General features: G+C 44.1%; 1 protein-coding gene across 2 annotated transcripts; it reads left to right on the forward strand.

Annotated features, from left to right (window-relative positions):
• Nucleotides 1–15,653: 15,653 nt before the first annotated feature.
• On the forward strand, nt 15,654–47,741 carry PLPPR4 (phospholipid phosphatase related 4; the record flags this gene model as incomplete). Of its 2 annotated transcripts, XM_080623618.1 has the most annotated exons (7): nt 15,654–15,731; nt 30,566–30,751; nt 35,241–35,370; nt 37,045–37,240; nt 42,454–42,511; nt 44,162–44,335; nt 46,404–47,741. In XM_080623618.1, the coding sequence occupies 7 exons, from the start codon at nt 15,654–15,656 to the stop codon at nt 47,739–47,741; spliced, it is 2,160 nt and encodes a 719-aa protein (XP_080479744.1). The 2 variants fall into 2 exon arrangements, with proteins under 2 accessions (XP_080479744.1, XP_080479745.1); XM_080623619.1 differs by lacking the exon at nt 44,162–44,335.
• Between the last annotated feature and the right edge of the window lie 24,348 nt (nt 47,742–72,089).

Here is a 72,089-nt window from a genome sequence, read left to right on the forward strand (position 1 = left end):
CCCATTCCAGTGCCTCACCACCCTCTCAAGTAAAGAATTTCTTCCTTAGATCCAATCTAAACTTCCCCTGTTTAAGTTTTAACCTGTTACTCCTTGTCCTATCACTGCAGTCCCTGATGAAGAGTCCATCCCCAGCATCCTTATAGGCCCCCTTCAGATACTGGAAGGCTGCAATGAGGTCTCCACACAGCCTTCTCTTCTCCAGGCTCAATCACAGAAACTCTCCATTTATGATGGGTACCCTGGAGCTGAAGGTTTGCTTTGGTAGGGATGTTGGCCAAAACCCTGAGATTTTGCTTCTCATGATGTTCAGTGCCACAAATATTCATTTGTTCACTAGGTAGAAACATCCAAAGGGAAAGAGAACTGCCCTAATGCTGTATGTAATATGAGAGACCACTCTACTGGTGGTTCTGGAAAGCATGAACATGCCAATAGAAGATGCCCTGGTCTCACAACTGTAACTGCTGGCAAACTGCAATACAGAACAAGCCAGAAATATGAGGGTTTCTCAGGACAGCCATCCATGTATGTACCCATGCAATGCCTGGGATGGTTACCATCCCTTTTCTTTTCGACTACAGGTAGATGATGATTGCCCATTTATTTCCCTGATGAATTTGAAAGCTCAGAAAAAAAAAAACAGAAACATCCAGAAGGGAGAAAATGCAGGATTAGGATGGGAGTGAAGTTCATAGAGTCCCAGACTGGTTTGGGTTAGAAAGGACCTTAGAGCTCATCCAGTTCCAACCCCTGCCATGGGCAGGGACACCATCTACTAGACATCCCACTGTCAGGGATGGAGCATTTACCACTTCTCTGAGCAACCTGTGCCAGGGCCTCACCACCCTCACAGTAAAGAGCTTCTTAAGGGAATGCTGCACATCTTCCCTATTTCTAACCTAGTATAAACAGGGAATCCTCACTCTTTTGCCTGAAAATTCCTCTCATTTCAAGAAACCTATTTAAGACCGGGAAGATCTGAAAAACACCATTCTTGAAATATGCATGCCTATCCTTCTCTGACTTGTTTGTATTAAGCAGCAAGGGAGATCAGGAGCAGGCCAGGAGAAGCGTATGCAGCGAGTTATGTACGCACAAATGAGAGTTGGAATGAATACAGTCTCAACAGCTTTTACAAGGTAGTACATTCAGGACTTAAAGACTGTCATCTGCTAAGGTACCTTATCACTGTAAAAAAGAGTATATAATCTCAGTAAAACTATCTATCTACTTTAATTACACCCCCAGCAATCTGAAACAGAAAATGTGCATTTTAGAGCTAAGGAGAAGGGCAGGTTCTCCTCTTTGGTTTGCTTGGTTTCTGTGCTAATGGGAGTTAAAGTGTTCTTCTCCCTATTAAATAATAAAATACTCTCAGGGCTAAGTTACTCTTTTTCATGACTCTATTACTGAGAAAGCAATGGAACAGTTTATTAGCTGTTTCAGAACAAATGTAGCTCTGCACTGAAACCCTGTGTGATAGAATGCAGAGATTTAGTAACTGAGAGTTTAATGTTAGAGCGCAGTTAAAACAGCCCTTACCAAGAAACAAGAAGGTTAACCTCTACAGGTTTAGCACCTCTTTTATCCCAGTGAACTCTATGGGGAATCAAAGACTCCGTTTTAGAAAAAGGAAGAAGAAAAGTCTCTGCATGGAGCCAGATTCACCAGTTACATGATGGAGCAAAGACCACCATGAGTTCAGCCCTGCCTGGTGTGCTTCAGCAATTGGAGCGCAGATAGACCTTGCTAAACACAAGCTGCTGTGACAAGGAGGGCTCCACTCCATGAAATACGAGGTTGTGACTTCATGTTTCTCCCACAAACATGACTTGGCATTACGTTTATTGAAGCTCCATTCTAAAGAGTGCAACTCACAGTGGGTCTTAGTTCAATGCTCTATGTGTAAGATGCATCCTTTTCTAATCAATCCTGGTACTCAAAGAGATGTCTTTTCCCTGGCATTGCAGGGGGATAAAATACATACCAAGGCCTGGATTCATCCAAATGTACTCCATGGAAAACCTGGGGACTGAGTGCCTACACTTGGGCAGAACCAATCTGTGCCCAGATACCTTGCTTAGCTGTCTGTGGCCTCCACGTGATGTGGAAGAATACAGCACTAAGGGAGAGTATTGTCATACAAAGAATAATAGAATAGACACATCACGGTCACCGTGACAATGCAGCTAATACACGACCCAACTCATGGGGGAGGCAGCAAAATCACCCCTCTCTAATGCTGTGCAGGACATTTAACACACCTTTACCACGAGTTCTTTTCTCCTTATACAGCTATTTCCATTAAACACAGGTCACTGCACTTCCATGCTGCCAGTAGAATAAAAATGATCAGTTGACCACAGGACACTCCATAATGACAATTTTCATTCCAGAATTGATGGACTTTGTATAAGTGACAAAAAGCCATTTTTATCCAAGCATCTTCATGTATTTTCACCACAACACATATCCCCGATAACTGCAATGATCTAGGTGCCAAAATAACCTTGCTTTTCCAAGCAGGAGGGGGAAAACCCTCAGAGAGGAAGGTGAAGACAACTGTATGTGTTTCGAAGTACATATTCCCTTTGGTGCTGCATCTTCAGGCCAACTCCAGGTTTTCCCAGTTCTCAAGTTTGGGACAAGCACCCAGGACATTCAGAGAACCGCTCTCGGCTTACTTCCAATTTCATAGAATCATAGAATCACAGAACAGTTAGGGTTGGAAAAGACCTTAAGATCATCCAGTTCCAACCCCCCTGCCATGGGCAGGGACACCTCACACTAAACCATGGCACCCAAGGCCTCATCCAACCTGGCCTTGAACACCGCCAGGGATGGAGCACTCACAACCTCCCTGGACAACCCATTCCAGTGCCTCACCACCCTCACAGGAAAGAATTTCTTCAATTTGTAAATTAATATGAGACAACTTGACTTAAAATATACAGTAATAAATGCCCCAAATCCACACCGGAAGGGAACGTGTATTTTGTTCCTGCAAAGCGTCCCAAATGGACTTTCTGCATTACAAATACACTAAGTCAAGACCTTTTGCTCGGCGGAGCTCTACAAATTTGCTTTATTGATAACCTTTTCCTTCTGTAATGTGTAGGTTTGGACAGACATAAACCCAAAGCACTAAGGTATGTTCTCAAATCCTCCTGAAAACAAAAGGCGCTCCTCTGAAACACCAGGAAGTAATATTTGCTTCTGACAGGTTTTTGCACACAAGGTGGTGATGTTCTCAGTAGTATCTACCAGGCAGATAGTTTGAAAGCTTCATTAGATCCACTGACCTCAGCCATACGCTAGTTTCACTGGCTTGCAATAAAAATGAAGCCAGAATCAGGCTATTCCTTGCTTCAGAATGCAGCTGCATGGAAGCCACAGCAGCAGAGCAGGAAACAGCAATATTGGTACAGCCAGGTTTGAAGATTCGAAAGATGAATCAAGGCTTCAGAATAATTGTTCAAAAGGTAGCTTAAAAAGTCTCAGGCAAGCCTGGACAGAACTGCCCCGTGTGTAGAACAGATCAATGTGAGCTTTATGGAGGCATCATGTAATAGTTTTCCTCCTTCAAAGAAAGGAACACAGCTTCATCCCAGGAAGCTATTTCCTTAGAGAGACAAAGGAGTGCAGGTCCTCAGGAAATACCTGAAATTACAGTTTGTTTCAAGTTATGAACTTCAGTTGGGCCCAAATTTTCCCCTCTTAAGTGCAGTATTAATCTGAAAGAGGATTATGTTAAAGTAGTCAGGTTTTTACACAGTGGATATCATCTCTATTGAAATATTAAAGGCTGGACTTGATGATCTTCAGGGTCTTTCCAACCTAGTTGATTCTATGATTCTAGGACTGGGTAACTTTTGTTGACCACAAGACTATTAACCTTCACTTCTATGTAACTCCTAGGAAAACATGAAGCAACCCAACATCTTTTTGCTTGGTTAGCTGGTTTGGATCAGCACAATCATTTGCTAAACACCACATTTTCAAAGAGATGGGGGCTGTTTTGCTAAATACCATTAGTGTCCCCTGGGTCCTAAATATAATATAATGGCCTGAATTCTGGGGGTAGGGTTATCTCAGTGAAACCTCCACCACCTCATTAAACACAACTTAACGCACCTGGCCAAAGGAGCAAGGCCAGAACACGGACAAGCTTCATTTTTGCCTTCCTGGAGCCATTTAGCCATGGAAATTTGCCCAAGGAAGTTGTGAACGCTCCATCCCTGACAGTGTTCAAGGCCAGGCTGGACAGAGCCTTGAGCAACCTGCTCTAGTGTGAGGTGTTCCTGCCCATGGCAGAGGTCAGAACTGGATGATCTTAAGGTCCTTTCCAACCATTCTATGATTCCATGAAACTGTAACCCGATTGATAAGCCAAGCCAAGCCAGGCTTAGCAGAGGGCATGGCTGAGCATTTCCATGGCTGGGCAGGTCACTTGCACAGAGCAAGTTGCATGGGCCTAATGCTCATCACTGACTCCCTGAAAGACTAGCAGAAGGCAAGGGGCACAGCACAGGCGTCAGCTCAATGTCATTTGAAGGCATTGATGTTACCAGGCATAAGGGAGTAACTAACTCTAATCTGCCTCAGTTTAACTGCAGGTGGAGATTCCCTGGAGGAAAAGACTCGGCATGATTCTCCCAACGAAGGTGAAGCACTCAGGGCTGGAAGCGAGGACAAAATACTGCTGCTAGTTTTCGGCAGTGTTTACAGGGAGACTCCTCAAGGGAAAGCTATTGTCCTGCTATGCCGATTACTGCAAAATCCAGTTCAGGGCAAAGTGGCTCTTAGAGGAACGTTCTACTCCCAGGAGGTTGAGTAGGTTACTTGAAGGAGGTGGGAAAGGGCAGGGGCGAGGAACACCTATCAATACTTTAAGCTTTTGTATTGAAGGCAAAATTAATGATGACACATTAAATGAGGCATAAAGTGCACCTCTCTGCTCTGTACCTACCGCAACTGTTCTTGCTGAGACGAGATTATCTAGCAGCAAATTACTCAGACAAATGCTTTCTCTTTTCCTTTTCTTGTGAAGTAACCTGTTCACTGTAGAACAGGGCTGACCTGAACATCTATGCAACTTGCACCTACGGGTGCTCCTCCATCCTATTCTTGAAGTCCACACAGCTCCTGAAGTAAAAACCCACTGAGGAATATTACACGTAAGGTGGCAAACTCCTCTTCAAATACACATTCTTCTTTTTTGCCCTCCTGCACATGCCAGAGGTACGGTTTTAGACACACTTTTTAGAAATGACAGAAATCACAGATCAGTTTGGGTTGGAAAGGACCTTAAAGCTCATCCAGTTCCAACCCCTGCCGTGGGCAGGGACACCTCACACTAGAACAGGTTGCTCCAAGCCCCTGTGTCCAACCTGGCCTTGAACACTGCCACGGATGGGGCAGCCACAGCTTCTCTGGGCACCCTGTGCCAGCGCCTCAGCACCCGCACAAGGAAGAGCTTCTGCCTTAGATCTAACCTGAACTGCCCCTGGTTCAGTTTGAACCCATCACCCCTCGTCCTATCACTACAGTCCCTGATGAAGAGTCCATCCCCAGCATCCTTGGAGCCCCCTTCAGACACTGGAAACTGCTCTGAGGTCTCCAGGCAGCTTCTCTTCTCCAGGCTGAACAGCCCCAATGTTCTCAGCCTGTCTCCATACAGGAGGTGCTCCAGCCCCTGATCATCCTTGTGGCCTCCTCTGGACTTGCTCCAGCAGTTCCATGTCCTTCTTATGTTTGGGACACCAGCACTGCAGACAGTGCTGCAAGCAGGCTCTCACAAGAGCAGAGTGAAGGGGCAGGATCACCTCCTTTGACCTGCTGGTCACACTGCTGGGGATGCAGCCCAGGACATGGGTGACTGTCATATTTTGTTATAAAACTGCACCAGAATCAGCTTCCATCTCTCTGCTATTCAGCAATTCTCCAAACCACAAAAGCCGATCTTTCTCAGAGCCGATTGCCATGACATCTGATCATTGCACTGCTCACACTACTGTTCCACCACATTTCCAGCATGGGAACAAACTGGAAGATCTCAGCAATGCTTTGCCAATCTTTTCTTTGCCATTTTACATTTTAAAACACTTCTTAGAGACCCAGAAAAGACTGAGGAAAAAAGTGCTTCAGATTTCAAGTATAGCAACAGATGATAAATCATTACATTTATATAAGAATTTTCTGTGTTATATTTAGAAGGAAAACCTGTGCTGGAATTCATAGCGCAGTACTAATAATGACCCAAATTTCTGGCTTTCTGTGACATTTCTACACAAATCCCTTCGTGTTATTAAAAGAAGTGTCACTGTGTTAAAAAACTAAAGACACCAGCCATGGAAAATACCCATTTAAAGGCATCACCTCAGGTTCACTGTCTCCCAGAGGAACTTTATATATTATGTGGGTATTTTCTCTGCAGACACAGCAGTAGCTAACAACTCCTGTATAACTATTTTGTGGCAGCATGATTGGAAGAGGATAGATGGAGTAGAGGGTGAACCTCCTATTATCACACCTGATTCCAAAGGTTCTAGGGACAGTAGAGGATTCCCACAGCTCTCCTAGGAAGACGACTCCATCTGTAATCAGAAGGCACAGAGGCAGAGATTGCAAGTATTCATTCTAGGTCTCCAACATAGAATCATAGAATCAACCAGGTCAGAAAAGACCTTTAAGTCCAGCCATTCCCCAGCACAGCCAAGGCCACCCCTAACCCATGGCACATCTTTAGCTGTTCCTGAAAAATTCCGACTCCCATCAATGCTGTTAGAAATTGCACCCAAGCATCCTCAGAGTTACAGCAATAAGAGACTTTCTTGTAAGGATCTCACAGCATTGGGTTTAACTACGGTTTACAGAACCTCCACATCACCTAAGGCTGGAAATGACGTTGTCCCCATTGTACAAAGTGTAACTGCAGCATCGAGAGCTCATGAGAGATCAAACAAAAGCATGGAACAAAGTTAATGAAAGAAATAACACAAGTTTCACACACTGTCCCAATGGAACCCTCCTGCTTTTTGGAGGGGGATGTTATAAGCCTGTTTTTCTGGGTTTCAGGAATAGTCCCTCTTCAATAACTCTTGGAAAGAGTAGCACAACTGGGGAAACTGAGTCACTGGGGAAACAAGCTCACTTCACAGAAAGAAGTGTCTGATACACACATTAAGCTAACTAAACCACAGACAAGCTCTCTCTAACCCTCTGTGTAGACATACTGTTTCTTATAACAGATGCTGAAAACGTTCCAGTCAAGGAATGGGGTGACTTAGTTGAGAATGTCCATGAAAACAAAGTATTGCTTGGAGCAGGGAGAGGTAAAGGTTGATCCTTTGTACCTGTCAATGTCTCTCACCGCATCTTTGATGCACCAGATATTCATTACATACATTCTAAACAAAAGGTGAACAGACTGTGCTTAGGTGTCAGGTCACAATACTAACAGCAAGGCACAGAAGCTCATTTTAAATGCATTTTCCCAAACATTTGAAAACAAGCAAATTATATGAATTGAATACAGAAGAAAACATATCTGCACATGCAGAGGACTCTATCTAGGCAAGCGTTTAGGGATGCAGGACACTGGTGATCTGTAATTCCATCTCCATGTAAAAACATGCTCTTTCTGCCAAACTTTGCAACAAGAGATCCTGCTTTCCACTCTGTTCCTCACCTTCAGCTAAAGCAGGGTCTGAGCTGCCTGCACATAACATCCTACTGACTCCAGCACCTTGCGACTGCCATTTGGGATCAACAGATACCTCCCCCCAGACGGCAATGGAGTCACTAGGATAAGAGAAAGAGGCTTCCTGGCTACTTCTGCAGGCATGCTTCTGAGAAGCTCAGTGCTAAACCTAAAGCAGGAAAAGTAGACGGACAGGATGGGATGGAACAGGACAGATGGGACCACCAGACATACCTTGGACAGCTCCTCAGTATCACTTCTGACTGTGCAAACAGGATGGTGTCACAATGAGCTTGGTATGGGTAACGCCAAGAGGGGTATGGTGAGCTCAGGCACACACACGGGTAAAGAGAAGGGTGTTGTATTGCTCTTCAGGCTTAGTCTCCTGGTTTCTGCTTACTGACACAATGAACTCTTGCCCTAAGCAAGGCTGGCTGGCTGGCAGTACTCAGGAGACAGCACGACAGGCAAAAGCAAAGTGGAGCCCTGTGGAGAAAGGAGCAGGGAGTTTGGAAATAGTCATGGGGAAAGCAAACGAAAGAGAGTGAGAAGATTAAAGTGGAAAACTGAAAGAGTTGGAAGAGAGAAAAGGAGAAGGGAGGATGGGGAGGAGGCAAGAAAAGTAAGAAACTATGTAGGAGGGAGCAAAGAAGGCATGAAGACAGAAGAAAGACAAAGTGTGTAGAAAATGGAGCTCTAGAACTGAGACGATGAAATGGTAGGGAAAATTATATGGAAGAAACACAAGAGATACACATCTGGAGAGCATAAAGTAAAAGGAGAACGTACAAAAATGTGTAGCCTGTATTACAGGCAGTGATACCTGCTTCTGGAGCATCACATCCTTCCCTCCAATCTCCAAACCTTACATCTCTATCCCAAGACAAAGCAATAATCTCTGATTCAGCCACCAATCCATTAACAGATTAATGGATACACTTTAACCCTCAGGAAGGTGGTAATAATTTCTATCCTCTTAAGAGTGGTTGTAATCTTGACATCACAGTGATTAAAAATGTAGCATTTTAACCCGATCAATTAAGATGATGGATGCAGTCACTGGGTTTCATCTTCTTTTGCACCATAACTAAACCAGCCTGCTTATGACTTTCAGAGTCATAAACAATTTCCATCTGGTACTCAAGAGAGTGACAGAGTTCATCCACATATTCACCAAGTGGCATGTCCATAAATAAGAAAGGTTTGCTGATTACTTGCCCTACTTCTACTTTCGTGACATTCATAACCATTAGGATCTCCTAACAGCAGGTCAGACTAGCTGAATTTAACCCCAGTGTGAATGAAAGGACACGTTCCCAACACCCTTATTGAATGATGATCAACTAAATGCAGAATTTCCCATCAAAACAGTAAACTTCACTGTTGGCCAAGTAATGGGTTAGGTGCAGGGAAAAACAGTAAAAACAAATTATTGCCATGAAAGAGACTGATGACCACATCCAAAGAACAGGAAAATTCAGTAAGCAGGAACAAAAAATATCACCTCCTTCATATGTGTTTCCCTCTTTTTAGACATATAATTTGCAATTGGTCACAGTTCCCTATTTATCATTAGAATTTGTATCTGGAAAGCATTCTGCCAAGGCAGGAAGGCAAATAATAGTAATGAAACACACAAGAAAACCACCTTCTACCAAATAAGTACTTATATTAATGCGCTGTTTTCAAAGCCTTTTAAATCCCAAACAAATAAATCCCTTAATCAGCATAAATGGACTCTTGGGAAAGATGAAGGAAATTGCACTATTGTATGTTTGAATTAATTTGGAATTAAGAGCATTCCTGTAAGGCTTTCACTTCTTCCAAACCCAACAGTGTGCTCTTGAATTCGAGTTAGATTAATGCTACCAATAACTCTGTTCCAGTGCGATGGGGTACAGCTGAAAACCAGGTAAGGTGACATCCATCTGTCCACAGTGGGAAAAAGAGATTTTAAACAGTTCCTGGTATCTCATTAAACTGCATAGTCATTTGAGAACCCAGTACGAAAAATGCTGTGGGCTTTTTAAAGTAGTATTTCAAGGGAAGATTGCCTTGCTTTTCATGGATTTACATTTGGATGAAGTCACTTTTTTGGCTCTTGATTGCATACGTCTATGTTCAGTTTAATTCCCATTCTAGATACAGCGTTTGGCAGGAGTAGAGTTAAGGCTTCCTGCTTTCTTGTCTGTTCCCATTTGGATGCCAAAGCATAGGATACCAAGGCTGACTGGACAGCCTCTGCTGAGCCACCTTCATACGCTCGAGCCACAGAAGATCTTTCTCTGAGGTTTTGAGGTTGTAGAAACACTTTGAGCTATTCTGCCAGATCCTAAGCTGTCCAGAGAATGAGGGATGTCAAAGCAGCCTGCTGATGGGCTCACCTCTGCTATAAAGGCACTATTGCTAAGCATCATATTTTAAAATCAAGTGCTACATCCTCAGCTATTTTCACTCATGATGTTGCAAACTGTACAGTTATATCTTTATTTATACCAAGGAATAATCACCCAGGTACTAAAAACGTATTTATGTGCATAGGTACACATAGGGTACCTATCTTATGCCTTGATTTTAGTAACTAACAGTGAAAATGAGGACAAAACGGTGGGGGACAGAAGTTTTCTTCAGTCCTGAGGTCACCTCATTTGTGCCTTTAGCACTGGGATCACAGGCTTCCAGAAGAATTGATATCCTCATAGGAAAGTTAACACTGGGCTTCAATACTGCAAATCCAACAGATTTCGGTCTATTGTGAATTTGAAACATCCCAGAACACTCAGCAAAAACACGTATTTCTGTATTTCAAGCATTTTACCTGCTATTTCCTGTAAGTCACCACCTTGTGTTTTTGTGCTATTCACTTGCTAACTTCCCTTCCCAAAGCTATGCTTTGAGAAGTTTGTCTTGTTCACAGGATTTGAAGCAGACGTTTTTCATTAAAAGGCATGGAACCACGTTGTGCTCATGCATGTTATTTTAAGGGGAAAAAAAAAAAAAGAGAAGGAAAACCCATGACATCAGGCTTGGAAACGGCAAAACTAAGTTCAGAAGTAAATACGTGGACTGGTTAGATAAGGATGGATTAATATCAACAGGCTATTGCAGCAGTAGTGCTCAAAATGTCAGATTCGTACATCAGCCCCTTTCTGACACGGTATTTCATACAGACTGCAGGGCAAACAGGATTCCTGCTGGGAATTCTGCATTCCCATTGAGTCAAATGGGTACTAGTGGTAATTGCATGATGCAGTTTGTCACTCGACCTCTGCCTCGGCTCATGCACCAAGAGGCTGATGTTTAATTAGCTGGTGATGAGCAACTGGCCCAGATTCAAGCAAATCTCTGTTGTTCAGATTCAAGCAAAACCTCTGTGACATTTAACCACATAAAAATCCAGATTTGTGCCTTATTGGTACCTCCACAAAGCTGCTTTAAAGAGCCACTGGTTCTTTAAACCATTGATAAGCACGGGTATTGCAGAAACAGTCTGGGATTTCCACATTCTGCTGGTTTCATGCCTGTAACTAAGGTCTTAAACGCAGACGTATCCAGGTAACCATTACCAGCATCAAAATAAAAGCATAGTGGGCATAATACATAACAGACTCCTTTTCTCACATTCCACATTAGCCAGCCACAAGGCAGCTTCATTAAAGAGCCATGTAGCCATTCAGCCTGATGCTGACTTAAGGGGAAGAAGTTCATACAAACCACAGTCCAGCACTACGCAGCCACAGAGCTTGCAACCCAAAAGTCGCCTTAGGCCAGAAAGCACAGGCATTTGTGTGTGAAACACACTGTGTAGATGTGTTTGTAAGCAGTATTTAAAGCCACGGATTCAGAAGAATGATCCTAGCATGACTCATGCAAAATTCATTTTCTAGACCAAACACTGCAGCGTAAAAGGCAGCAGAAAAGCCAGGAATCAGTCACTCATCTGCTACTTTAAAGCAGTGACCTATATCTAGTAGCCAAAGACATTAGAAGACACAGCTTTACAGCAAGAGGAGATTAGGCATAGTGAGGAAACAATTGCTCGATGCAATTACAGCTTCCCAGCAGAATTGAACCCCCCCATTTGCACTGTGGGTCTTTGTTGTATGTTTGGAGCTCGTTCCACTAGGAATCTCCCAGCGCTGTCACATGCCATCTATCCAAGCGTGCTCTGTGCGGCTCACAGGGGAGCTACAGATGGGACAAAGAGGAAAACTTGCACTGGAAACATGGAAAAGGAAAAAAATCCAAATTCCCCCAGTCAGCCACTTTCCTGAAGGACTGGGGAAAAAATAGAAGAATATATATAATATACACACACACACACCACACAGAGCCACATTTCTGCATTCTGATATGGCAAGCAAAGCGGAACAAAAATCATCTGTCAGTTCCACACAGCAGAGCCCAGTGCCCATATGCCACTCTTTCTCCAGAGGAGTATTACTGTTTCAACATGCTGAGTTCACATCATTTATTCCATGCTCAGTGAGCAAAATGAACCCAAACCATCTATCTATATAATAAGAAAGAACTAACCCTCATCAGTGTACGTTCCCAGAAATGGCCTTTGTGCAGGGAAACGGTGGTGACCAGGGGAAAGGGAGTTTTCTTATGCTATTAAACAACAGTAATAGGCACTGCAGCTGCTGCAGCCTCTGCTTGCAACAACCCCAGTGCCACTCTCTGACAAGCCACAGACCCACCAGCTCTCAGCCAATTCCAGCTCTTCCTCAAATGATTCCATCCTGCTTTTGCAAGGGGCGTTATCCAGTGATACAGCCCTGCTTATGCAGTGTGCTTTCTGTTCCTATGGCACAGTGAAACCACAGTCACTGCCTGTGCCCATCACTTGCCAAAGCCTGGGAATACAGGCAGACTTTGCTGCAGGGGGAAGAGAGCACCTGGGTGAAGAGCTAAGGACCTGCAGTCATGTTTTATGCAGTGCAGCTCTGCCAACACGCTGGGCTGTGCTGGAAAGTGATGGCAAGCCACGTTTCTAATAGCTGTGGAAGCTGCTGTCTGCCTGACAAGTGTGAAGGAAGGGGTGATCTTCACCCAGAGAAGCTCCTCTGATAGTACTTCTTTAGGGGGGGGCAAAGCTTTGTTTTAAGAGCTCAGCTTGACAACCCACTTGGAATCACCAGGGGCACTCACCAACGGCCACAGTTTGGTTCTGTTGAAGAACCAATCTCTCTTCTTAAAATCCCATTCCTGATGGGTCATAAGAGGCCTGTGCGCCAGGTCTATGGATTTTAGCTTCTAGTTCCCCAAGATCTTTACATTTTTCCACTAACTCTATGGGGTTTGCTGAAGCAAAGCATAAGCAAAAGGGTCTATGCTTTGTGCTAACATGTTTCCGTGACATTTTCCTGTTACAGAGATCACCTGAAGGTGGGTAAAAAAAGAGCTGTCAGCCTGACTGCAGATCCTGTACATGACTGTCCTGCACACAGATAATCACGGAATGGTTCGGGTTGGAAAGGACCTTAAGATCATCCAGTTCCAACCCCTGCCATGGGCTGGGACACCTCACACTAGAGCAGGTTGCCTGGCCCTAAACACGTAACTCTTGCATCATGCACCACACTGCCTCCTAAGAGTCTTGATTGAAAAGGATGGGAGGTGCTTCCTGAATTTTCTACCACCAACACATTTCCTTGTAGGGGATGAGATACTCACTGCGGTGGGCTGACCAGGCTGGATGCCAGATGCCCACCAAAGCTGTTCTATCACCCTCCTCCTCAGCTGGACAAGGGAGAGAAAACATAAGGAAAGGCCCATGGGTTGAGATAGGGACAGGGAGATCATTCAGCAATTAGTCACAGGCAAACACATTCAACCCAGGGAAATTAATTTATTACCAGTCAAATCAGAGCATGAGAATGAAAAATAAAACCAAACCTTTTAATACATCTCCCCACCCCGTTCTTTCCAGGCTTAACTTCACCCCCAAATTCTCCACCTCCTCCTACCTGAGCATCACAGGGGGATGGGGAATGGTGGTTGCCCTCAGTTCATCACATGTTGTCTCCACAGCTCCTTCCTCCCTGGCAGAGGACTCCTCACACTCCTCCCATCTCCAGTGTGGTCCCTCCCATGGCAAACAGTCCTCCATGGACTTCTCCACGAGTCCTTCCCATGTGCTGCAGTTCTTCATGCACTGCTTCCATGAGAGGCAGCCCTTCAGGAACAGGCTACTCCAGCATGGGTCCCAGCTCCCACCAGCAAACCTGCTCCAGCACAAGCTTCCAATGGGACAACAGCTTCATGCAAACATCTACTTGCTTCAGGTGGTATATAGGGTCCTCCATGGGCTGCAGGTGGGTATCTGCTCCCTCATTAACCTCCATGGGCTGCAGGTGGGTATCTGCTCCCTCATTAACCTCCATGGGCTGCAGGGCAATCTGTGCTCCGGTGCCTGTAGCACCTCCTGCCCCGACCTTGGTGTCTGCAGGGCTGTTTCTCACATATTCTCATTCCTCTCTCCAGCTGAAGCTGCTGTTTGGGGTTTTCCCCCCTTCTTCAACCCGTTACCCCAGAGGCACTGCTACCGCTGCTGATGGAATGGGCTTTGGTCAGTGGTGAGTCCATCTTGGAGCTGGCATTGGCTCTATGGGAAAGAGAAGAAGCTTCAGTCAGCTTCTAATAGAAACCACCCCTGTGTCCCCCAACCCTTGCCGTGCAAACCCAACACATTCATTTACACATAAGCCATTCCACACTGTCATAGCAACGCTGAGGGAATTTCATAAGGACATAAATGTATGATGAACCCATTTGAAGGCTGCTCATACTTCTAGAGCAACCCAAGGTACTTCTATGTACATCTGAATCACTCTCATAGTTTCTAATAACTGTCACAAAAGCTGAATGCAAGAGCATTGAGGGGACTTGTGTGTTTCCAGATGTTAATATATAGACTAATCAGTCCAAAAGCTTTATCATTACACTCAGCAAAAGATTTTGCCCATTTCCATCAATATTCATGTGCTCTAAGGAGTACATACAGGAACCTAAATGTCAATCTTGAGCAGTGGAGAAGAAACACTCTTACTCCATTATGTTAGCTCAGTATAAAAGGTCCAAATGAGTGCGGCCCTCTCTGGATGTCAAAAGATCAAGAGAGATACAGACCCTTTGCATGGAAAGTGTCAGGGGCTACCCTCTGAGGCTTGGTCAGGTAAGGCAGAAGCTAGAACTGCACCGCAGGCGGCACAGCAAAGGACAAATGATGGAGTAGCACCTTAGCTGTATCTTGGTTCCTTAATTTGAGAAAGTGGTTGCTGTAGCTGAGACCCAACACAGAACAAGTTGAAAGCCCAGAGAGAAGGTGCGAAAGGCGCCCTAGCCATGTCCAGACTTGGCCATCACTATCACCTTTAGACTAGTGCAAAGCAGACCTGCTATATCCTTGAGATGAGAAGGACATGGAGCTGTTGGAACAAGTCCAGAGGAAGCCACGAGGATGAGCAGGGGCTGGAGCACCTCCTGTATGGTGATAGGCTGAGAACACTGGGGCTGTTCAGCCGGGAGAAGAGAAGCTGCGTGGAGACCTCAGAGCAGCTTCCAGTGTCTGAAGGGGGCTCCAAGGATGCTGGAGAGGGACTCTGCATCAGGGACTGTAGCGATAGGACAAGGGGTGATGGGTTCACACTGAACCAGGGGCAGTTCAGGTTAGATCTAAGGCAGAAGCTCTTCCCTGTGAGGGTGCTGAGGCGCTGGCACAGGTTGCATAGCCGTCCACTGCAGCCAGTGCATCCCTGTGTCTCTGCGCATCCCCGTGCCCCAGAGCTTCCCTATATCCCAGCGCATCCCGCCTGCGAAGGAGTTAAAGCTGCCGGGACCCCGCAGCCCGCTGACGTCAGCCCCTCGCTCGGCGGCGGGGACGCGCTCGCAGCCGGTGCGGAGCCGGGCGCGGGGCTGCGGCGGGCGGCACAGTGCCGGCAGCATGTCCGCCAAGGAGCGGCCCAAGGGCAAAGTGACCAAGGACAGCGTCACGCTCCTGCCCTGCTTCTACTTCGTGGAGGTGAGTGGCGCGGGCGCGGAGCCGGGCGCGGGGGATGCCGCCGCACCGCGGGGTGCAGATCCCGACGTGATGCTTTGCCGTTCCGAAACGAGAGCCCCCCCCCCCCCAAACCGGGCAGCGTAATGAAGGTCTTCTTGCAGCCTGGTCACGAGGAGGTGTTGCTAGGAATTGCTCGGGAAAGGGAAGATTTGGGCGACTAAAGCATGCTGTGTGCAGAGGAACCCTGCAGGAGGAGGAGGAGGAGGACATGTTCAAGAAGGGCTGGCTGCTAGGCGAACGCTGCTTGGCTAGAATAAAATCACATCCGTGAGGGAATGCTTGGGAAATGTCCTCCCAGTGATCATCAGTGGTGTTTTAACCGACCCCTGGATTACGGGCTTCCTCTCACAGAGCTAAAAATGCCTGGTCTGGAAACGGAGTGCGGGTCTCAGCACATCTTACAGAGCCAACCCTGCTATGGCTGCTCAGCTGGGAGCAGGTGGAGTTGCAGAGGCACTAGCTGCTTGGTGTGTCACTTGGAGACACTTGGCCCCCTGGAAAGCGCAGTCACTTTGGTGCTTCTAGAAGATCAGGAGCATACCCAGGCTAAGCTTAAGGGAATTGGGGTGATGGGGATGTGTTTAATTGGCACAGCGGTAAGAGGGAGGTGAAAATGGTTTCTGGATTGAGCAAAGGGTGTCAAGGAGGTGATCAAGGTTCTTTGAGGCACCATGTAACTTACCTCGGAGAGAGGTGGTGGAAATAATGTGAAGAACTTAATGGCAAAATATGATGAAAGTCAATGGTAGCTAAATAAAAGCATAAATATATATATAATGCTTAATATAGGAAATATTAACGTATAAACATCGGGTGAAATAGAAAACAAAAAGTATTTTCTTTCACGTGCACTTGCAGGGCTTTGGAGATTCTCTAGGAGCTAGAAGGGGTTGGGTTGAGAAGGGATTTAGGTGACAGTGGAATGTCCCTGTCCCCTGCACTTCCCAGATACCTGGAGGTGGTCAGGAGCTAACCCAAAATAAACCACACCAGCCTGAAAGCTTGGCAGAGGCTGGTGAGGTGGAAGCATCAGGCACATCCCATCTGTGGAATCAGGCCTGCTCCTGAAAAGCCCTTTGATGGAGGCACTCGCTGTGCCATACACCTACATTAGCTTTGTATAGGAGAGAGAGGTTAAGCTTGGAGAAGCCCTTAGAAGAAGGCAGGGGCTTCCTTGCTCTCTGTGCTCCCTTTGTTGCTTTGTGAATCCAACCAGGAAGGGAGATTGCTGGACCTCAGCTTGGGCATAACTCTAATTCAGGGACAATATAGAGATCCTGCAAGACACAACAGAACTGCGCCTTTTGGTGGGCGCAACCGTGCCTTGGCCTGCAGCAAGATGGGATGAAGTACAGAGCTCAAAAGAGTTGCCTGATATAATATTAACTGCATACTCCTAGCTCCTCTAGAAGCTCCCTGGAGCTGTTACAAGGAATAAGGCAAAGGATTCTGCAAGCAATGGAGAACTTTGACTGAGCTCTGTCTTGCCATATCAAGCAGGCCATATGAAGTCTTGCCATATGAAGCAGGCAAGTTCTCCTCTCCAGTGTGGACATTTAAGACCTTCAGCAAGTCATTTACAGCTAGATCTAAAAGGAGGTGGAGATGTCTTCACCACTCAGCTGATCTGAGAGCATTCACTTAACAGAATGGTCTCCTATGCAACTTTGAGGACCTCTATGTTATTCAGTCACAGGAGCAGAGCCTAGAGCCTACGTGGGCCCTAATGAGTGAGTTCTAATTGTTGAACTACAGATCTATGGCTCCCTTTGACCTGATGAACCTGTAGGTATTCAGTACAAGGAAAAGCAACAGCAAGGGAAAAGACTGACTGCAATGCACGAGAGCCTAAACACTGATTAAGAATCCCTTTGGTGAGTTCTCAGCTCTCCCATTGCCCAGCAGGAGGATTTGAGACCATTTCTCATATTTCAGCTGAGCACTGAAATCACTCGAGAGAAAGACTGACAACAAATCATATGGCATTTAGAAAGAAACCCTTAGCTTGTGTTACTTGTGTCCACCCACCCTGCATTTACCCACATGTGCCCTAATTCTATCCAGACTACTGAGAATGCCTTCCTAGAGCTTTGTAGCACAGGCACAGCCCTTCAACAGCATCAGAAAAAGGACCTGATGGCTTAGATTCTTCCATTGTGCCTGGCTTAAGGAGAACCAAAGACTGAGTTGTACCTCATAAAGAGGGATTTAACCCAATATAGTTTAGTTGCAATGAGAAGGCTGCAAGTATAAAGGATAGAAGAGCTGCCCAGCGTGGTTGACTGGCATCATTATGTGATACGGATTTTGTTTGTAAGCAAGAGGGAAGTTCTTAATGCGATCCAACAACAGCCAAGCATTTAAAAACAAAACTTACCCAATTTAACTAAGGCTCTCTGAATTTTAAAGCTATTACTTTCATGAATGGTGGTTGAATGGACGATGGGAAACAGGATTCCAACCTGTTTGTTTTATTTCTGCCACTCATTTACTTTAATTTTCCCTGTCCCATTCCCAGCAGACAGTCCCTCCCCATCCTAAATTGCAGCAAAAATACCATGTCCATAGCACTTTGCTTACCTTTAAACAAGAAAACTGGGTTTGCTGTCAGCCACTTTGCATCAAGACATGGGAGCTGTAGGCCAAAGGAAGAGCAGATTGTTTAGGAATTGCATCACCCCAAAGTGCTGGTTTTTTCTCTTTAGATAGGGAAGATGTGGAAAAAGAATAGTGGGTCAAGGAGGAAGTCAAAATTCCAAAGTGGCAGTAAAGGGATGGGTTTGTATCACACAAATGAAATACACAGTGAAAAGGCAATACTGTATATACTGTATAGTGTAATACCTACTATAATTTGAGTGTGCAGAACAAGTGAAGACAGATTCTCTGCTTCAGAAAGACTTTATCTTTAGCAGCAAATACAGTTCCTGCTATGAAGATCCTTAAGAATTCCTGTTACAAATGAGACTGACTCCTGCCAATACATGTGTTTGGTGGCAGCAGCTTTCAGGACTGGATGAAACCTGGTTACACAGAATGCATGCAGGTCACTGCACAAGAAACACTGGGCCTGATTCCGGTTTCAGTGGGATTCAGGGTAATTCAAAGTAGCAGATTTGAGCAACGCCAGAGTTAAAACATGAAAGCAAGATGCCCCTCTGCAGATGAGTGGCATCGCTACAGCTGTTCTTCATTTACTGAGGAATAGCAAAAGGAGAACCAGGCTAAAGCTTTGGGAGACATAGAAATGAAAGGGGATTGAAATGAAGAGATGGCGCTTCTCTAAACAGGCGCAAACCAATGACCATTACAAAGCAAATCTTGACAGTTTCAGTTACATATTGTCCAGTTTTGTGATTCATAAAATAACACGATGATGTATCCTATGTCTCAGAAGAATGTTTTAGAGGTTATTTTAAGATACGGGTGAGAGTTCTGCTTAGCAGAGCCTCTGATCAGCACACACCCCTGCGAGATGGAGAGGTTTAGACTGCCTTGGGCCATCATGTTTACCTGAAGCACATGGTAATCAGCACTGCCAGGCAGTTCAGCCTGTTTTATTCCTAATCATACTAGTGGCATCTGAGGGTTCTGTAGCCTGAATGGGTTATCTGAGCTTCATCTGCACACCTGAGAAAGACAAAACTTGCCAATGCAAATTCAGAGGTCAAGCAGGAATTCATTTCCATAGTAAAAAGGCTGTGTACCTCAGGGAGATACTGAAAATGAGTGTTCCTGGAATACATTTTGCTTTTTGCCAACTGACTTTCAGCATATTCAGGTTGTATCATAATTATAGTCACTTGCAGAAGAAATATGGCAGTGGTTTAATATGAATCTGGAAAACTTCCCGGGTTACGTAGTTTCTATTCCGGGCAGAATGGTCAGAGTTTAGAGGCAGCACAGACAGATCCATTTCTTCTTGGTGAAGGAAAAAGACTGTCTTCACCAATTTCCAAACCTCCTGGTTTAAATCCTGGTTTCACAGAAGTCGCTATGAATTTTGCCTTTGACCTCAGTGCCACCATTGCTTCATCCATTCGCGTGGGACTGCAAAAGGCCATGGTGTTGTCAACCTGAGTAACTTGATACACTTACTCTGCAGCTGAATTGTGTTCATGTGGCACAGCCTTTGTCTGTTGGTTGCTTAATTTCCAGTGACTAAAATCAAGAGACATTTCAGACAGTGAGACACTAAAATCAGAGACATTTCGGACAGTGAGACACTAAAATCAGAGATGTTTTGGACAATGAGACAACATCCTTTGTATAGTTAAATGTTTTCCTTACGTTGTCTGCTAGACTCTTGTATATGATGCATGCATACAGATACAGGTTGCTCTTTTCTTTCATTGTCCAGAGCAGAGCCAGGAGTTAACTATGGTAGGATTGTTTGGGAATGCTTCTTTCGCTGCTGGAAGACCACTTCTTTTTCTTGTTCCCCAGGGGAGCTGGAATCCTCACCAGCAGAAAGCACAAAGATCTGTTATAACCATAGGACTGCAGGCTGCAAAACACAGGATGCCATCAGCTTCCATTGAAACAAGTGCATATGGAGAATGTTCACTGTGTCTCAGCACCAGATGCTTTAGGTTTTGTTTCTGCCATACACTGACAGAGCTGGGTTTGAAACGTAAAGGGTCTGTACACATCACTCGGTGGCTCAGTGCTACTTCGTGGTCACATCTGGATTCTTTCCCAGCTATTCAGCCATGCATGAGCCACCGCATTTAACTTATGCACTTTGTCACCTGCAAGTCATGCGAAGGTGTGAGAGACACCGGGGTAAAAGCCAAGGGAGTGCAGTGATTGGAAAAATGAGTACAGAGAAAGCAGGCTATAAGGCTAAAAGTTTCTTCCTCAGAACAGGATGTTTGGGTCTAGTGGAAGGATGAAAGTGTACCACTGTGTGTTGGAGACCCAGTGTGGCCACATTTCTCTCTAGACTGATTTTCTGTTATGCTTAAATTAGCCTTAGGGGGAAAAAACCCCAGAAGCTGTCATTATACCCATACTGTGCAAGCAGCACAACGCTTTCCAATACACTACTTTTTCTCTCAAAGGAGCCAACCATGTGTGAGGGGAAGGACAAGAACCACACTTAGCAGTCTGCTCATTGAGCTGCCCTTGTCGTGTGGCTGACTCACAGGGGACTGATGTCACGCTTGGTTAGAACGCTGCATTAGACACCAGCATCCCCCAAACATTAAGGGGCTGTCTGAGGCCTGAGGATCTCCTACGCATTCAAAGCAGCATTGGTGGAATCATCGACGTTACATGCTGCACATCACTTCTGTGCTTACGGAAGAGCTGTACAGCCTGCATAGTGTCAGCTTTTAGCAGAAGATGACCAGAAAAGGGCCATCTTCTGCTAAAAGGGAGATGTCAGGCCTGTGCCAAGGCTGTCCTGGGATTTAAAGTGCAAGTGCCACGAGTTAGATCCCCCTCTGATTCTGGCTACTTGCTTGGTAACTGTAGAGTTTGAGTAGTTCATGGGGAAACAAGGCCCTGCTCCCTTTTCAGACCTGCACCATTCTCCTGACCTACTACCCCAGCAGTAAGAGCTGCATGTGGCGTTTAGTGGCATGTGGTGTGTAGTGGCATGTGGCTACCCCAGGACTCAGTCCTGCAGGCATGCATGTAGTGGCATGTAGCGTGTAGCTACATGTAGCACTGTGTAGTTGCATGTAGCAGCGTGTAGTAGCGTATAGCAGCGTGTGGCATGTAGTGGCGTGTAGCAGCATATGGCGCATAGCGGCGTGTAGCATGTACTGGCATGTGGTGTGTAGTGGCATGAGGCAGCGCATGTTGTGTAGTTGTATGTGGCGTGTAATTGTGCGTGGCATATAGCTGCGTGTGGTGTTTAGTGGCGTGTAGCATGTAGTGGTGTGTGGCTCCCCCAAGACACAGTCCTGCAGGCATGCATGCAGTGGCATGTGGCGTGTAGTGGCTCGTGGCATGTACCATGTAGTGCCATGGAGCGTGTAGTGGCATGTAGGTAGTTGTGTGTAGCAGCATGCAGTGGTGTGTGGCTGTGTGTGCCATGTAGCAGCGGGTGGCATGTATTGGCATGTGGCTACCCCAAGACGCTGTCCTGCAGGCATGCATGTTGTGGCATACAGCAGCATGTAGTTGCATGTAGCAGCGTGTAGCCGCATGTAGTAGCTCTGTGCCATCAGCCGAGATGAATAAAGAACAGCTTATCATGAACCTTGAGGTACCCAGGAGCCGAGTTGGTACAGTGTGTCTTGCTGATGATCCCATCACTTGAAAGTTCAGCTGGTAGGAAGGATGCTCAGCATGGGAGTAACCATGGAGAAGGGCTGGCACCCTTTTGTACACATGGAGTACAACAGATTGCAGTGTTGTGTAGGGATGGGCAGCTTTGTCCCATGGAGATTTTGAGGATGCTTCGAGCTGAACTATGGGAATACTCTGACCCAAAACCAAATGCCTTTCTTTGAAGTGCTGCCTTTAAAACTTGTGATTTACCGTAACCCTGACCAGGACCATAAAAGAAGTTTCATCATCAACAGTAAATGCAATATCCTAAATCTAATTGTTTGGAGGTATTCGTTGATTACAACTAATCATTGATTTAATAAATCAATATTAATTAAATATTGATTAATATTAAATCACATTATATCATAATGTAATCATATAACTAGAATAATAAGGAATCATCAATTATGTTTAAAGTCACACTGAAAAGAAATGCATTCACGGTATTTTTTGTGTTGCAAAACTTTTGCCTAAGGATTTGCTTCCTTTTTAAGCACACCACTAAATTCAATAGAAATATATTAAAGTAGTTTTAGGTTGTTCCTACCGGAGAATTAACCACTTCCATTTTGTTGGTTTCTCCCTGTGAAACCAGTACTTTCAGGGTTACCGTGCATTGAGATTTCTGACATAAATAGGAATTTTATCAATGATGTATCATCAGCTCTGTTTTTGGTCTTACACATAAGGCAGAAGCTCTTCCCTGTGAGGGTGCTGAGGCGCTGGCACAGGGTGCCCAGAGAAGCTGTGGCTGCCCCATCCCTGGCAGTGTTCAAGGCCAGGTTGGACACAGGGGCTTGGAGCAACCTGCTCTAGTGTGAGGTGTCCCTGCCCATGGCAGGGGTTGGAGCTGGATGAGCTGAAGGTCCTTTCAAACTCAAACCAGGCTGGGATTCTGTGAAAGGTTTTCTATTAGCATTTGGCAAAAGATCAAGAGGTTTGAGGAGTTGCATGATGATATCTGATGTATTTTTAAAGCTAGACTCTAATTGACAGTCACCAAACAATTGAATTAAACTCTGAAATCAATGCTGGAAATAAGGGTAACTCAATTTGGCAACGATAACAGGTTTCAGTGACAGCTGGGGTTTGAAATGAATCCGAGTTGAAATTACATCCTATAGTGTTAAATCTAGGAGCAGAAAGACCCTCATATCACGGCTCTACAACTAATTTCCACAAAGCTTAGACAATGGTGAGGTAAAAATCCTTTAGGGAAAAGATCCGTTCCTTACAGCTTTGAGCCAGGTGAAACCTGCATCCAGAAAAGGGACAAGAAGCAGCAGAAACTCGAGTGCAGAGAGTGCCTTTCTATAGATGCCAGGCTCTGAGAAGCTTGAATTCCTTCTCTTTATAAGCCTCGTGCAGTGAAGAATTAAGGTTAGAAGACAAAATAATCTACAAACCTGACATTTAGGTCAAGCGAGTGTGCAGCCATCCTGTGCTTAGCACCATCCCTCAAGAGTCCTCATGACGGCCCAGTGTGCAATGCATTTGAGCTTGGTGGTACCCCCAGCCCTGCACAGCAGCCTCGCTGAGGGTGAAGGTACAGCACTGGTGGAGCTCAGCAGGAGCCATGGATTCTGAGCAACAAGAGACAACGGCAGAATTAGGGACTCTCCCAGCACAGCACAACAGGACGAGATCCATGGTGGGTGAAAGCTGCCATCACTGTTGGTAGTTGGCTAAGGATAAGAATACCTTGTCTCCTCCAGCCCACCACAGCTCTCTTTTTTGGCTCATCCATCTGTTGTGCCTTGTCATTTAGCCCATGAATTCTCTGGCACAAAGACTGGCATTTCTGATGTATTTTAACAGCATCTGCCACAACGCCACAGCCTTGCAGTGCGAACACAGTGCTGTTGTTAAATAAACCATCCTTCTCCCAAGCACTTGGCTGGTATTCTTCCCACCAGGAGAAAGCGCTGGCATTCATTAGACGCCTCTTGGAGGCAATCCTGTTTGTTTCCTTGGTTGCTTACACAGATTCCCAGTAAACAAGAGGAACACCAGGAGGCAGCTCCCATGCTCGGGAACTCCTCGGTGCTGCGGGAAGGCTGCGGAAAGACCTAAGGAGAATTTCCTGGCTAGTCATTATGAAAGATCCCAATAGCATTATCAGGCATTCCTTAACCATTTCTGACATGTGGGCTAGTCATACGAGCCTTATTCTTCATCTGACTAATCAGGCCTTGGCTTCCTCTGAAAGCTACACACGTATGGCTTCTGTCTTTTCTGCCTATCTTTTATACAGGCAAAATTAACCCACAAAACAATTCCACAGCCTTTATATTTGCATCCAGTCTCAAGGAAAAGAAGTCATTCCAGCCAGTTCACTGAGCAGGGACTTCAATATCCCACTATAATTACAAGAGAGGCATTTCATTCCCCCATACACACACACTTAGCCTGCCTGAAATATAGCCCAGGCTCATCACTGTTGTAGCTCATGTTTAAAGAGCTTACTGGAGTCTGCCAGTAGCCACCAGCACAGCCCAATACACCATCACCACCACAGGATGTGCCTATGAGTTCATGAGAAGAGATAAGACTTGTAGTGCATTTTAACAAGGCAAAGACAGATCACAGAACTGCTACCTATGAAACAGGTTCAGATGTTTGAGTATGTGCAAAGCCCATGATTTTAAGACGCTATTCTTGTGAAGATAAATATGGGCTCTTTACTTAGTTAAATACTGGCAGATAAAGGAGTTGGATAGATAACTACCAGTGTACAGCTTTAGAGAAAGGGAATTTGCAGCAGCTACTGATTCCCAGAGAGTTCTGAATTATGTATGCATCCAACTGCATCTCCTTTCAAGGGAAGATAGGAACTGCAGAATGTGTGTGTGTTCTTGTTACCTTTCTTTGGTTTGAGCCTCGCTGTCTCCATGGTGTCATTTAGAACCCATCAATATCTGATTGCCATTGAGTTGGCTGTTGACGCCTGCAGAGAGAAAGTGGGTTTAGTGAAGCTTTGATGATTTGGAAATTCTCCAAGGGGAGGGAGCACCCTGAATTAGAAATGTAGGGCTCTGCAGAGACCCTGTGGAATAGAAAAGTTAAAGGTCCTACTCTTTAACGCAAGAGCAAGCGATTCAATGTTTCCTTCAGAAGAACAGGTTTTGTGCTTGGTGGAAGGCAGGAGACACAAGTCAGCGCCCCAGATGCTGAGTTATCCAAAGGACAAACTTGTGCTCATCATTCATCCACTCCAATGGGACTTTCCTGCTAAGGCTTGGCCTTCCACTGCCCCAGTTGCAAGAACCTCTGCTGTCATGCCAGACCTGCATTCCTGCCTTAGAGGGTGCAATGTGGAGGACTTGCAGATGTAGGAGAAGAGATGGGGCATATGCTGGTACTGGAGACCTCAAGGCCACAAACAACTCACCCAATGGTCAGATAAAGAAATGCAGAACTGCAGCTGGCAAAACTGGGCCTACGGGTACAAAGAGCACAAAGAACACCATCCAACAGGTGTAAACCATGCCACATAGAGTCAATTGGGATGTAACATGAAGAGAAAGACCAAAAGATAAAGAGCAAGGTGTAAAAGCACATTAGCAAATGTAAAAATGAACCCAAGTGGTTCCTAGGGTGAGGAAGAATCACCGTCATCATCATACTGCTCCTGACAAAGGATCTGGGTTGCGATACACTACAGTCATAAATAGCTCATTTTATACAGACTAACTAGTTGTTACTACTAGATCTAGATACAAAATCCCTGCAGAGCTCTACCATACACAGATATGTGAAAGTAAAACTAAGTTGGCATTGCCTGATTTCTAATGTGACTGAGAAAACTGCTGTTACAATTACACCAAATCAAAACAAAGCTCCAGGCAGGTCAGGGCAAGTACTGACAAAACACATTTGAGAAGCCCCAGTCCGGAGTCATTGCAAACTCAGTACTGAGTCAGTAGCAATGACAATACTGTATTAATGGGCTACAGCTCTACAGGCTCCTCTTTTCATACAGTCAAAGCCATGGAAAACTAATCATAGGGAAGTTTAACAGAAGCGTTTCCATCTACTCCAGGGTGGTCCAGCAAGTTTGGTGGTTAAGGCATAGCAACTGGGTTTTGGGCAGGACCAGTGGGGCTCCCATGCACAGGCTGTATCATATGACCATTAACATATTGTGCTGGCACTGTGGGTCCTGAATAATCATAATCCTCACGAGCAAATCAGGAGCACCCAGGAACAGCCTGAGGAGCAATCACTGCATGGCCCACAGGAGAGTGATGGGCAACCTGAAGAACTGCTACATCCCACTTCTGAACTCCTCTCACAGCCATCTCTTCTCTTTTAGCAATCTCTTCTTCTCTTTTAGGCTAGGGCAAGGGGTGATGTGAATCTCTGATTCTTTCAGTTCTCTGCTATACATGATACATGTCTGGTAGCTGTTAGCCCGCAGGAAGATATGTTACATACCTCACCAGTTCGGAGGAGTCCGATGGCTTAATAAAGGCTCCTAGCTTCCAGCTTAAGGAAATAACAGGAGGACAAAGAAAAGCTTTGTTCTTTTAAGTAAGTAAACCCCAAATAAAACCCTTTCAGCAGCTCTGCTGACTGTGGTACTGACTTTCAGACTCTAAACCAAACAGAGTTTGACCATTGTGGTCAAACCCTACATTTACAGGTCTAATCCACAAGCTAAACAGCGATCTTTCTCCATTAGCCAACCAAGGAAGAAAGTATAAAGACTTATTAGTCAAGATACATGAATTGAGGTTGGAGGGGGGTTATTATTCTAATTAGGAACAGGAAAATTCCTATTCCATTTTGTAATTAAAACAATACACATTCTACCATCTAATTACATTTGACATTTTCAAGGTGTTGGGAGCTGAAGTCTATAATTACAGAACTACTTCTGCCTCAAGCAGAATACTCCATAAATATTCATGTATTAAATAGCCACTTAGACTGTTTAGAAGATTTTAGAAACGTTATTTTTTTAGAAGCCTCGACTTTTAGAACATGCATTTTATATTTGTAGTTTTAAAAAGATGGGAAGGAAAATGTCCCATGGGATCTGACATATAGTAAATTGACTAGAAACCTATTCATTAGTATTAGATACAGTTATGTTTCATAGTCCTTTGGAATTATTTCCTTTCTTTTAGCAGAATGTGTAATTACAGTCAGAAATAATATGGGAGTCCTGTAGGGAAGTCAGAAGACAGGAAAATGCAGTTCTTATAATTCCTTGATTTGCTAACTAACAATAAAATTATAGCTTAGTGCAGTACTTTAAAAAGAAGTTATCCACATCTTTTATTTTTGTGTCTCACAATAAAATAGCACTTCATAGTTTGCCTATTTTTAATAGTTCAATATTGCCATTTAGAACAGTTGCCTGCTTAAGAATACCATAATCAAAGTAGAGGTGGACCTGTGAGCAATGCAGAGCCTGTTGTTCAAGGAGAGGCTTCCCTTTTCTTGACACTGGAGAAACGGAAGGACACAGAATGAAGATGAAACTTTGAGGGCAAGGTGCTTCATGAGCCTGCCTGCTCTGTATTTCCATTCTAGAACGAACCATCTACACATCTAGATAAAAGGGCATGATTTCTGAGAAGAGCAATAGGCTTATTGCTTATTGTGTCCATTTAGCTCTTAGCTCACTGGAATAGGTTTGTGCTCTGCTATAAGATGCTTTGCCCCATGGGACCTGCACCGTGGCTAAGTCATTAGGTATGACTTTCAACTACTTAATCAAAGAATCACTGAATCCCAGACTGGTTTGGGTTGGAAAGGACCTTAAGATCATCCAGCTCCAACCCCTGCCACGGGCAGGGACACCTCACACTAGAGCAGCTTGCTCCAAGCCCCTGTGTCCAACCTGGCCTTGAACACTGCCAGGGATGGGGCAGCCACAGCTTCTCTGGGCACCCTGTGCCAGCACCTCAGCACCCTCACAGGGAAGAGCTTCTGCCTTAGATCTAACCTGAACTGCCCCTGTTTCAGTTTGAACCCATCACCCCTTGTCCTATCACTACAGTCCCTGATGAAGAGTCCCTCTCCAGCATCCTTGGAGCCCCCTTCAGACACTGGAAGCTGCTCTGAGGTCTCCACGCAGCTTCTCTTCTGCAGGCTGAACAGCCCCAATGTTCTCAGCCTGTCTCCATACGGGAGCTGCTCCAGCCCCTGCTCATCCCCGTGGCCTCCTCTGGACTTGCTTTGGCAGCTCCTTGGCTGGCCCAGCATCCAAGGCCAGGTTGGACACAGGGGCTTGGAGCAACCTGCTCTAGTGTGAGGGATTGGAACAGGATGACCTTAAGGTGCTTTCCAACCCAAGCCATTCTGCACATCTGTAAAATGAGTAGAAACAGTCTAGCCTGTGTTGACTAATTCTGCATGCTTGCCTTACAGTCACTCAGGGACTGCAATCCAGCAGGAAGTGAGGAACAGTGTTATTTAATGCACCCAGCTAAAGAGCTGGAATTCTTCCTGTGATGGGCAGGAAGCATGACTCAACTTAGTGACACAGTATATAATTTTTCCATACATATGATATGTCAGATTACATCACAGTTACATATTACGTATTCATACTATATGTATTACATATTGTGTATGTTACGTGCTATGCACAGTCTGTGTCTGTAATACTGGATATGAGTGCAGATATCCATATATACATATACACGTACACAAACACAACTTACTGAAGCAAACTTACCAGATGCCTGGTGTTATTTTTGTAATGCTCCTAGCACTTAGGGACGCCAATGCACCTTCCCTCCCATTCTGCACCATCACAGCCTCTACACTATGTGACATGACAGTGCAATCAGCTTGCACATCAACAACCAGACAGGCAAAATTCTTCCATTCTCCACCTTATTCTTCCTTAGAATTAAGACACAACTCACCCTCTTCCAATCTGTCCTTCAGGATATCAGAGATAAGATGCTCTTTTCAAACAAAAACTAAGTGATAGTAAAAGATGTTTCAGTGACATTTCGCTAGAACCCTCCTTTAATCACCCAAAATTACATCTTTATGCACAAAAAAAGTCTGAATTTTACAAGCCCAAGGTCTGAAAAACTGTAAAAGGCCAGTTACTGCAAGAAACCATTGTCCCTCTGCCATATACAGCAGCTTTTAGTCATAATTTATCTAATATAGATATTTATCCAGTTTACCTCTGCTTTTTTATTCCATTGTAGAATGGAATGAATGACACTGATTTTAATCTATCAATTACTTTTGTAAATGAGTACTAAACATTGCAAGAATAATATAATCTAAATATGCCTGAAACAATGTTAGGACAATCCCTATTTCTCATAACGTGAGGTGCTGGATGTAAGAGTTTTCTTCTCAAGAGATGTGACACAGCCTTATCAGATTGTTATGATTTTATCTAAATGAGCCTATTTAGTAGTTGCAAGCTTTTGCTTTTCAGCTGCAGCTAACAGTGAGAAGAAGTTAATGTCATAGCCAACTTAGAGAGAATAGGAAGCAGATAGGCAGTCACATCATATTATCCATAGGTACCTTCACTGCAGTAGAGTCACAGGGAAGGAATCATTGCATCTCAATAGAGGAGCAGGCAGTTGTTCTCATGGTGTTCAGTGAGGACTCTGGGAAATAACAAACAAAACCTGTTTCTGAGCACTTACAGGTAGGAGACACAGAACGATCCCATGCTGCTGGTCACCTCTGAATGCCCCCAGGCTCTGCTCACTTAGAAACCAATGGCTTCATAAATGCCTTTTTGCTATTTCTTCTCTCAAACAATGCCTTCCACAGAGGCCTCGTGGTTGAATCTGTGCTTTCAGGAGCTGGTGGAATTCATCCCCAGAGGGGCCAGCTTCCCTCTTCATAAATTACTGGCAGTAATTGCGAGGAGTAAAATCACTGAAGAGCTGGAGGATAAAAGACTTGTGAACCAGTCATTATGGTTCTAAACAGACCGAGTCTTGCCAAAGTTAATTGCTTTTTTGACAGAATTACACACTGAATGTGCAAAGGCAGAACACTGTACTAGCATGCATTTAGATTCCAGGGAAGCACCGGATACAGTATTTCATTACTTTGAAATGTAATGCAAATTGGCTTTGATATAAGCACTGTCATGTACATGACAGAGAGTTGCTAAAGCACCAAAAAGGATGCTGATGAACAGCAGCACACTGAAGCCTCACATGGGACACAGCAGTCCTGGTATTCCCTTTTGAATTAAAAAAACCCAATTAAATAAAATGGAAGTTTGTCTATTAATGTTTCATAGATGAAAAGGCCAAATTATGTGAGCTGAAGGTTGGATCGGGTGTTTTGACTAGCCTGGTAGACAACAGGGTTATTTGCCATCAGCTGAACAGTATCATATCTCTAGAGGATTCATTATTTAGAGATGGCAAAATGCATATGACAGGGAGCAGTGAGATGTAAATAGCAAACATCACAGAGATTTATTAACAGGCTATGTTGTCTTTGCAAAAGCATTGCTGTTCCATTTGCAAACAGTAATTTGCTGCTTTCTTCCCTTCTAGTTACCCATATTGGCATCCTCTGTTGTTAGCCTCTATTTCCTTGAACTTACTGATGTCTTCAAGCCAGTTCACGCTGGATTTAATTGCTATGACAAGAGTCTGAGTATGCCATACATTGAACCTACACAAGAGTCTGTTCCCTTCCTGATGTTGCTTAGTCTGGTTTTTGCTGGACCATCAATTACGGTAAGTTTAAGGTGCCACTGTCACTTATGAAAGATTTTGAGCAGAGTTTCAGTTGGCATAAAGAAAATCACAGAATCATAGAATATATAAGTAAAATATAAATAAATTATATAAATATCTAATCTACATAGAAAGAATACAAAATAGCTCCTTTGGTTTCAGTTAGGGTGCAGAGTGTCATCCAGGCTAATTACCTTAGGATTTTCAAATCATCTTTTATTCTTCTATAACAGAACCAGGCTTATTCCTTAAAAGATTCCCTGTAGCTCTTTCAGTTGGACTCGATGATCTTAAAGGTCTTTTCCAACCACGCTGATTCTATGATTCTGTGATCCTGACAGTGGGCATTAATGTTAAGAAACAGCAGTCACAGTTGGGTGAGAATAGCCTGAATCATTCTGTTATGCTATACAAATACTTGAACTGTTAACAGGCAGGGCATCTCCATACGCTGAGACACACCAACAATTCAAGCTTGTGCTGGAAATGGAAGCCCCTCATTTACAGCCACTTGTGGAAGAACTAGCTTTCTTCAGTGGGAAGGTTTATCAATCATGTCAGTGAAATCAGTGAAATCTCCAAAATAGCACTGAAGCTCCTCTAAATTCGGAGGTAGTCATTAAAAGCAGGCAAAAGGAAGCTGGTTAAATCACTCACCCAAAAGGGAGAAGATGATTTCAGCAGAACACTAATGTCTGATATTATACTGATAATATGAGCAGTTTGGTCACTCTTTTACAGAAAAACAACACACATACATTGCCTGATAGAGGTGAGTATTGTCCCCGCTGGAATTGCTGCGTCAAATGAAATCTAAAGGCTTCACCTCCCTATATATACAGGAGGGAATTCATTGTGAGTGATTTTAGGCAGCTCAGATAAGAGCCTTATTCTTACAGCACTCCGGTTTGGCAAGTGGAGAGGGAAATTCACCTGGAGTGGGTGATTCCAGGCACTTAAAAAGCTGAATCAGCCTTCTGAAAGGGTCTCTTCTCTCCCCAGACAACAGTGACTGTGCGTCTTGGGTAGACACTTCTCTAAGGCCAGCTGTAGATGCATCTCTGCTGCCAGCTCCTCTGAATTCCCTTAAATCCAATTGGTTCCATTGTTTTCTAACACCAGCTACCTTGCAATTATAAAACCTATAAAACACGAATGCCCATATAAAAACCACCATGTGCCATTCCCTCCCTGCCTCCCAGGATGATTTTGGCTTATTTGCACTTCTTGCCTAACCAAGCTCTTCTGGATCTGTTTGATTTTTGGTTGCTGTAAAACCATTTTGGAGGGATTTTGCACAACCATCATACTCATTTGGGAGCTGGGAGCTAAGACTCTCAGTGGTCCTGGTGCAGATACTTGCAGCAAACACCAGATACTCTGATAAAACCAGAACTCGCTGGTACTGCAGTCTGGCTGGGTTTCTTCAGTCTAGATAGTGTTTCTGATAACAACAAAGTGGACTTTCCCAAAACAGACATAAAAGTAATCTACATGGGCTCACTGGCCACAATAGAGAGGTAAAAGCTGATTTTTACTTCAGAGAGTTTATTTCAAGCCCAGGTAATATCAGAAACCTTCAAGTGAGATGAAAGATGCTCACTTCATTATGGAGCGTTCATCAAGGGCTTTGATTACAGATGAATTATTTGAGCATTGCATGAAATTATGCAATAGGAAATGTTGCTCTTGCTTCAGTCATCCTCCTAGCAGCAGCACAGACAACTGAGCACAACCATGCCCACGCTGGAGCGTGCCTACCAAACCTAAGATCAGTAAAGAAAGTAAATCCTGAAGCTTCAAAGTACGACTGCTTAAAAGCTGCAAGCCTTAGGAAGGTCTAGATCATTTTTATTGGTGTAAGCATAAAGGTGATGCTTGTATTAGATGGAGAGTGGTCTCTGGTAGTACGAAATACACAACTTCCTTTTATTAAAGACAATGAAGAGGGTGTAGAGCATCAGCTCTTTATCTGAAATAAGAAATTACATGGGGGGTTGTCCAGTTATTCCCTTTTTCTTTGGAAAAATAGGCCAATGAAGCTCAGTGTAAAAAGATCACAATTGTGCCATTGTCGTCTTGCACAGTTTAGCATTTTATGATTTAGTTTGCACTGAAGTTTCAATGAATTACTTTATAAAATCTGTAAAGATCTAGAAAAGAAAATATGAGCTCTATGAGGAATTGAGGATATCCAGTAACCTCTTCTATGGAGCCAGGCTGAGAGAGCTGGGCTGGGTCAGCCTGGAGAAGGGAAGATGCCTTAAGGGGAGACCTTAGAGCAGCTCCAGTGCCTAAAGGGGCTGCAGGAAACCTGGAGAGGGGCTTTGGACAAGGGCCTGTAGGGACAGGCCTAGGGGAATGGCTTTAACCTGCCAGAGGGGAGACTGAGATGAGCTCTTAGGCAGAAGCTCTTCCCTGTGATGGAAAGAACACAAGCAAATTCCAGTCTTAATCCCTCCTTAAAGCCTTATGTAAATACTAGCATAGGACTTAACTGCTTTTCTATATTATTACTGTTCCTATACTCAGTTTTATCCAATACTGGAGAACGTCCTAAACCTATTCACTTTATAGTAAATTTTCTTCACCACAAACCTAGCACGTTGTAATTTCTTTCCCCAAGCCATTAATGCAGAAGGTCTGGATTTGGGGTTGGGGCTTTATGGCTTGTGGGTTTTCCCTTTGGTTTTTTTGCTCACCGTTAGTGAGCTACAAGTGCTTTTAACCAGATCTGTTACGAAGCCCTGAAGTGCTGCAGAAAATTATTACTACCTGTAATATTTTCGCATATCTTACAGCATGTGGCATATATGAATTTTTCTCTATGCATTCATAAACCACGGGAGACTTCAGTGCAGAACAACTGGATTTGTGCGAAATTACCAACGTGGATATTTTATACCTGTCATAGACATATACGTGAACTGCAATGTGACTTCTGCTGGCTTCAAAGAGCTCTGAATCTGATCCTCTGCCATAGTTTCTCTCTAGTTATACACTGCAAAACGTTAGGACCAGTTATTTAATCGTATCAGTGTAGGTTCAAACCCTTACCAGCCACTGACTGAAAACCTACTTAAAGGTAACAATGCGCTTTCTAACAGAGATCACCAGGAAATCAGATCGCATTGATTTGGGAAACCAGTTTGCAAGGAGAGACATTCACTGCCGGCAGTTTCAGCCCTGCTGCCTCTTCTGCTGTGGGAGCTGGTTTCCTTGGAAATACCAGCCTTCAAATTTTCCTTGACATAGGCCTCTCTGTTTCCCAATTTTCTCCTCTATCACACCAGCTAATCCATCTCTCTGGTGTTTTAACCTGTGCCAGACAGTCCCTAGAGCTTGGATAAAAACTATTAGAGTTCCTCTGGGGTTTAAGGTTGAAATGCTACTCATTTCCCTGGGAAGTTTCAGCTGTAAAGTGATCAGATGGAGAGAGATAATAGTGACCATGGTTCGCATCCAATTAAAATGCCTTAAATAATAACCCTTACCACGGGCTTTTCCATGCAATGAGACAACCTGCACTACTGCCATGTTTCTGGCAAAGAAGTAACATTTCAATTTAGCAAACCTTTAGCTAAGAAAGAGTTAGACTAAGCTTGGCCACTGTATCTCTCTTCTCCTAGGGTGAGGGGTCTTAGCACACACAAACATTCAGCATCATTCAGATGCTTTACATTGCATTGTAAGCTTTGTGCATTGCAAGGATTAGTTTTTAGTGCATCTGTGGCTGGCCATAGGGAATCTCCTCTCAGTGATGAGGACTGCCTCATTAATTTTAGTGTATCAACCCAACCCTTACTCTGAACTCTGCACAAGGCCTGTCCAGATTTCCAAGTTGCTGCACTATAGGCAGCCCATCAAACCTGAGACTGAACATGTCTAAATAGCTCTGGATTTTCCAGCAAGTAATGCCATTTGTCATTTATATTCTTCTCTTTACAAACCTTTTTCTAGGGCTTCAGCCATAATCTGTTTTGCTTGATGCGTTCAGAGGGACCGCAAGGACAGAACTTTTTCCGCTGCTATGGATCTGGTTAAAAAGCAAGCCAAATTAAACAAATACAGAAGAGCAGGCTGCCACATGCTTAGAAGCTGCTAGGGATTGCTAGGTTCGAGGCCAGGCCTGAGTGCTAAAACCACCTCAGGAGCACTGGGTTATTACAGTGGCTCTGGATTATTTTAGAGGCGAGATTCATTTTGTAGAAGCATCACATTTAGGCTGTGGATCAGACCCCTGATCCCACTGAGCACTGTATACTCTGTGCCACTTGCATGTCATTTCAGTGCCACTTCCTCGCCTGCCCTCCCACAGGCTGAGTTGCATGATTACTGAACACTTACATATTGATACAAACCTTTCAAAGCAGAGAACATGCCCGTGGATGACATTGGTTGTGGGATAGTTACATTTCAGCCTTTAAATTCAATCAGTGTCTTCTGAGTAACTGCTGCATTTAATTTAATGGCTCCTTTTTTATTGCAGATAATGATAGGAGAAGCAATACTCTACTGTTGCCTGTCCAAAAGAAGAAATGGGATTGGAACGGAGGCCAATATTAACGCAGGAGGATGCAACTTCAACTCTTTTCTCAGAAGAGCTGTCAGATTTGTTGGTGGGTTTCAAATGTTAGTCACAAAGAAGAGCGTTCCATACACATTCAGTTATCACCATGCCGGTTTCCTTCTCTGAAGCAGCCTTTCAGAACAGCGCAGGGCTGTCACTGGCATAGATCTTCCTCTGCCACAACATGCGAGAAGAAACTGTCACACGCAGCAACAGAGCAGCTCCTTCCATCCTCAGGAATGCAGCATCTACGCTCTCTGTTTCCCCTTTCCTCTCCTGTCAGTGTTTCTAAAAGAATAATTTGGTTTTCCTGCTCTGCCCACATTGAGCTGGCTCCCTTTTAATGGTTTCAGTGTATAGTTTCCCCTGCCTGTCTTCAGTGCATCGTGAGGATTCAACCCACCTGACACAGTATTCAGACAGTAAAACGGCATTAGAAGCTCTCAGTAGAATTGACATTCTTATGCTGGGATGTGTTTATCTACCTCTTGAAAAAAGGCTAGGATCTGGCAACCTAATGATAGAGAGGAACATGTTGAACTGGTTTGGTTTACTGTAATAGTTATGAAAACTGGACTTTGTTCCCCTTCTTTCAGCTAATTTCCTCTACTAATGAGTAGCTGAAGGAGAGATTTTCTGTTCCAGGAATCTTGCACTAGAGAGGGCAGCCTAGGCAAAGGCAATGTGCAGGACAGCAGGCTGAAAACCCTCTAGGAGGACTATACACTGAGCATCTGGTGTCTGGCAAGCAGGGAGGTAACAGGAGAGGTTATACTACGACCAGTAAAGCATCCTCTTAAGGTTAGCAGTGAGGAAGTGAGCAGAGGGGGTGGTACGTCACAACATTGGCAAGGACAACTGTAAAGATACCTCATGCTCTCCACTTCTCCTCCTGTATGGCATCCAATTCCGTCACCAAAACAGACAAGCTCAAAGATGCATGAATTTCATTCTTGATTCATACTTGGAATTTGCAGTTTCTTTCATATTCTAATGACTTTTGCATTCTTTCCATTTTAAGATGAAAAATAGATTTATTTATATGGACACCAGTAGGGAATTCGTGTCAATCTTTAGGGGTAAAGCAGTTGAAAATGCTCAGTAAAATAACTGCATTTACAAACCACGAATTTGGAATTATTAACCAGACAGAAACACTGATCAGTTACCAAAACGACTTCAATATTTGGACTCATGGCAAGAACTTGCTACTCAAGAAACATCAGAGGTATGAAGATGGCCAAAATTATTGCCAGCTGATGAGTACCTGTTGGTAAAGACAGAACAGGTCCTCAAAGCAGCGATCTAATGGTCAGGTCTCCATGCTATTAAAAACCCACATCCCAGTGGGCAAGGTCAGGATGAGCATATATGCTCTCCTCCAACAGTTGGCTGTCCTGTAGGCAGTTCAGAAAGCTGCTCTCCAAACCGAAGCAGCTCCAGTGTAGTTCACTTTCATGGAAAGATGTTGGAGGACATCAAGCCATCAAAATGTTAGGTATTAACAGGAAGAAAACAAGCATAAATAATCTTCTTTTTTAACACTAAAGAATTCAACTTTGCAATAGGCTTTCTTAAAACAGCCCATCATCAGCTTCAGTTCAATGCTCTCAAGTCCAACTGCACAAGCCACTAGAATTCCACTGAATGTATTTTGTCACAATGCATTCATCTAATTTCTGCATATAATGAAGTTAACAAACTCTACTGATTTCTTTCCTAGGTGTTCATGTGTTTGGCCTTTGTTCTACTGCTCTTGTTACTGACATCATACAGCTATCGACAGGGTATCAGGCACCATATTTCCTGACTGTTTGCAAGCCCAACTACACATCCTTAAATGTATCCTGCTCAGAGAATTCCTACGTTGTGGAAGATATTTGCTCAGGAGCTGATCTCAGCATCATCAACGCCGGAAGGTTGGTTCTCTCTTTCCTTGTGTACATTTTTAAGTATTCATTTTATTTGTTATTTTCTGCCCCAGTTTCAAGATTTAGATTGCTTCTGGCTAAAACTGCAATGATTTCTTTCAGGTTTTTTCTAACAAAGGTGAGAACAGAGGTGTCTGTTTAGCACTGTGCCATTTTCTCTACAAAAATACTATGCCAACAGTGGGCTTTGAAAGACTTTGGCAGACTCCAAAGCACAGGCATTAGTAATTGTTTCTTTTCCCTCCTTCAAAGGAGACAATTTCCCATACAATTATTAATATCTATAGCTTCTGTGGCTTCTCCCAGTGGGATCTGGGTAAGTTCCCCATAACAGGCAGTGGCAGAAGTCACCCAGTACTTTATCAGACCTCTGCCTGACATACATTACTGTGCTGGCTCTTTGGTCTTAGTTTGTGAGGCCTTGCTTTGAGATGTGTTATAGGAGTTTATTTGTTTTCTGTTTCTCTACTTGATTAAGTTTTCTATCTTGACAGCATTGAAAAAATCTCTTTATTAGGCCCCAACAGCACAAATCTGTGTGCTTCCAAACAGATACCTTTTCTTTCACGGTATTTTAACTGATGGTGTAACCTTCATCATTTAGTCTTTAGCCTCCTTACTTAGATACCAGCAGAGAAATTAGTATTCTTTATAACAGCAGGTTTTGGTCATGCCTATCAGCCAAGTTGAGCTATAAACCAGACTATATATCTTATTTTAGACAAGCTTGATGTGATAAAATAGTGATAATTCAACTACTGATGGGACAGGTCATAGATTTAAACAGGAATCCGAAGGTATATGTCAGCAAGTTGCACTGTTCCAAAGCATCTGCTACTTGTTAGTTCAAGGACTTTATTAGTATGAAGTGCCCTAAATATAAGCACTACAGTACTGGGAAATCATGAAACTTCACTGACTACAATAGTTCTCTTCCATCTCTTTTCCGCACCAAGTTAACCTTTATTTGCCTGTTAGTCATGGAATGGTTGAATGTTTTTGCAGTCCTTCAAAATCTTGATGCTTTTTAAAACCTCCTATTCTCAAAACAAGTTACAGCATAATTATAGAGTGTTAGAAATGATGACAACTTCTGTCTCTGACTTAGCTGCATCGTTGCTCTGTGTACCTGATTCATAGACACGAAGTTGTGTTACTTCTGGCACACCTACTTCACTAAAGCTTTTCATGCCTTTCTTGTTCTGTATGCAGCCCCAATGCTTCTCTTTTGACTTTATGCCCCACTGCATTACCTTTTAGTCACATGGATATTGGCTAAATGTTCTGTCCATGTATAAAGCCACCTCTCCCCCCGTTTGTTCTCTTTTCCTCTTATTTCAGTGGTCGACACACTTAGGAATCATGAAATCAGTGACTTTGTATCTTCCGGCAATGCTTGTCATCTGTCTCCTTTCACTGGGACAAACCAGTTTCACTGATGTTTAAGGACCCTTAATTATTTGAAGTATTTGGTTTTAAACGTATCTAGTGGGCTCAGAATAATTAGCACTGATTACTTTGCCATATCTTTTCATTGGATATATGTGGGCATGATCCGGAGCTGGAATAAAGAGTTGTATTGGCCCTAATAATTGGGTGACAGTAATTTTGGTGAAAGGCATAACCAGAATTGCTTTATCAGCCTTCACCTCACTGTCTGTTTTCCCATGACCAATTGCTGTTACTGGGATGTTGCCATCGAAGCCCAGTGCTTGCAAGCAGTGTCTTGCACCTATGTGGTATTCCAGGGAAATCAGTGGAGCTTTACATGTGAGCAGGCAGAAAAACTCATCTCTTTCATTTCATCACCTCCGATATGGTGCTACTGCTCTGAATTGACTGCCTGTAGCCGTGATAAAAATGCTGATCACTCCTAAGTTTAAATATCATCACTTCCAAAACCCAGCAAAATCAGTTGTAAAATATTAAGACCCAACAACCTTTTTTTGTGTGTTTCTATTTCCATATGAAGATGACTAGATATTGGTATCTTAAATTTATTCCCATCATAGAGGATGTATTTGGTGATCTGCAATATTCTGGCACCACCCTCAGTTTCTCCTTCAATTCTATTGCATTTTGCCTTATTAAACTGTTGCTTCCTTATGCCTGTCTCAACTTTACCAAAGCACTCAGCACTTGCTACTGATTTAAGACTTCCTTCAGTCATCTACTATAGGAGTTATGGTATAACTTCTCCAGCCCAGGGGGTTAATTTACTTCAGTAATTTCAGCCTGTAAGGGACTGAGGTTGCTAATGGCCTTCATTCTTCAGTTGTACTCCCCAAAACTTTGGCTCCCGAAATTTACCTCTACACTCCCCAATGAAAATCACAGAGAAGAACATAACTATCCAGCTGATTATATAAAATAATTTTCTGCAACATCCCAAATATCCAGGAGCCTCCTTTGTCCATCTTTTCCTTCAAAAAGCCTTTTCAGCCGTTTCTGTTCAGATTTGCAGCCAGTTCCCTGATGATTCCCTGTCATTTTGGATGTTCTCACTCAGTATGACTCTCAGCATGACTCTTTCTCATTGTTGTCCCCCCTCTTTCTGACCGTCACCCCAGTCCAGGATATGTTTTCTCTGAGACCTTTGTTCACCTTTTCAATGCAGAGCTGTGCAAAAATGCTACGTATTTTTGCCTTGGACTATTTTCATTTTAATGAAAAGATAACAAATAGGGGAACAAAAGCAGTGGCACCATTACACAGAGTGCATTTAGCCTGCAACATGCTGTGCTTGCCCTGAAAGCATGTGAATAGAAAAGAGAGCAGAAATTGACTGTAGCATAGCGACACTCCTTATGTACTCTAAAAATGCCTTCAAATGAAGGGTAAGTTCTGACTGGTACTAAAGAATCAAATCTATACATTAGCTCCACAGAGATTGCAAGTAGATCTATGCTTCCACTAAAACCTGGCCAGGGTAAAGGAGGTGATTACCCATTGCAAACATTCCCATTTTGCTCCTGTCTTTATCCTCCTGTCCTCCAGCCTGAACTTGTTCCCCAGGGACTATTGGTGAAAGGCTTGTTCAGGGGGAGGAGAAAACCAAAAAAGGGGAAAAGAAACAGGGGAGAAGAAGGAAAGAAAAAGAATTTCAGTTCAAATGTCTTTAGAAATAGAAAAGGGATCGTGCTGATTTCATCTTGGCCAGAGCCATGAACCTGCTGCAGCCACGGGCTTCAATTCAGGTCACAGATTCACATTCAAGCTACATGCACACATTGAATTGCCAATGAATTCTTTCCAACAGATAAAGCCAAATGCATAGGAAAGAAATTCAGAAAGCAGACTCTGCTACTTGGCAGAGAAATGTCTGTGTCTAAAGGTGAAGGGCTGCATTCCAGCCTTTGCTATCTTATCCTGGCTCACTCAGGGGCTGCCAGGAACATGGAGCTCAGTTGGGATGGAAAGACCAGTAAGTGTTCAAGGATTATCCCAAGCTGAGCTTTCTCAGGTGGAAGTGGCTGCAAGATAGACATACCCTTCTTCACCGAAACAGCCAGCACATGATGTGTCCATGCCCTTTGAAGGACAGAAACGCACAGGTATAAACTGCTGTACATTTCCACTGCATCTTACTCCCTTCTAGAACTCAGAGGTCATAAAAGAGTTTTGGGCATTCTGCAAGCTATGTACTAGGTAGAACAGGAGTTACTGAGTCCACCCCCAGCCAAGCTTTCCCCTTTGCTGTGTAAAGAGAACACTACTTAATGTTCCAGCCACTGATGGAAAGGGTCTATAAGAAGCATGTTGAAATGACAGAGAGCCTCATGGGATGGTTCCATGTAGCTGCTACTTGCACAAAATCTTCTTTTCTTGGACACAGAAGTAGAAGCTAAGCTGCCACTTCTAATTTCCATACCTGTTGTTTCTGACTTGAGACCCAGGCCACATCATTCAAGTCCCCAGGTTTTCCATGGGAGCCCTGAGCCTACTGCCTTACACAGTGTGGACATATTTTCATTTACCAAATTGGTCTGGGCTTCAAGAAGGGGCCTGGTGACTCCTAAAATGCCCTCTGCATGTTCCTGTGCTCCATTCACTCCATGAATGTTAGAAAGTGCTATTAGAAATTAACAAAACTAAACCAGAAGATGCAGCAAACAGAGATGTTGTTTGCCTCTCCCTGAGCAGAATGTCCCACTGTTGCTAGAGCAACAAAGCAGGGGCACAAAGAGGATGAATTCTGTTGCTGAAGTTAGGGCCTGATTATCAAAGTGTAGGAGTGCTTACTTTGAACAGAGTCAAAGTGAAGGCAGTGAGAAAATAATCATAAGATCAACATCAGAAGGACATGGAGCTGCTGGAGCCAGTCCAGAGGAGGCCACGAGGATGCTCAGGGACTGGAGCACCTCCTGTATGGAGACAGGCTGAGAACATTGGGGCTGTTCAGCCTGGAGAAGAGAAGCTGCGTGAAGACCTCAGAGCAGCTTCCAGTGTCTGAAGGAGGCTACAAGGATGCTGGAGAGGGACTCTGCATCAGGGACTGTAGCGATAGGACAAGGGGTGATGGGTTCAAACTGAAACAGGGGAAGTTCAGGTTAGATCTAAGGCAGAAGCTCTTCCCTATGAGGGTGCTGAGGTGCTGGCACAGGGTGCCCAGAGAAGCTGTGGCTGCCCCATCCCTGGCAGTGTTCAAGGCCAGGTTGGACACAGGGGCTTGGAGCAACCTGCTCTAGTGTGAGGTGTCCCTGCCCGTGGCAGGGGGTTGGAACTGGATGAGCTTTAAGGTCCTTTCCAACCCAAACCATTCTATGATTACACGATCAAGGTTCATGCCTTCATGCTCACTGAAAAGTTGTTATGGGAATATAGGTAGAGAAAGAAATGTATAAATATTTCTCTCAATCAAGCATTCCCTCTTTAGCTCATTCCCACTGTTCTTTCAATATACTTTTCTTAGCATGCAAAAAGAATTTCATGCTAAATGTTTACTTCAGAACAAAGGCATGTCATTAACATTGGTCCTTTCTGCAGATTATAGAAGTTAGAAGTTAAATGTTCCTGATCAATCATATGTTGCTTAGGAAGTGTAAACTGAAAATGACTGTACCACCCAGTGTTTTTTTTCACGTGAACACAGTGAAAGTGTATATGTATACACATATACATATACAAGTGTATAAGTATATGCATGCACAGCACAGTGTATTTGAACTGAGAAGCATAATTTGAGTGTCCTTCCTTGGCAGAAAGTCATTCCCTTCTCAACATGCCACCCTGGCAGCCTTTGCAGCAGTGTACATTTCGGTGAGTAACCAACTCTGTTCACTTTCATCTATACAAGACAAAAGTCAGGAAGTCATTTGCTGTATATTGTAAAGTGATGTGTTTCCTCGATATCCTGCATGGATGTAAGGTTTTATCCTCCCAGTTTGAAAGCAAAATGGAACTGCTAACAGTTAAATTAAACCCAGCTCTATTAAGAATACAGAAAAGATTCAATTGCTTCACAGCCTTTGCTAAGAAGCAACAAACAGTTTAACGTTAAAGTATAGTTGATTATTCAACTCATATTATTCACATGTAAAATGCAGTGTTTATCCATCGGATGGGGTGATATTTTAACTTACCATTCAAATTAACCATGATGTGTTCTGCCTTTTCTCTGTTGCTGTCTTCACTTGACTGGCTGCTTTTCAGCTTGAGGCATTAAGGAACAACCACTGATGTGATGTAGTTTCATTTGACCTCCATAGATCTGCAGCATGGATGAACTAGCACAATAGCTCCCAGAGGCCTCCAAGGTGCTACTGCAAAGCAAGCGAATAAACCCCATCAGTAACTAGCAGGGAACCGTAGGACATGCTGCAGCAATCACAGCTGGTTTTCCACACCTGACCAGTGCCATTTTTACAGTATGGGCTATAATGCTTGTATGAGTGACCACAAGTTATTCCATCACTCATCCTGTAAAAACCAGAAGAAAACAACAACAGCAACTAGTTGATCGACCTGAATAATGGAGTTGTGCATGAACTGGGAGTTTTCCAGTGTTTTTTTCTTCCCATGGAAAGGCCAAAACTTGGAATAACACTGATGAACCACCTCCACTTAATTTCTGTGACCTCCCTGACATCATGGCCCCCAGTTGAGCAATAGCTCTCTAAAGCATCTGGTGGTAGCTGCTGTTAGAAGAGGTTATTGCTTTCATCTGGTGTGACATCTGGCTTCTGTATTTCAGAAGCAGTGGCTCCTCAGTCACATTTACAGAACATTTAGGCTCTGACTGTGAACAGGATTTAGGCATACAATCTTTATCCTAATTAATGAAGACAGGCTGAGAACATTGGGGCTGTTCAGCCTGGAGAAGAGAAGCTGTGTGGAGACCTCAGAGCAGCTTCCAGTGTCTGAAGGGGGCTCCAAGGATGCTGGAGAGGGACTCTTCATCAGGGACTGTAGCGATAGGACAAGGGGTGATGGGTTCACACTGAACCAGGGGCAGTTCAGGTTAGATCTAAGGCAGAAGCTCTTCCCTGTGAGGGTGCTGAGGTGCTGGCACAGGGTGCCCAGAGAAGCTGTGGCTGCCCCATCCCTGGCAGTGTTCAAGGCCAGGTTGGACACAGGGGCTTGGAGCAAGCTGCTCTAGTGTGAGGTGTCCCTGCCTGTGGCAGGGGTTGGAACTGGATGAGCTTTAAGGTCCCTTCCAACCTAGGCCAGTCTGGGATTCTGTGATGTCAATAGACAACATTGTTTATGCTTTTGGAAATCCATTCCTTGGGCTTTCAGATCTCCCTCTGGTAAGTAAGCAAATCTAAACAGGGCCGCAAAATGAAATTAGGCTGATTAATTTCAATATTACTGTGTTATCTACGTGTGAAAGAAACGCGGGATGTGAGCAATTAACATCCTCCTGGGTAAATCCCTTCAACTGCTTCTTCATTTCTTTCTTTTTTCAAGATGTACTTCAATTCTACGTTAACAGACTCCTCAAAACTTCTGAAACCACTCTTGGTCTTTGCTTTTATCATCTGTGGAATTATATGTGGTCTGACTCGTATCACCCAGTATAAGAACCATCCAGTTGACGTTTACTGTGGCTTTCTCATAGGAGGAGGAATTGCTCTCTATTTGGTAAATATAATATTCATGCAGTCAAATTTTAGGAAATAAAACTGTAATAAGAGCACTGGTATTTTTAATGAAAACCTTTCATGGTGATCACATGCCATAATTAAAAATGTAGTCAAAATGTGTTGAAGATGATGATGTTGGGGTAATCACTTTAAAACTTCACAGGGAAAAGCAAATATGTATTCAAATCAACAGTGCACAAACTAGTATATAATCATATGGTATCATACACAGAAACAGCTCTAACATTATGTGCTTCATTAAATACTCATTCTACTCCACACTTACAAGCATAACACAAGAGAAACATTGGATTAATTGGTATTTGTTGCCAGCCTGAGTTTATGTTGCCGGGTTGGACGGAGCCTTGGGTGCCATGGTTTAGTGGGAGGTGTCCCTGCCCATGGCAGTGGGGTTGGAACTGGATGATCTTCAGGTCCTTTCCAACCCTGACTCTTCTATGATTCTATGTTAGCTTTATGATCTCTAAAAAAATAGAGCAATTAGCTGAGTAAATTGCTGAACCTGCAAGAAATCAAAGGCAATGTTACACCCTTGGGATTCTTTGGAGTTTTTGGGGAAATAGGATGCCAACGCCAGGTTATTCCTATGCTTTTCCTCTGTACTGGGCTGAAACAGACGGAGCACCTTGGAAGGGTCCTGTAAAGGAATCTGTAGGCTAGACCTGACTGTATCTATCAGCAGGAAGCTCATGAAGCCTTTGCTCTTGCTTGCTGCCCTCAGCATGTCTCCACCACGCCTGCTGCTGCTCCAGCTGTTGAGCACAGTGTCAGCCCAGATGCCTGTGAGCATACAGGAGCTTTTACTGACAGCAGTTCTGCTCCAGCGTTGGCAGATGAACAGCAGAGTCTTGCCAGCCAGTTCTGATGGTTCTGACCCCCAAGAAGTCAATGATGAATTTTAGTATAGCACTAAAACAAGTTCATATCCTACCCACCTTTTTTCCTGTGATAAGGTGATCTAAGGTACATGCAGGTGGTCCTCAAAGGTGAGTGGAGGAAAAATGGCTTTTACACTGGTAGAAGAAATAGCAAGCAGAGTAGAGAGGAAACCCCATGAGCTACTAAAGCCAGTTTCCATGATGCACTGGGAGCAGAAGGGCACTCTCTTGAGAATATTATTTCAAGCGATTAAGCTGTTGTAGACTCTCATAAATGGAGCTGTTGTTCCCCTGTTTGAAATGCACAAACAAGTATGCTCTTTGTTAGGTCTTCTCCATATTCTGTTGCATGAGAACTCACATCAGAGAGGACATTGTCCTGGCTACCCAGTAGTCAGTAAACCTGCCCTGAGAACTACACATCAGTAAGAGGAAGGGGAGGAGGAATGACATGAAACTACAAATATCTCTGAAAGGAGTGTGAAGAACAAGGGACCTAAATGATTGAGTTGGGTATCTGACCCTTTCATGGAATATCCTTCCTCAGTGGAGTCTCTTTAAAAAGGCAACATTTTACCGTGAGTCTGCTGAATAAGAAAACAGCGTATAACTAAATCTTGTTACAGCTCCGCACAGCTTGGAAAGCAATTCATTTAAACTTGATGAATTGTTCCACCATGTAGCTACTGCATTACACGGTTATTATGCAGCAAAGGGCAGAATCACAGAGCAGAGAACAACTCATGCTGTAACAAGATTCAGTAAATCAGAGCAGACAGTAGTAAATAGCTTTGCCTGGAAGACTGAGAACATTGATTTTGTTCTTCTCATAACAAAGCATTCTCTTCTCAGCTGTATCTGTTGCTTTATGAAAGGAAGAAAACCGAAGGAGGCTAAATCTTTTCCTCGACCATTTGCTGCCATGAGCTCTGTGCCCCAGTTATCCTACTGTGACTACTTCATACGTATCTAGATGTACCAGACCAAGAACAGAATATGGAATAAGGATATAGTGGGGAGGAAAGGAAAGCAAGCATACCCTGTCAGTTAAGCTGTTGATTCTATCAGTCAATAATTATTTAAAGGCAGCATAATATAATCAAAACATCTTTAAATGTCTCTTCCCCCCCCCATTACTGACTGTTGATGCTTCTGTTCCAATACCAGGGCCTGTATGCTGTGGGGAACTTCTTGCCGAGTGATGAGAATGTGTTTCAGCCCAGTTTTCACAGAGAACCTCTAAGGTCTTTGACAGACCTCAGTCAAGATGCCAACAGGATCTTGCCAGGTAAAAATGGGAGCAGCAGTGATGGCATTGTTTCTCATCGTACAGAAGGTATCCTGAACAGAAACCACAGAGATACAGGCTCTCTGACCAATATCAAGAGAGCAAACGCCGATGTAGAAATAATAACACCGCGAAGCCCAATGGGAAAGGAAAACATGGTCACCTTCAGCAACACTTTGCCAAGAGTCAACACACCGTCCATGGAAGACCCAGCAAGGCGAAACGCAACAATACACGCATCCATGGATTCTGCCCGCTCCAAACAGCTGCTTTCCCAGTGGAAGAACAAGAACGAGAGCCGAAAGTTGTCTCTGCAAGTCATAGAGACTGAATCTGGCCAGTCACCACCAAGGGCTATTGAGATGAGGTCAAGCTCAGAACCCTCCAGAGTGGGTGTAAATGGTGATCATCATGGCCCAACTAGCCAATACCTGAAAATTCAACCCGGCAGCGTACCAGGATGTAACAACACAGGTCTTTCTGGTGGGCCACGGGTCTCTATTCAGTCACGTCCCGGTTCTTCCCAGCTAGTCCACATTCCTGAAGAGACTCAGGAGAACGTGAACACATCGCCCAAAACTAGTTCAGCTAGAGCTAAATGGCTGAAAGCTGCTGAGAAGAGTGTTGCGTGTAGAAGCAATAGCCAGCCAAGAATCATGCAAGTAATAGCCATGTCTAAGCAGCAAGGAGTGCTTCAGAGCAGCCCAAAGGGTTCAGAGGGAAGCACGGTCACCTGTACGGGAGCCATCAGATACAAAACCTTGACAGACCATGAGCCAAGCAGCATTGTCAGAGTTGAGGCGCACCCGGAGAATAACAGACCGGTAATTCAGATGCCATCAGAAGGTGAAGGGAGTGGGTCATGGAAATGGAAAGGTCCTGAAAAAATCACCCTTCGTCAGACCTACGAGCTAAATGATCTGAACAGAGACTCTGAGAGCTGTGACTCCTTAAAAGACAGTTACGGGTCAGGTGACCGGAAAAGGAGCAACATAGATAACAGCGACCATCACCATCATGGGATCACTACAATAAGGGTCACGCCAGTAGAGGGAAGCGAGATTGGCTCAGAGACTCTGTCCATTTCTTCTAGCCGGGACTCAACGCTTCGAAGGAAAGGTAACATCATTTTAATCCCCGAGAGAGGGAGCAGTCCAGAGAACACCAGGAACATCTTCTATAAGGGCACATCCCCTACACGAGCGTACAAGGACTGAGAGGAGACATATCAGCTGGTCCGTACCACCACAATCACATCTTGACACAGGTTCTGCTCTCTTCATTTGGAGCCGATATTTACTTTTGATGTGCCAAATTCTTGCCCAGCAGCCCAACTGCTGTTGAACGCTGCTGACGTGCAACGTGCATGAGCCTGTGGGAAGTATGTGGTGGGGGGAAAGCACAATGCCAGAACCTAACCAATGTGAAACATTCGCAAGCAGCTTGTTTCTTCAGACTCAAAGCATTTATCTGAGGGTGACGATGTCAAGCAAAACAACGGTCTTGAACACAGACACGTTATTTCCTGAATCTGCCAACTTTTTATTTTGTATGTGTCCAAAATCGACTGAATTTCTCACAGCAAAGGCTGTATCAAGTGGTATATATTCACCTTTGCAGAATTTGCACCAAGTCTTTCATCCAGGATGGTGCTGATGGTAACTTTACATGTTTCGAACAATACTTATTAGACTCTGCAAACACATTGACATATTGATGTGCAGTTACTTGCAAAGTACTATTGCTAATACTATTGATGATGCTGGCTGCATTCATTTAGCATAGGAAATATTTACAGCTTTGTTCTAGTGGATCTGTCACATTCAAAGATTGCAAAGGTTTCGTGTAGTTCTTTAAGATGTCTACTGCAACAAAACCCCTGTGGGTAACGTTCCATTAGAATGGAATAACTATTTTTGACTAGTTTTGCTGCTACTGCTCAACTTTTGTTTAAGAAGAGGTGCTACTAATGAAGAGGCTGCTTCTTAGTGAGCTAACTCGTAGAATTGTTTGAAATTGTTCTTTTTAAGGGGTCTTTTAAAGTACAACTCATTCGGATTTTGCATTTTAAACCTCTGATTCTGCCCTCCAGCAACCCTTCCATTTTTCTATTAGTTTTTAACCACAGAATGCAGGACACCAATAACTGCGAGATGTGCTAATGTGAAAGGTGAGCCACGAGCAGATAAACAGCCACTTTCCTGACCACCTCCCAAGGAGATAGCAATTAATATCCTAGCTCACACTTAGAAGCAGTCATTCACCTCACTTGCTTAGCATGCCGCAAGAACAGTCACAAGTTTCACCCCAACCATGATCAATCCAGGGGATTTATGCTTCCCTTTAAAAACGGAATGCCTTGGAATTCCTGCCTCGGAATGCAGGAGTCTTGCATTGTGCCACTGCTACTCCACCTCCCCTGAGACACCCTACAGAGCCTTCTTAAGCAGCAGATCCTTTTCTCACCACTGCCACTTGAGAATATGGATTATTTGAGTAAATTGAGCTTAAAACGTAACAAAAGAACTTACCTGCTAAAAATCTCTCCATTGCCAACATTGTTGAAAGGATAAGCTCTGAAAGGAAGAGGCATAACGTGTCCTGGGCACACTGGGAGAAATGCCTCATTGTATTTGGCTGTGACTTAAATAACCTAAGCCACCAAGGAAGCCAGGGGTAGTGCTGGCCCAGGGCAGCTCCTCATCCTCTCCTAGATGATTTCCACCTGAAAGAGAACTACTATCAGGCACCTCCCAGCTCTCCTTGTAGGAGGGAGAAGGAGGGTTTAGCAGTCCCCTCACTGAGTAAGCAGTAGGAGATCAGGTCTGTTCTCTGGCTTCTTGAGAGCAGTGTTCCATTCTAAGTCCTCTTCTGCTTTAGAGTATCAGAGAAGCAGATACACACTACCTAGTCAGAACCTGTCTACAGACCCTGGAGGAAACGCTCGCCCTAGCCCAGCCAAATAGGAGGTGGAAGGAAGAACCATCGCATCCCAAGACGATAAATAGCACAACACACACAGACCAAAAAATCAACCAAAAAACCCCCACCCACAAACCCCCCTCAAAACCAAACCAAAATCCCAATCCTAAGAAATTTCAGAAGCGTGAGGATGGCGTTTGCCGATCTGTATAGAAGGGATTCGGAGTCAATGGAAAGCTTTATATACCTTCCCAGTTACAAGGTGCTCCAGGCTTAGCTGAGTGCTGTCAGCAACGCTTCCCATGCCTGCCCATCACCCAGTGCTGCAGGACAGCGTTGGTCTGAAGGAAAACGGCCACATCCTGTTAGGTAATAGAAGACAACCCCATCATACGTTTGATGATTGGGAGGAGGTATTCTGCAGGTGCCATGGAAGTAGGGCTGCAGCATATTGTGTATGTTAAAGGCATTTAGCTGGGAAAAATAATCGTAAATGCCAGGGAATATAAAAAGAAAGAGTAATTTTTTAGAAATAAATTCTCAGATTCTAGTATTTACAAGTCAGGATTTGGCTTTTCTTTTTGAAAGGATGAATCTTTAACTCCTTGGTATTTAATATCCAATTTTGTACACGATTCCTAGGAATTACAAACACTTGGATTGTCAGGAGGAAAACCCTTTGGATTTAGTTTAGCGTAGGTACATGATGAAGCCGGTAGGATTAGCTTTAAAGGAACGGGTGAGACACAATCACTGTTGGCCTATCAATGCAGGGAAATAAGATGCAATCATTTGTTAGTTTGTAAGTGCAGGGCAAAGAACACAAGTAGATGAACCTGGAAATAATGGAAAATTGAAATGGAGAATAATGGCAATAAAGCAAAGATTAGAAAATGTTCCCTCTGGCAATTGAGCTGTTTTGGAAACAGCAGGATTCCTGGTGGGAGTGTTTGTTCTTTATTCCTTGGTTTTAGTCAGATATATATTGGCATATGTGTTGCTTTTATTACTCTAAAACTTGCTGCACTCTTTCAAGTGCAGCATGATATTTTTCCTAAGGTTTCCTATTTCTTAACAACAGATTTTAAAGCTCTTGTGTAATCATTGAAATTGTGTTCTTTACATAAATATTGATATATTCTTTTTTACTCCAAGTGCCAAAGGCTACTGTTTTTAATAATGGCTTATCAAATCCTATTCTGTTAGAGAGCAGAAATGTAATACTATCGCCATTGGAACTCAGACCTCTGCATGTATATTTGATAAGGAGCCTTTTGTAAAATTACTCTTTGTTTACATTCCACTGATACCTTAATTTCAAATGAATCAAATAAATTGACAGGTGACATCTTCTTCGTGTTCTGATTTTCTTACTTGCTAACAGGCACACATTTCTTTGTCAGGCTGTGCTTTACTGAGAAAAGAAAATACTCAACCTATGTTTTTAAATGAGAATTCTCTATATAAAGTATGGTGTTTAATAAAATGGTATGCAACGTTTTCAAATGGAAAAGAATTTGTAAATTGCTATAAATGTATTTTGTTAAATAAGTACAGATCGATGCTACTGTGTGAGTTTATTGTGCTAACATCATGAAAATAAAGTTCCTCATTGATGTTCAGTCATCTCTCTGGTGAAGCAAAGTCTCATTCATAGAGTCACAGAATCAACTAGGTTGGAAAAGACCTTTAAGATCTTCAAGTCCAACCTTTACCCTGGGACTGCCAAGGCCACCACTAAGCTCCCCCCTTTACTTTTCAATATTAGTTATTTCACGACATGTAAAAGTGCTCATCGGTGGGGCAAACCTCAAAACCTTGTGGAGTTGTAAGAAGTCAGGAGGAACAGTGTCCAAACAAGCTTGTCTGCATCCAAAAACCATTTCACAAAGCAAGTGAATTAGGAACTCCAGGCCATTTGAGGACACATCTGCTAGATCACCCTGTAGGACCAGATGCATTGTTAAGCCCCTCACGCCTCTAGAACCACCTTGCTAGGGTTGGGGAGAGCCGCAGGGCTCTTCCCAGGAGAAGTTAGGTTGCAGGAATCAGCAGGTGACACAGAATCCCAGACTGGTTTGGGCTGGAAAGGACCTTCTAAGATCATCCAGCCCCAACCCCTGCCACGGGCAGGGACACCTCACACTAGAGCAGCTTGCTCCAAGCCCCTGTGTCCAACCTGGCCTTGAACACTGCCAGGGATGGGGCAGCCACAGCTTCTCTGGGCACCCTGTGCCAGCGCCTCAGCACCCTCACAGGGAAGAGCTTCTGCCTTAGATCTAACCTGAACTGCCCCTGGTTCAGTGTGAACCCATCACCCCTTGTCCTATCGCTACAGTCCCTGATGAAGAGTCCCTCTCCAGCATCCTTGTATCCTCCTTCAGACACTGGAAGCTGCTCTGAGGTCTCCACGCAGCTTCTCTTCTCCAGGCTGAACAGCCCCAATGTTCTCAGCCTGTCTCCATGCAGGAGCTGCTCCAGCCCCTGCTCATCCTCGTGGCTTCCTCTGGGCTTGTTCCAACAGCTCCATGTCCTTCTTACGTTGAGGACGCCAGCACTGCACACAGTGCTGCAAGTGGGGTCTCGCCAGAGGAGAGTAGAGGGGCAGGATCACCTCCTCTGACCTGCTGCTTACGCTCCTTTTGATATGCCCTTGGCTGGCAACAGTGAAGAACAGTCCTGCCTAGAAGCCACACAAGGTATGTAACAGCAAACAGCCTCCAAACCTGTCTTGGAACACCCTGAAACATGGCAACAGAAGCGCCTTGAGTTCCTGGGATGGAAGATGAGGCGTGCACAGACATAAGGACCCCAGGGATGAGCATGGCCCCTGCAACATTATGGCAGCAAGGAAAACTGGCTCCGAGAAGCTTTCCCACGTGTCCCTCGACCTTTATGCAGGCTGCCACCTTGTAGTTGCATGTCTTTGTAGCAGGTGACCCGGGGATGGTGGAGGGACCGGGCAGCTGATGGCACTGCTGGGCTGCAGTGCTGCGTGGTACCGCATTATCCATGTGCCATGCTCGCAGCATGCACAGGCTGGAGCTGGCTGGTGTCATGCCAAGCTGCGGTGCAGATCTGCCTCCCTTGGCAATCCCTGTCCCAGAACTTTCCTGACAATTCAAAAGCGAACCAGGAAAACAGTCTGTGGGCTCTCAGAGAAAGGGAAGTGCACAAACAGATGCTGGCGCAGCAGCCTGTTACGTGCCACAGCAGATGGCTGCTTTGAATGAGGCTGTGTGAAGCAGGAAGGCTGGGGACCAGGGTTGTGGTGTCCCACCCTTTAGGACATGTATTGGTAGCCTGGGAGAGGTACAGGCAGTGATGGCTCAGAGAGACCATGGAAAGGAGTGAAAGAGGGTAAACCAGTTCCTGCTAGGGCATGACCACTGACAGCTGATGCCTAACACATCCAAATCTGATAAATTCTCCTCTGTGAACAGCCCAATCCATGGACTCCAAAGGGGCCTAGACAATTAGTTCAAACATTTTAAAAGGCACATTTTAAACATCTAAAGTTAGGCTAAAAATGAAGTCCCCTCTGAAGGGTATATTTGATGTAGAGGTTGGAGTATAAAGCTTGATCAAAGATGAGAAATTACCTCTACTGACAAACCTCATCTTACTCTCTTAGACCATTCTGGCTACAGTGCCACTGTCACTAAATTAAGAGAGCTCGCAGGGATCCAGGTTGATGGCTGTATCTAATCAGGCAAAGGAGCTTTCAAAGCTATGAGTGACTAAACTGAAACATAAATCTATTTTGTGCTGGACTTTAAAAGAGCTTCAGAGGCCTTGATTTCAAAAACCACATCAGACAAGCTTGTATCATAATCTGTTGGGTATGGGCTTATGAAGACCTTTTATGCAACAGACCAGCGCACAGCTAATTTGGCAGGAACCTTTTCAAGGCATTACAACCCTTGTTCATAAAATCATGACTAGAATCTGCTCACGAACCTTTACATCACAGCCTGTATCAAGCATTGGACAAAACTAGTAGGTATCTGTGTAATGCACGTTCAAAATACAAGTAAGGGACATGGGAACTCACTCAAAGTTCGCATGTTCAAGCCAGGCTTTAGAAAGAGAAAGCTAAACAGATGATTCAAATGGAGGCACAAGTTGTGCAAGGCTGCAAATACTTGCCCTAATTGTGTTTTCTGCTTTGCCTGCAGTGATCTCTTCCCAAATATACATAAAGACATTTGGTTATACCTCCCATAGAAGAAATCTGTTCCGCCAGTGGTTTTGCCATAAAGGATAATAAGAAACTTGCACTAAGATGAGAAGTCATCCAGAATTCGAGAAGCGTGCTCAGACCCTGAAAGCACCTCTTCTGTTTGAGCAAAAGTCTCCCTACCTTCAAAGGCCAACTGTCATTCAGCTTTCCAGCTCTATTACTTTCCCAGTGATGCTCAGAGAGAAGTGAGAGCCATAGGGATACGTGGGTTGGTAGAGCCTCTGCAGCTACTAAATGATGAGTAAGGGAAAGCAAGCTCTGCTCTCTCATCAGTTCATTCTGAGGAGACTGGAGCATACCTGGGTGCCATGACATCCATTCTCTCCCTAGGAAAAAGTTCCTGCTTCAGACTCAGCTTGTTGATGACAATGTTTGTTCCTACACTGTACTAGGGCCTGAAAATAGCTCAGCTAGGAGAACAGCATCACACAGATGGGAGCTTGGCTCATTTGAACCTGTAAAGTACAATATAATCAATGCTTTGCCAACAGCAGCTGATTTGAATTGTCACTAAAACTAGCTATAATGTACAGCCTATGTTTATCGAAGTCTTCAGTACCCGTTCTGTTGGTGTTCTTTCATATACATATTCAAGTGATGTTCATTGCCTTAGCTACGTAATTCACCCTGAGCGCAGTCACCCTGGAACTCATCTGCTTGACACCAGAAGAGGTGTGGATACTTAAGCAGAGGGCCAGGCCTACCAGGCCTATACTTCTTTTTATCCGAGCATCATTAGGGGATGGAAATATGTTCCCAGGCCCACAGGAAGCATCAGCTAAAACCTCCGAGCAGCATCTGTCGCAGTCTCCTCTGGTACTTCTGATCTTCCTATATAATCTGAGACAATTATGCCCATACTTAGCAGAGAGAGGAGTTTTCACAGAAGAGGTTACAGCAGCCTGTATCTCCCACCCCTGAGAGTGTGCCAGCCTGGCCAGAGATGAGTTGCAGGCTTTGGCCACTTCCGAGTGTGAGTTCCCTGAGAACTACTATGGGTGTGATGCCAATTTAATGCCTTGCTTTTACTACCAGAGACCTTGAGGTTTCCACTTTTGAATAATGAGCAGAAAAATGGCATGTGATTTAAATACTCAGGACAGCTTGGACTTTGTATATCCCACTCTGCTTGTGACCTCTGGATGCCTAACAGACTGCAGACTTGTCTAACTTGCTAAACCATGGCAGACCATTGGAAGAGGTTTCTTCAAATGCTTTCATTTTAATGAGATTTATGAAAGACTCCTCCTTTCCCTGACCTTTGTCGTGATGCAAGGAGAAGAATTCAGGTACAAGTTAGCAAAAAACATCTTATGGAATCACAGAATCCCAGCCTGGTTTGGGTAGGAAAGGACTTTAAATTCACCTCGTTCCAACCCCCTGGCCTTGTCTTCCCCTCTTATCCTTGTTCTGTTGCTTGTCGTGCTGGTTGACCACTGATCCATGCTACTACTACTGCAGGTCTGTCATTTGGTAGGCTCTTACTGCTACAATTTTCAAAGCCCAAAGCCTCACAGAGCTTTAAAACAAGGAGAGCCAGGGCTGCACCGAACCTCTGTGAAGCCACATGTTCTATGTAGTCATATTAAGGATAGAGCATCTGGCAACCTGCTCTAGGTGAAGATGTCCCTTCTCACTGCAGGGGGTTGGGTTAGATCAGCTCCAAAGGTCCCTTCCAACCCAGACTGTTCCATGATTCTATATGTTCGTATGTGTGCCATATTTTGACATTCTTTTTCCTTAGATCAAACATTTTCTGGGGAGCACAATCCCTCCCTGTGTTATTAGACAGTGAGAAAGCATGGGTGTAACCTATATAGATGGCCATAAGTGACCCTAGAGGCTAACCTCTGCCAAGCGTTTATATGCTAGCAGTCAGGGCACCAGGGAAAGCAGTACATAACCCAGTATTAACTGCATATATATACTTCTGACAGGCTGATACAGCTTCAAGGTATCTATTTTTAATGCTCTCCATTCCCTCTCTCCCTACTAAGAACGGATAAAAAGGTTCTGCTGAAGTGAAGTACAAATAATGTGCAATACCATCACATGTAGCTTTCAAAACAGGAGAGCGTCTTCCAAAGCAGATCAAATAATCAGCACTAATAAAACCATCAGTGCAAGCAGGGGCTGATTATTAACGCACGCTAACAGAGGAAAGAAGCAGCATTCAGCTTAGTGTGAAAATTCAGAACCTCCAAACAAGAAATGTTCTAGCTGGAACCTAGCAAATGTCCGAGCCCTCCCCTGCTCACCGATGTGTCTTTCCTACCTGTCAAATCCAATGGACTGATGGGCAATTTGTATGAGCCTTTGTACTGTGGAAGCTGCAATAATTCCTTCTTTTTGAAAGCCCTTCATTCCTGCTCACTGTGAGAGGGCCAAAAATGTGTCTGTGTGAAGAGAACAAGTCAATTTGGTAGAAAGCAATCCACTGGCTCCCATTAACACAACTCTTGGCTATGGCAGCGGGGACGGACCAATAGCCATAACTAGCCACTCTCTCATCATCTGACTTAACCTCTCCAGAGACAGTGATGAGCTCTTACTGGCCCAATTAGCACCTAGGTCTTGCCAGACTCTTATCTCAGCCCTAGCCGAGATGGTTCGGACAGATGAAGCTCCAGAGCTAAAAAGTCCTCAGAATGACTCATTTTATGACACGAATTGGTCATTTTCTCAAGGAAGAGGAAGGATTATTTCTCTCTTACCATTTCCCTAGCAACAGAGAAAATGAGAGGCTCTTTTTCACTTAGAGAAGAGCCTTGATTTCAGCATTGCCGGAAAATAGAAGCATCTGCTTGTAACCAAGGAATCTTCTGAATAGCACAGGACTTTCAGTTAAAACCCTAAGAGCTTTTTAGACCTTATGTCTTATTATGGCAATTATTTCAGATAAAAGTAGATCATAAAGCCCGAGGTATGGGAAGGCTTTCATCACACCACGTAGTGGTCATATTATAACCCCTCGCAAGCAGAGAACTTGCTCGGCAAACACTATAAATAGGAACCCACGTAAGAGGATAAACAGCTCTTCATCTGCTGATCAATTCAGGCAAATCATCTTTCCTCTGCAACTTGAGTGAAAGGCAGAATTAGAAAATACTTCATCTGTTAATGAGCAAACAGCACCCTACACCCAAAAACTACCCCGAAAAACACTGAGAGATTTAAAATGCTCTTTGACTTTTCTCTTTGACAGCGAGGTACTGAACTCTCAGCATCACGCTGATATAGGACTGGGGTAGGAGGGGTTGCTGGTTTGCAGAGGTAGCACCACTGAACTCTGAGCATCACGATGATATAGGACGGGGGGGGGGGGTTCTGGTTTGTATAGTTTCTTTCCTTTTTCACCCTATTCATATTTAATAGGGTTATTTTCATTCCCACTAAATTCAGCCTCAGATCTCAAGTATTGCTTTCTATCAGGGAGCTGAGAGAGAGGGTTAAAATGAATCATCATTCATTCATTAAATCAAGATAGGAACCCCCAGATTTCTTCCCAAGTGCTATTTTGTTCTTTACCCAAAGTCATTGTGTTGATTCCAAATGGATCATCAGGTAATGTTGGAGCAAAAAAGGAGAATAAATGTGCAGTCTCCAGCTAGAATCCCATTCTGTCGTGACTGGTGGAGTCTCCAGACTAAGAGTTTCAGCTCTTCTCATTCCTTATTGAATATGCCATTAAATAGAACTTAAAAATGGAAACAAATGTAATCACCACAGCTTCTTTACTTCTGCCCTGCCACTGTGCAGGGAGAGAAGGTGACTGAAGATGAAGGAGAGAAGTATTTCCCTTTTATCTCCAGACCAATTTCTTTCAGCAGCACGATGCTGTTGAGCATTAGCGGCCTGCTAGGATAGCAGAGCTGAAAACCGGAGCAACACAACCCTCGTGTACAGGAGGATCCTGGGTTTTCAGAGATTTAAAAATCCATGAATGCAGAACAACCTCTCTTCCAAAAACCTTCCACTGAAGCCATGGAAAAGAAAAAACCACAGTAACAAGGTGTTAACCACGTGCTATGGCCACATTTTCCAGATATTTACAGATATTTTGGGGAAGAGCTTAGGGTTTTTCCTTTTCCTTTTTGCCTACAAAATGGACCATTTAAAATAAAATCATAATAGTTCATATTCAAACTGAACCCTCCATGCCAGACCTCTGAAGAATAATGATGCTAAAAATAAAACGTTACCAGGGAAACTGGCAAATTAGCAACAGGGCCTCATCTAAAGCCACTGAAATAAATGGGAGCTGGATCAGAACACAGTGAAGAAAAGAAATCTGTGTTCTCCTTTCACATTTTAGGGGCTTCTGTTCCACGTCTTCGAAGAAATCAGATGAAATAACACAAAAACCTGTCAATAGGATGCAGGATCCTCAGATTCACTGTGCCAGGTACTGTGAATTCAGCAACAGGAACCTTTGCATGGGCATCTGTGGGGAAATGGGGGAAATTAGAGACCACCTACCCCCAAGTCTCCCAAAGTTCATGGAACCCCAGACTGGTTTGGGTTGGAAAGGACCTTAAAGCTCATCCAGCCCCAACCCCTGCCACGGGCAGGGACACCTCACACTAGAGCAGCTTGCTCCAAGCCCCTGTGTCCAACCTGGCCTTGAACACTGCCAGGGATGGGGCAGCCACAGCTTCTCTGGGCACCCTGTGCCAGCGCCTCAGCACCCTCACAGGGAAGAGCTTCTGCCTTAGATCTAACCTGAACTGCCCCTGGTTCAGTGTGAACCCATCACCCCTTGTCCTATCACTGCAGTCCCTAAGTTATACTAGAAAACTAAGGAAATCTGAGGGTAAAACGCAGCTGCCACTTCCAAATTAACTGACCACTCTGTCCATGGTGGGAGGCTTTCTTAAGCATTACATATATTGTATTATTCCTATCAAAAAAGTATTATTCACTACAAATGCCTTAGTCTTACAGTAGGTAGGCACTGGAGCCCTTGAAATTTTAGGACTATGTGGATAGAGCTGGGGAAGGGAAAAGCATCTGAAGGACTCTGTCTCAGTTGCTGTGGTGCCATTTGTAAAAGACTGGAATGACAAGTTTGGGATGATTCAGACACGTTCCTCTCTGAGAAAAAGCCAAACACTGAATACTAACAGGTTGCGCCGCCTCTGAGAGCTCTTCTATAGCACAGCCGGCTGCAGGGATGGCAGGATGCTAAACATCAGATGACTGCTTTCAAATGCAGATCCTTGTCTGCTCTTGAAAGAATTAAGGCTGAACGTAGAACCCGGAGGTAGGTCACCTTCGGCTGCGCCTGATTCTACAGAACTGAGCTTAATGAGCCAGGTGGCACTGCCTGCATTGCCTAAAAGAAGTCATGGCACGTTTTCCTCTCGCCACTGGGAGCCCAGTCTGATGCGCCCTACTTCTGTGACCTGTTCTTGAAGAGGAAAATGAGGCTGGATCTAGGCCAGGTCCTCAAACCTTGGAATCAGTCAGTACTATTGCCTACTGAAAAGCCACTTTTCTGCAACATCAGTCAAATAAAGGCAATTCAAACCAGTAAGCTAATGAGGAGGCAGGGTGCAGTGTTCTTAAAAGATGTGGAGGGACGGTAGGTTTCACAGTTCTAAATAAACACACACTGTGGGCAAGATCTTGAAATAATAAAAGTAATTAAGACCCTGTACATTTTATGTCATTTGTAGGTGGCAATAATATGCTATAGAGATGGAAGTTACCATTCAAAGGAACTGTCCTGCAGTCATCTGCAATAAGCTGAAAGCCAGTCGTGTGCTGGGCTGCATCAACAGGAGTGTGAGCAGCAGGTCAAAGGAGGTGATCCTGCCCCTCTGCTCTGCTCTCGTGAGACCCCACTTGCAGCACTGTGTGCAGTTCTGGTGTCCTCAACATAAGAAGGACATGGAACTGTTGGAACAAGCCCAGAGGAGGCCACGAGGATGATCAGGGGCTGGAGCACCTCCTGTATGAAGACAGGCTGAGAAAGTTGGGGCTGTTCAGCCTGGAGAAGAGAAGCTGTGTGGAGACCTCAGAGCAGCTTCCAGTGTCTGAAGGGGGCTCCAAGGATGCTGGAGAGGGACTTTTCATCAGGGACTGTAGCGGTAGGACAAGGGGTGATGGGTTCACACAGAACCAGGGGCAGTTCAGGTTAGATCTAAGGCAGAAGCTCTTCCCTGTGAGGGTGCTGAGGCGCTGGCACAGGGTGCCCAGAGAAGCTGTGGCTGCCCCATCCCTGGCAGTGTTCAAGGCCAGGTTGGACACAGGGGCTTGGAGCAAGCTGCTCTAGTGTGAGGTGTCCCTGCCTGTGGCAGGGGTTGGAACTGGATGAGCTTTAAGGTCCCTTCCAACCCAAACCAGTCTGGAATTCTAGGATTATACAACCCTCTGAACCATAGACAGTTGAGAAGTTGATGTTTTTCTCACATTATTGTACTGGTATTTATGCTTCATCTCCTATATACTCAGATACTTTCCTCCATCAAGCCATTCCAGCACAAATTCTTGCACCACAACCATTTCCGTTTTTCCCTTTGAGGCTCCGGTCGGTCCTGCCTACATGAAGCACGAGCATGTAGGATATTACCCTTGAATGACTTTATAAATGTCAAGAAAACAGAATATGGTACACTAGACATAGAACCATAGAATCACAGACTGGTTTGGGTTGGAGGGACCTTCAAAGCTCATCCAGTCCAACCCCCTGCAATGAGCAGGGACACCTTCAACCAGAGCAGGTTGCCCAGAACCACATCCAGCCTGCCCTGGAATGTCTCCAGGGATGGGGCGTCCTCCACCTCTCTGGGCAGCCTGTGCCAGGGTTTCAGCACCCTCACTGTAAAGACCTTTTTAACTCACATCCTCACATGCTGCGTGTATCAGCCATAGCTGACAGTAAAGATAGAACTTCTTAGGCTTTGCTTGGTTTACTGAATTAAGTATGTGAAGAATGCTGAGGAGTGGCGGCAAGTAAAAGGGAGAGGTGAGCCCTGCGTCTACGGAAGTGTTGATTCTTATCTGTGCCTTTAATAGCCAGCTGGTAAGCACAGACTGGATGCGCTTCATGCAGGCTTACATCTCATCTAGGGCATCTATTAAAATGTGTTGGTATGATTGTAGGAGGATACATTTTAGTGGCTGGCTTTGTTTCGTGCTGTTCTTTAAACTCAGAAATGGGTATAACTGTTTCAGCCGTGAGGTTCTGCCGTCAGCCAGGATGCTGCTCCAGGACTGCCCAGAGAGAGAAGGTTTCAGTGAGCAACCAGAGCCTTTCCTCTTTCAGAGGGGCCAGTCTGTTTCAGAAACCACTTGCTTTCCCTCAGACCACATTGTGAACATGCAGTAGATATTTCCCACCATCAAGGGAGCTTGTTGGGAAGGGAAAAGCTACTCCACGGCAGACCAGACTTACTTTTGCTTTGATCTCGAGCAGAAATGAGCTTTTATCAGGTTCAGCAAGCTTCATTTTCCACTACGCTGCACTGCAGTATTGCAAAAAAAGCCAGTTATCATGGGATTTTCTCTTTCCCTCTGACAAGCCGCCTTCCCAGGAGCCTTTTCCAGGAATGAAATCTAGACATCTGCTGCTCTTTGGCTACACTGACATATTCAGCAGCTGCACTTGAGCATCGCTTAGGCTGAGTTCAGGTTCAGGTCTGATCAGCTTCAGCACTTTCTTTGTGTGTTTCAGATGCTGAAGTCAGTAATAAACCACGAGATGCCATGCAGTAATACCAGTGGTTTATTATCTTAGCCATATGCAGAGGTGCAGTAGCTGATAACTTCATTTCAGCTGGATATTAGTGTTCATTATGACACAGGTTCTGCAGTGCCCTGTCCTGGTCTCTTGGATAGCCCCTTCGTAGCACTGAATTTCCATTTCATGAAGAAAAGTGTGGGTTGATTTCCATCTAATTGAGAACAAAGCAACTTTCATTTGTTTTTCCTGCGTAATGGAAATTCCTAATATTACAGTTTTAGCATTTGATTTCAGGATCTTGAAAAGGTACTTCAACCTTTTTAGTATATCCTGAAATAAGGGATGGAGAGAGAGATAGAAGAATAGCAACCAATAGAAAACCAGCAATTGGGAATATATATATATATTTAATGATTTTTATCAGATCCTTTATTTTTCTAGACAGTTTTGACAGGAGAAGTTAACTCATTTCATACAAATGAGCTGCTGATAGAAACACCCAGGCTAGAGGTTTGCTCTTTTGAATCCTGATGCCATTCCAAGTGAACATTTTAAGGCAAATCTAGCTTACTCTGTTGCTGTCCTGTGTTTACAGCATGATAGTAAGCTACCTACTCAACTAAAGTGTCGTCCAAGTGCTTCAGAATAACCCTCAAGATTAATTCTGCTTTATGTCTGCTGAATAAAACAGGAAAATGTCACTTCTGTGTTCATTTACACTGTCAAAAACCCATCAAAAATAGAGGTGTGCATTTCCCTTTTTAACACCGCCTTGACATGGAGATGTCATCTTACCTTTCCTTGTGGCGAAGGAGACCTTGGTGTCTGCCGTCAAAGCCACTCTTTCTTTGGGTTCAGCCTGTGAGCCAGAGCAGTGGTGGAGTCACCATCCCTAGAGGCATTTAAAAGACGTGTAGATGTGGTGCTTAGGGACATGGGTTCGTGGCGGACTTGGCAGTGTTAGGTTTACACTTGCACTCAATGATATTCAGGGTCTTTTCCAACCTGAATGGTTCTCCGATTCTATGGCAACGTGGAGATGATGGAGGCTGTGCTAGCTGGGTGTTAAATGTGATGTCTGGTCATTTACAGGGGCTTGTGCTCTCACTTGCTTTTCTTGCAGTTATTTCTCATGAACTTTAGTTAAGCCATTCAGAAAAGCTGAATATGGCTCTTTCTACAGCTCTTGCTGGCTATGAATCTTCTTTGTATTATAGGCAGTTATAATTGCATCGTTTTGCACGACAGGCTGCAGTCTGTTCTTGGTTTATAACTTCGTATTTTGCATACTAATGATATTTGGTATCACCAAACAGTATTAATCTCTGCTGGACCTTTTTATCTGCATGTGTTACAGAATATTACACATATATATTGTAATATATTATATCTGTAGATTGTAACATGTCATTAGTAGACATTCTTGGTTTACACCCATTGTATGTCACAGAAACATAAGGTAAAACGTTGCTGGAAGAAAACAGGTTGTTCGTAGTTTGCCAGTAGAATGTAAGGAAGAGAAAATGAAGTAGGATCAGTTGAGGTGATTATTTTATGGGGCACATAAAGTTTATTTGATCTTGTGTTAAATACTAGGTGTGCAGAGCTGCTTCTCTGGCAAAGAAACTACCTCAGGTTGTTCTTTTGGCTTTAGATAAGTAGAGACTGAAAAGTAAATGCCAACGATTTCACGTAAAATAAAATAGAAACATCTCAGGGACATTAAAAGATGACTGAACCAAAGAGCAATTTACATTTGAATTTCTGCTTTGAATTGCACAAAGTGGTGAAGTTTATTCAACTTCATGACTTCTAATGACATATCTATAGGCTCTACACTCATGACTCAAACATGGCTATAAAGAAGAATCTCCTCTAGTGCAGTAAAGACAGGGAACGGTTGGAAATTTCACTGCAGCTGAGGAAAAAAGAGAAGATGCACGTTTAGTGTATGGAAAGATGTATGCAAAAGATTTAGGAGAGCAAATTGGATGCCCTTAATACCCAGTGTTGACAGAAGCCTAACTGCAGAAGATGCTAATGACCCATAGTTTACATTTAGACAGGGAAACAAATGTATATACGTATAAAGAGCTACTTTACAGGAATTCATGTCTAGCTATATAAAATTAAATAAAACTATAAAGTTTCACCAGCCTGTTTTCCCTCCTGTACTTTCATAGGATCATAGAATGATTAGGATTAGAAAGGACCTTCAGCTCATCCAGTTCCAACCCCTGCCACGGGCAGGGACACCTCACACTAGAGCAGCTTGCTCCAAGCCCCTGTGTCCAACCTGGCCTTGAACATTGCCAGGGATGGGGCAGCCACAGCTTCTCTGGGCACCCTGTGCCAGCGCCTCAGCACCCTCACAGGGAAGAGCTTCTGCCTTACATGTCCACCACATGCCTGATCTCATGCACAGTATAGGAAGACCTACAGATTCCTCTGTAAGCTTTGCCATATCCCTAATGATACAAACCTAAAACAAGCAGAAAAAAACCCAAACCCCTATTTTTTTAAATGAGTGTAGGACAGTGAACACAAAATCCTCCAAGTCTTTTACTCAGCCTCAGTACTAACACCGCTAAACCCAGTATTTTCCAAAGATATTCACAGCAACCCTGTAGGCAACTTTGTACTGGAGAACCAAGGAAAAGGAAAACACCCTTCTGCCTTGGCAGCTGACATAACCACCATCAGGTATTGACAGTGCAGAACACTGGTTTCATGTGGGGTGATGAATTTCTAGGAGCTATTTCAGAATGGAATTAATGACACATGGCAAGAATTTAATATTTGTATCATAGGTTTGTATCTTGAAATCATCACATCTGTCATGGGATTAATTGTTGTAGTTATAGCTACAAACCTCAACATTTGTCATCATCTTTTCACTGATCTTAGTTATGACAACAATGGTTTGTAAGGGTAAGTGGCTAAAGATGAAATCCCTTTTATGTGCTTTCTTAACAGAGGAACTGAAATCACATTTGCCTTCCCCCTGGCTTTGCCACTCACTTCTACAGAGCAGAGAAACAAAGCAAAGCCAACGCTTCCATCTAACTGCTGGAAAGACTTCTCTTCCCATTTCTCTTACTTCGCTCTTCACCTCCTCCATGCCCACAGCTGCCAGCTCCATCCTACCCCTCTGCTTCCACTGGCAATGTTGACCACAAGACGCAGTGCCATCATTTCCAGAAGTACCATTTCAGACAGGCTGTCACTCAGTACAGGAAAGCAGCCTTGATTTAAAGTTCCCACTTCCTAGCAGAGTATTCCCACACCATAATGTGAGAATGAACAATTCTGCCTCTTTCTCTCCAGCATACTCCATTTCTTTTTGCTTTTCAGCAATGAATTTCACACTGAAATCGCTCAAAACCTCAAACAAATCTAAATACCTCCCTCTTTAGCAAAAAAGAAACAGATCTTAACCCACGATGATCGCCTACTTTCATGCACATTACAGAAGTCCCAGCACAACAAGTTAGCTATCTATTAGTGGTGTGCGGTTTCCACTTCAAACTTTAGTCTCTTTTTCTCAGGGTGATTTTTCATGCCCTTCCTTTACTTTTAGAACAACACGTAGTCAATGTCTTTATTCAGGGGCTCTAAGTAAAACACGCACTAAGGTGAGTTATCTCTTTGGCAAACCAGACACCACGTTTAGATACGACACTTAACTTCCAAAGCTTTATAGGCACTTCCAGAGGCTCACACATATTCCAGAATGTATATCCATGGATCTCATCCATGAAGGACAGGCTAGGACCAGGACAGTATTCCACCAGCACACCATCAGCCCACCAAAGGTATCATTTAGATACCTCTCCCTTCTGATTCTGGCCCTGAACACAGGTGTGCAGAGCTGAGTATCTGGAAGTGCTGTAGTCTGCTGCTCACTATCCTTTGTCTGCGTGTTACTCACATATGGTCATTATAGGACAGTATGTCACCTCAAAGTGAGAATTTACACCACTGACAGAAAACTGCAGTGCCCAGGATGTAGCTGCTCTCATCCAACACTCAGCTTTTAATTGGTTTAGGACTTCATGATCCAAATATAAAGAGGTGGGGGCTGGTGTCCCAGGTAACAAGGGATGGTACAAGAGGAACTGGCCTCAAGCTGCACCAGGGCAGGTTTAGATGGAGCTGAGGAACAATTCCTGCCCCAGAGGGTGCTCAGGCATTGGCACAGGCTGCCCAGGGCAGGGCTGCAGTCACCGTCCCTGCAAGTGTTCACACAGCGTGGAGACGAGGCCTCAGTGCCATGGGTTAGTGGTGGCCTTGGCAGTGCTGGGGTAAGGGTTGGACTGGATGAGCTTGTTAGCGTCGGGACAAACACATAACCACCGGAATGGTTATATGAGGTGCTTTATTAAGGCGCCGAGAACCAGGGGTACGCACCCAAATCTGGTTCTAACCCCGTCACATCGCGTTCGCAATTTATAAGTTAGAAGTTTCGCAATAGGTATCAGGGATTACTTCATCAGTCCCTTACGACATCAGCCTCTCCTGCGCTTGCGCGGCCCCCTCTGGTGGTCGTCTGGTGGTCGTCCTGATGAAGTAAGGAGTCTTCCTCACTCTGTCCTCTTTTTACCTTGTTCTTTGGACAAGTCCCAACCAGTATGTGGATACAGCATTCTTTTATCTTCCTTTGGTATGTGGTTCAGGCCTAATCTTTGGTTCTGCTAAGTTGGAGTTTCTCAGTATATTCTTTTCTACATTCCCTTTATTTTACAAGGTTATATTTGTTTCTATTCCTAAAGTCACCATTGTAGTGTTTAGTTATAAAGTAGCTAGGATACAAACCAGCACAATTGCAGCATTCAGTGTATGAAGCTTCTCTATTGATTTATGATTTCTAAACACAATCGCTTACTGGAATAGTGTCTAAAATACAGAACAGCAAAGTTACAAAATTTTAACATATATACAAAGGCTTTCTTTGCAAACTGCAAACTTTTCAAATATAATCACTGTTAGAATGGTTTCAGAAAATTTCACCTTCCTCTAACAAGCTGAAAGGGCTTTTCCAACCTGGTTGATTCTGTGATCACTTTTTGTTTGAATAACCCTATATTAACCATATCCCAACTATAATCAGAATGAGGAAATAAAGCATGGATACCACACAGTGTCTAAACAACAGCAGAAGTCATCCTCCTTTTCCCTAGACTTGGTACAGTCTCTCACTGTCACCCAGAAGCTCTCAGAAGTAACCTCCACGGATTTAGACTGAAATTCGCAAAAATGACTGCAAAAAGTACAACACAACAGCAAAGCAGATGCAGCATCAATGGGAACATTAAGGCTTTCAATACTTCAGTACTCCTCTCCAAAGATTAACGTTAAGAATTGCGGCCAGTGCTTTATGCATGCTTAGAACCTTGTCTCTGCTGCCTTCTGCTGCAAGAAGTCTCCTAACAGCAGCAGCCTTCCTGGGGAACAACAGCACTAAAAGCACAAGGCTGGCAGCTCTGTGAAAGTAGGTGCCTGTCACAGGCAATGACAGATATTCATCCGTCCACCCAGCATGACACAGGCTAAAATCACTGTTTGTACAAATCGTCTGGTGGTGTTAAAACGTCTCATGGAGAAGGAAACGTAATTAAAAACCCCTTAATGCTGAGAGCTGCTTAAAACAGAATTCTTTGCAGCACGCAGCTCCAATTCATTTAAACAGCCAGAACTCCAATGAAAAACCATTCTCCCTCCTGATTTTGAGAGCCTACAAAGTGTTTTCCTGTTCTTCTTCATAACCACAGGTGCGACCAGAGCTAAAGTAATAATACTATGTTAGGTTGGCATGTCTCGAGAGACTTGATAATTTCTCTCAAAGGCACTGTGGAAAGTCAAATGGAATTGAACAGCCAAATTGCTCAATATTAGCACTGAGATACAGCGGGTTTTGTAATTTTTCCATACAAGAGGTAACAGAAAGCCTCCTGGCACTGGTCAGAGGGCACAGGATCACCCTGATAATCTAGGAAAGATGTAGCTAAGGAGGAGTGTCGTCTTCAGTCTAAGCTGTCACAGACTGAAGTACCTGTTCCTAAACTTGAGTTGTGATTGGGATGTCAAATGTTTCTTTATGACAGTAGATGGAGCTAATCCAAAATCCTCTCCACCAAGCGTACAGGAATACTGATGATGATTCTGGGAAGATTTCTGTTCAGAAGCAGCAGCAACATTAACGCTAAGGGTAAATATAAGCCCATTTTGGTGGGTCAGAGTTGAAGAGGCATGTACTTGGAACACTTCTGCAGCCAAGAGTTTTTAATCTTGGCTCCCTAGAAGAAGAGCACTGTGTGCAGTGCTGGTGTCCTCAACATCAGAAGGACATGGAGCTGTTGGAGCCAGTCCAGAGGAGACCACGAAGATGAGCAGGGCCTGGAGCAGCCCCCAAATGAAGACAGGCTGAGAACATTGGGGCTGTTCAGCCTGGAGAAGAGAAGCTGCGTGGAGACCTCAGAGCAGCTTCCAGTGTCTGAAGGGGGCTCCAAGGATGCTGGAGAGGGACTCTGCATCAGGGACTGTAGCGATAGGACAAGGGGTGATGGGTTCACACTGAACCAGGGGCAGTTCAGGTTAGATCTAAGGCAGAAGCTCTTCCCTGTGAGGGTGCTGAGGCGCTGGCACAGGGTGCCCAGAGAAGCTGTGGCTGCCCCATCCCTGGCAGTGTTCAAGGCCAGGTTGGACACAGGGGCTTGGAGCAAGCTGCTCCAGTGTGAGGTGTCCCTGCCTGTGGCAGGGGTTGGGACTGGATGAGCTTTAAGGTCCCTTCCAACCCAAACCAGTCTGGGATTCTAAAAACTGCCTACAAAAGCCAGCAATCTATCCATGATGTCACTTTATCACTAGTCCCTTTTATCACAGCTTCACTAACAGTGTGTGTACAGAATGTTAAAGGTAACCTAAGTCACAAGTAAAGAAAGATCAAAACCCACAGCAACAGGAACATGACTTAGGCCAGCTGTAAGTCCTGAAGTCCTACTTTTTTCCTCTAATACACACCTAACATACATGTATTAGGATGTATAAGCACCAAAATGAACAATTTGTGTAATATGGAGATGCTGATTTTCATCAGAATAAAAGAAAAAGCATTATTGCTGTATTTTAGTCTATGATTCAAATTAAACTTTGAAGCTTTTACGAACGCTAGCTATTGCTTTGTGTGTGTGCCTATGTGTGCACGTGTATGCATGTGTACCCTTGGTGTCTTAAAGAGTTTGGATTAAATGGTCATTTTAAACCAGCCATAAAATTAAACACCAGGTGGAATTCACAGTTCAACTAAAGGCAATTACATTTTAGCTACCAATTCCAATGAAACCCAGCCTCATTTCCAAAAGCACTGGATGCTTTCACCTTCTATGGAATTTTATGAAAGCACTGGATGTCCCTGCAGTTGTTTCTTTGGACCCCTGAATTTGCATTAACCTTGAAAATAATGAACTCCCACTTAAGAAAGAGCAGACAGCGTTATCTGAATTGGGAAGCATCAGACAAAGAAGGAAGGATTAGAAGGGTTTTACAAGCTTTTGTCATGGCAGGAGCTCCCCATGCGCTTGGCAAATCCCCAGTGATTATGATTCGCTACTCGGAGAACTATGTGACCTAAAAGATGGTACCTATGGGCAGCTGTGAGGGGCCAGAAAGCAGAGACTGAAAGATTTATGCTAATCAGAACTCACTCAAATCTTTAAAACCCTTGAATTTCAAAGGATTTTCATTAAATCCTCTCCTTAATATTTTAATTTCAAGCCAAAAGGAACAAATTCTGCCCCATGGTGTCCAGGAGGCAGATTTAACCATTTGAAGATCAGGATTTGTCACGCCTACAAACCACGACCCATGCCATGGCGTGAAACAGCAACCCTTTCATTACCATTCTTAGGCAGAAAATCTGACATCAATCTGGAAACCTCCATGTAAGGCCCATATGGCTCTAGTGTATCTCAAAGAGAACCTACTGAAACTATAGCCTGTGGAACCTGACAAAGTGCTGCCCTACAAGAGCTTCTGTTCTTCCACAAAGACACCAAAAGACCCTTGAAGAAGCCACCTTCTTGTCACAACCAGCATGGCATTATGATGGCGCAGTGCCTGAGGGTGCCGTTAAGAAGTGAGTCTAGAGGAGACAGCTAGAACTCAGCGCTGCCACACAAACCAAGCACTGGTGCCTCCGAAACACAACATACTATAAAGCAGAACACATTTGCTATGTTTGACGCCTTCTTGCCCTACTTCACGCAACCACTCCCCTATGAAATGCTTAAGTGATGCTTTTTACATGAATGCTTCAGCAACAACCTGAAACTTCACTTTTCTTAGAAGTACTATAATTTAAGAACAAGTGATGAAAAAATGATAACAGCTGATGGACTTTACTAATGGAACTAGTGGAAATATCTTCTGAGGCAGAACAACGGATGCTTTGGAGTTAGTTTGTGGGTGGCTTTCTGTATCTAGGTAAGTTGCAGGCTGTAGTATATAACTGCACAATACACACACAGAATACAGCTATCATTCTGGCTCTTTTGTTTCCACTTAGCAAGGATCTGAAAACTAAACTAGCAACCCCAGTAGCTACCCAGAAGAACACAAAGCCACGGCTAGGCTGTAGACAATAATCATGAGAAAAAGGGTTGTCTTATAGCCCCATGTCTCAGGTAAGGGATACAGCAGTAGCTCATCGAGAGAGTAACTACAGTGAGCATGCAGAGAAACTGGTCCTGTACTGCATAAGTTACCTACTAAGTGCAACCAGGTTGCATCACATGTGCATGGGACTGCCGCACGGCCCTGCTCTCCTGGAGGTGTGCTTGCCAATCCATGCGAGGTATATTCATTCCCCCACCTCTGGGCTCCTAATTACTCTGTCGGATCATCCTAAACTTTAACAGCCAATGGAAGAATGCAGGTTCATCCAATAGGAATTCTGAGCCCCTGAAGTCCTGCCTCAAACATACTGCCTGGAAGATGTGACCCCTCTCCATGGATGATACCAGGAGCCTGTGGAGATGCAACAGCTCAGCCAGCAGTTCCATTAGGTGGTCAATGCTGATTAGGGTGTGCATCCCCTTGCTGCTCAGTTATCCTGGCAAGGCACGTCAGCCATGGAAGTTGCTCACCTGGAGACACATCTGCCATTCACATTTGAATCACCTTTTTAGTTATTTGTGAGACATTTACTCACAGGAGCAAAATCACAGCATACAGGGGCCCTCTGGTCTCTGTGACAGACAGGATTACATTCTGAGCCCTAAAGCACTTCGTACGTGTCAAGCATTTCTGTATTCAGCAGAAGAGCTACTACCAGCATAGTCGCAGTCTGCCCAAGATCACTCAGCACAGTGAAAGCTCTTACACAAGCTTTCATTATGATATTTTGGTGACTACACTGCTGCAAAGATCACCAGAACAGTGGCTCTGCGTGGTTTGGAATCCCTAAAGTCATTTCAAGTATGACCAATGTCCTGTACTGTCAGGTAAACCGAAGTAACTGAATCCAGCTTTGGTTGGATGGATGTAAGGGTAAAGCCCGAACTGGAGGTAGAGGAGAGTTACTCAACTACATGTTTTCAATTAAAAACATGGCATTGTCAGAGCTAAAACATTTAATGGCAGAGAAACACTTGAACAGATTTCTTGTTGAAGAGAAATTGAAAATCTCTCTGACTACCCAAATAGCTTACGCTGCCTTTCCAAATTATACAAAATGCTATTTGGGGTTAGAATTTCCTTTTATAGCTGAACATCTGAATTTACAATACGTAATAAAGAGAGAAAATAAACTAGATGTTCCAAAAGAATTTGAATTAAATGTTTCCGTTTTCTTGACCGCACTCTTTTCCTATAACATAATTACGTTACTATTTCCTAGGGTCCAAATTTCATTACGGTTACGAAGGCATTTAAATAGTGAATATTTAGAGGATGGGAAAACCATTTCCTGCCCTGTTGTAAAGAAATTGCTTTCATTAAAAATTGCCCAGCTTGGTTTAAACCACCTACAAATTAGGTTTTCATTCACCTTCACTAATGGCTCAGCAACTAAGAAGTCTATAGCCACAGTCATGCCTTTTGTGGAACAAATGCTACGCGCAGGGGAGAAAATTGTCACAAATGCAGCATTGTTTCATTTCCAGCAGGTGAGCCGCCTGGAGAGTATCTTAACACAAAAACAGCCCCTTGAAGAGCTGCACTTCTGCAAGATGCACCATAGTTGTTAGAAGAGCTGAGGGGGTAATGACAGGAAGCCCAAGTGACAGCAACGGGCAGGAAAATCTGTTCTCCAAATCCAACATCTTTGGCAGGCAGGGCTTTGGAACACACATATTAGCTGGCACTTACACTGGAAATCAGAAGAGTGCTCTGGTAACAAGAGCAATCTCTTATATTCTGCCCGAGCACACAATGTTTATTTTGTACAGCCCAATCACCCATTGCTCAAAACCTTCCTGTTAATATTTCCTGAGAGTTAGCCAGACACCCAGCTGGTAGACACAGCAACATCAAAGCCAGGTAGAAGCAATGATGAAAGAGCTGAAAACACCACCAAGAGAATCAGAAAACACACAGTTTTCCCAGTGAAAAAGCACAGCTCAGTTTTCAAATCCTTCCTGGTTCCTGGAACAGCATGAGAAACTCAGATGGTGAATATAAATGCCACATGTGGATGCTGGAGAGGGACTCTTCATC

Source organism: Psittacula echo, assembly GCF_963264785.1.
Source record: "Psittacula echo genome assembly, chromosome: 7".
NCBI lineage: Eukaryota > Metazoa > Chordata > Aves > Psittaciformes > Psittacidae > Psittacula > Psittacula echo.